Source organism: Centropristis striata, chromosome 4 (assembly GCF_030273125.1).
Source record: "Centropristis striata isolate RG_2023a ecotype Rhode Island chromosome 4, C.striata_1.0, whole genome shotgun sequence".
In the NCBI taxonomy this organism is placed as follows: Eukaryota; Metazoa; Chordata; class Actinopteri; order Perciformes; family Serranidae; genus Centropristis; species Centropristis striata.
This window is the reverse complement of record NC_081520.1, coordinates 7458980-7531068: the sequence shown is the minus strand read 5'-3', so window position 1 is coordinate 7531068 and position 72089 is coordinate 7458980.

Sequence of the window (72089 nt, the reverse complement as noted above, 5' to 3'; positions counted from 1 at the left end):
TTTTTGTGTAATTAATTGATCTTAATTAACGCGTTAAAGTCCCGGCCCTAATTTATATATATTTTACTCTGTACTCTGTGCTGCTAGCTGGAAGTTTCAATGTTTTTCTTCAGCTTTGGACTGGCTTTGTGGTAACATACTGAAACCAGCTTATCAAGCGTTCATTTCAATAGAGGAATGTGAAAACACCCCTCTTGTGACAAACTTTGCAGAGATACACGTCAGTATAGTCGAGTTAAGACATATGGCTGTACAGTTCATAGAAAATTTATTGAATTTGCAATCTGTTCTTTTATTATTGTAAAGGACTGTAGCTTAACTGTGAATAACGTTACCATTTTGTATCAGTAACTTCTCTCATCTAATCTAGATCCCAATTTCAGTCATGCAAGTCTCTGGAGAAATATTGAAACAAGACACACAATGTAAATTCAGTTTATTCATCCAAGTACAACTGTGAACCTCTCACAATCAAAGCAAAAATCATTTTCACAGACAGTAAAACTAGAGGATAAGCGTTCAGTCTCAACTAAATAAAGGAAGAAAAAGTTTGAAATAAATTATCTTTATATATAAATTTGAAAATCACAGAAACTGGACTGAGGGTGAAAACTGTAGAGATCCACTGTTTCCATGTTTCATGTTTAGTGCCAACCTGTGGACTATAATTGAAGTGTAGGAGTGAGGATGACATCAGCAGTTTGAGAGGTCGACACAAAAAGGCTCACAACAATGACATGACCTTCCAACTGTTCCATTATGACCAAGACTGAATTACAAACTGGGCAAAGTGAACACTGACATAAAGCCACAGACCATCGGGGGGGAAGCTGAAACTAATCACAGATGTGTTTGTTAGAATAATATGAACAACTAAAACTAATGCTAATCTGCACTGATCTACTGTCTTAGTGGAGGGACATGGAGTTAAAGGTCTTTACTATTTCAGTTTGTATTGTGATTACATGGTGCCTTTTACTAAATAAAACTGTGCTTAAACAAGTCACAAATTGTGTTCATTCTTGTGTTCATTTTTTGTTTGTTATGTTTGTGTTGATGCCTGTTGTCTTTGTTGTTGTATGTCTGTAAATTGTTGAGTGTTTTGTTTTGTAATGTACTTTAGGACCCCCTCGAAAACGAGAGGATTCCTCTCAAGGGTTTTATCCGACTCAATAAAATTTCTGAATGAACAAATGATAACCTATCATTTAATCCAGTGGTTCTCAAATGGGGGTATGCGTACTTCAGGGGGTATGTTAGATTTTAAAATAAACATTTGAAAAGTAGCATCCATGCAAAAATCCTTTAAAAAGAATTATTTAATAAATATTTTAGGAAAAGCATAAGGTCATAAAATTATTTTTTTATTCAGTAGGCTATTCAATGTCATTCTCCTAAAAACCCAGAGTCTCCCTCATACCAGGATGGTTGGACCCAGCCTGTCATATGCCACCTGGCATCACCTGTCAATCACGCGAAAACTCAAAGATGGAGTCGTGGTTGAAGCGTAGCAGCAATTCTTTTGAAAACACGGAGGGACAAGTGGCAAAGAAGGCCAAACCAGAGCCAGCAAAATTCCGGTTGTATTTTGAAGATTATGTTTTAAGTGGATTTACGTCCACAAGTTGCAACCCACCAAAGGCACTGTGTTTTTTCTGTGGGGAGAAATTAGCTAACAGAAGCATGAAGCCAGCACATCTACAGTGTCATCTTAAGACCAAACATGGATGTCACGTTGGTAAGCCACCCGACTTTTTTAAAGAGGAAACTGCCTGAAATATTTCTTCTTCTTTTTTCTAAATTTATAGTTTTAAATGGTTCATTTTATAGTTTTAGATGGTTATATGGTCACTGTTTTTACTACATTAGTTTGAATCACTACATTTTAGTGATGAGAAATATTTGCAATCAATTTAGTCATGGATTATTAACATTTAAAATGTCAATTTTTTTCAATTTTGTATGTGTCTATTAGTTCCAAAGTTTAATTAATCAGACACTGATGGCACAGCGCTCTGTTTTTAAGTCTTTTTTTTCTTTCAATGAAAAATGCTTCGCCCTGGTTAGGGGGTACTTGGCTGAAAAAATATTTCACAGGGGGTACATCACTGAAAAAAGGTTGAGAACCACTGAACTAATACATACACAATGTAGAGAGAGGGAGATACGGGGGTCAATAGTTCAATAGGTTAACCCAGCCCTGATCAGAGATTCTGTCCTCTAACAGGTACATTTCTAATATCCAGGCATGATCTGAATGCTGCTGAAGAGGCAGATCAACTTTTTTTATGATAATTTTGAGATTGAAATATACTTGATATTGGCACAGACAAATAAATCCAAAACTCAAATAAAAACCATATTGCTATCAGTATCAGGTGTCAAGAACATACAACAAAATGCTGACGGCAGGAGATAAAATGAGGTAGTGAGTCAAGGAAGAAGAGGCTTTAATATCAGACCACATCTACAGTGGAGGGGGGGCCATGGTGGTGCTGATGGGGGGGGGGATCTCATCTCATGTCCTCTCTCTTGCTCTCTGAATGGGGTCCTAATTGGCAGGACTGTGTGAATAGGCAGCTGTCCGAGGAGTGCCTGTACAAAAGAACACGCAGTGAGACGGTGCTGGAGATGAGGCCCTCTCTATTCACCACCTCTACCCCCAAAGTAAAAAAAAAAAGAGCTGAAGAGAGAATGGGAGAAAGAGAAGGCGAGGGGATGGTTAAAGTTGGGGGGGTTGGTCATGTAACAACAGAGCGGAGTGGAGTGGAGTGGAAATCGACAAAACAGAGAGAGAGGAAAAGAGATAGAGTGAGCAGATGAGAAATAGAACGTAATCACAGGAGATTATCTTCTTGTGATGGAGGCAGAGCTTCAAGGATAAGTAGGCTATCCTGAGGAGGACGATCCCCAACCAGTCAATAAAGCCCCTTGTCTGGAGCTCTAATATGGGTGGGTGGGACGTTGTGGGGTGCTGCTGTGCTTGAGGGTAGTTGGGGCAGTAAGGGGCCAAAAGTGGTCCTCATGATGTAGGGGCAGTAACACTCCAGGGCCTGTGGGCTCAGATTTCACTGCATGTGTTCCAGTTCCCACAGGATGAAATACATGAGGTGCGAGATGGGATACATGCTGCAAGTGTTCACTTTTAGCCTGTTTCTAAATCTACAAGACACACTAGAACAACAACAGCATTGGCTGTTTCCTCAAACACTTTCAAGATCTTGTGATGTGTGAATAATGACTGTAGTATGACACTGTTATTAAAAAAGAAAAGAAAAACACTGCACAATAAATTGCAGAATATAACAATCTATCTATAAAGCCAGATAGTGTTTTATTTTGTGTTCTGGTCTTGTTATTTCCTGTTTTATTTTGAAATAGTAAGCGTTTCAGTTTCAGGTCACTTGCCCTTCTCCGTGTGTCATCTGTATGATTGTCTCCCCTAATTACCGATTGTGTTCACCTGGTGCTCCCTTCCCTCCATGTGTTCCAATAGTCTGTGTTCACCTGGTGCTCCCTTCCCTCCATGTGTTCCAATAGTCTGTGTTCACCTGGTGCTCCCTTCCCTCCATGTGTTCCAATAGTCTGTGTTCACCTGGTGCTCCCTTCCCTCCATGTGTTCCAATAGTCTGTGTTCACCTGGTGCTCCCTTCCCTCCATGTGTTCCAATAGTCTGTGTTCACCTGGTGCTCCCTTCCCTCCATGTGTTCCAATAGTCTGTGTTTTCCCTTGTCTTGGTCCAGTGTGTTTGACTCCGTCACCATACCAGCCAGTCACTCCTTCTTGCCACAGCTTGTCTTGTTTTCAGCGCTTTTGGATTCCTCGCGTGAGAGTGATTTTTCTTTGTAATTTATTAGTTAAGTGCAGTTCATAGTTTCATAGCTTTTTGAGTCAGTCGTTTTGTTTTTCCTCCTTTTGGAGTGATTTGGTGTTCTTTATTATTTTCCCCCTTTAGTCCTGATCCAGTTTTTCAAAGTGTTTTAGTAGAATCTTTTATTTTTTTCCATCAGGTTTAGTTCCTCCCTTTTGGAGCGCTTTTAGTTTGTAGGTGTTATTATTTTGTACTTTTCCCCTCAAGAGTTTATTTAGTTGTTTTTTTAGTTAGAGATTAGGATTATTTAGTTAGTTTTTAGTGTAGATAGATTCAGTATTTATCCTCCTTTGGAGCGACTTTTCTTTGTTTAGTTTCTACTCAGAGTCAGGTGTTTCATAGCCCTTTTCTTTCACTCTGTGAGGATTTACCCTGCTGCATTCTTTGAATAAAGAAACTTTCAAGTTCACCTGCTCTGCATCTGAGTCCTGACTTGAGCCCGACAAGAAGCGTCTGCCTGTGTGTGTGTGTAGATGTGTGTTTAGGGCATATGTCGCTGACCGTCAGTCTGACTGACCTAAGAGGGCTTGCGCATGGCACAAAGGTGTGCATCCTCGATTTTTAAATTCATTTTTCAAAATATCATTATTTACGTAAGACGTGTTGCAGCATTGCACTGTTTCCGATCGGACGCTTTTTAGGGGAGCTCCGCCCCATTGTGTGATAGGCCTACACCTGGTCAGTAACACAATTCACTCTGGATTTACACCCTGACTCATCTCATCTGTAAGTCTATTTAGCCTCCCTATCTTTAGGAGTTTTAAAGTGCGCTACAAGGTTCGATTTTCCAATAATATTCTAATAATTTCCAGCGAATATCAATGTTCAGTGTGTATGTGCTGGATGGTGTGTGTACCTTATGAAAAGTAAATGTTTTATCTACTTAATCTCCCACTATACGAATACATAAGTCTTACGGGCACTGCACAAGTTCAAGAAAATTGACACGGAGATGACATGTCAGTATTTGAGGCTGGGATAGGTGAGTAGACAGAGTCTGATGTTACCTCTAAAGTTCACAGTTTGTATCCAAACTCCTAAAAAGTCTTGCTGTCACACTGAATTGTCAGGAGATCCCTGCTGCTGGCACATCCATCCCCCTTCACAGTAAAACTTTAGAAACCCAGAGCCAGGCTAGTCTTCATGCTAAGCTAACCATCTGCTGGTGGTAACTCCATATCCACTATACAGATCAGTGGTGATCATCCAATTCAGAAGTGAAGCATCGTAAAATATAGAAGAAATACCACTGTTATATGCATTAGATCTTTAGACTCAAAAACAAAACCCAGACCAAGGGAGAGTAAAGTTTTAAAAGCTGTTCATACAACTCAGCACGCAGAGGGTTTTAATGGGCTGATCCAGAGTCCTCAGGGAGAACAGGGTGGCAGAGAAAACAGATTGGAGAGAAGCTGAATGCAGCAGGCTGAGAGAGCTCTGGATAGAGATGAACCTTCAGACACAAGCAAAAATAGATTAAGACAAACTCAGAAAAAGGACAAGCCATAACCCAAAAAGACAACGTGTCTGAGCAGAAAAGTATACGACTGCACTGAAACAGGCAAGGTACTGCAGGAGCCTAATTAGTTGATAGGTGTTAGGTGTGCAGGTTGATTAGCAGCAGAAGTTAAGAAAAGGAACGCTTTGCCCACACACACACACACACACACACACACACACACACACATACATACATACATACATTACATTACATTACATTACATGTCATTTAGCAGACGCTTTTGTCCAAAGCGACTTACAATAAGTGCATTCAACATACACACAAACACACACACACACACACACACACACACACACACACACGTACACACACACACACTCTAAAACACACACTATGAGGGGCATTTTATGCCAGCACACTATACTAAAACGCGTGTACAGCGCCTATGCGATGACATCAAACGTCTAACGTGCGCGTGTAAATTCCATTCACTTTCAATGGACAGACAGGCGTCACGTAGGCGTCACGCAGACGCTGTACACGCGTTGTTGCGCATACGCCTACGTGACGGCTGCGTGACGGGTGAACTACGCCTCAAATACGTGACATGAAGACCCGCGTGACTGTTAAGTACAATTCTACATAGGCGTACAGACACGCGTATTGCGAGTACACCAGATAACATGGGTGACGGGTGAAAAGTGCCACGAGCGAACGCAGTGGACGCCTGTGTGTGTGTGTAACGCGTGTACGCCTATAACAGTTCAGCTGTTACACAGAGTCTCAGCTTCATATGGTATTGTTTATAAGAAAGCACAACTTATAGATGAAGAGAAAGACTATCTCGTACTTACCAGATAAACTTAACGTTTTTCCGACCAAAACCGGAGGCTTAATTAGCCTGTTTTAGGAGTGAAAGTCAGCAAAATGCAGCTTAAACAAAATGTTTTACCTCATTAGTTAACTACGAATGTCTGTAAAACATAATGGGACTGTGCATAAGTGCCGAATTGGGTTAAACAGTGTAGATATAAGGTCCGATGGAATCATATTGTGAACGGACTGCTGTCCACATGGCTACTGAATATTCATTAGATAGGTCCGCATGGCTACTTAATATTCAGGGGTGACAGCGATTACGGCTTCTGCAGGCAGGTAAACCTACCTAATTACAGCTGGTGCGTAATGAACTGTGTGTCCGCGCGCGAAGCTGGGAACTGGCTGTGAGCGTTGCACTTTACTATTAGCCTACTATTTTTAAGTAGCTGAAATTATTTTAATTATCCCTTTCACCCTTGCTATCATTAAATATCAATTCGATATCATTCAAACCTAGAGAGAGAGAGAGAGAGAGAGAGAGAGAGAGAGAGAGAGAGAGAGAGAGATTTCGTTAACAAGAAAATAAAAACTGGCCTGAAAATAATAGAAATATCCTGACAGCTCTGTGGGGGCTTGGAGTTCATCTGTAAGTTGTGCTTTCTTATAAACAATACCATATGAAGCTGAGACTCTGTGTAACAGCTGAACTGTTACACAGAGTAACACACTGTTAACGTACACGCGTTACACACACACACAGGCGTCCACTACGTTCGCTCGTGGCACTTTTCACCCGTCACCCATGTCATCTGGTGTACTCGCAATACGCGTGTCTGTAAGCACGCCTATTAATCAGACTTTATGCTGGCACAGGCGACGCATTCTAGGCGTTTAAGTATAGTGTGCTGGCATAAAATACCCCTCATACACACACAGATACACACACACACACACACACACATACATACACGCACATACACGTACACACACACATACACACACAAACATACATACACATATACACACACACATACATACACACACACACATATACATACACACACACACACTCTAAAACACACACACACACACATACACACACAAACATACATATACACACACACACACACACATACATACATACATACATACACACACACACACACACACACACACACTCTAAAACACACATACATACATACATACATACATACACACACAGACGCACACACATACACACACACAGATGGAGGGCAAACAGGGCACCAATCAGAAACACAAGGGAAGGGTGAAAACAAGAAACACTCGAGGTGTGTCCCAGAGGAGAGTGGAGTCGAGGCAACAGGCATTTAATAAAATGAGACATTTTAAATCAATGTCAATCAAATATTATGCTGAGCATCATCATCTGTCTCAGTTGGTAGAGCGGTCGCCCGCTGATCAGAAGGTTGGTGGTTCAACCCCTGAAGTTGCTGAACCCCAAATTGCTCCCGATGGCGCGTTCATCGGTGTGTGCTGGTGGCAGGTGGCAGCGTTCAGGGTAGCCTCGGCCACCAGTGTGAATGAAGGGATGAATGAGCGCTGTCTGTAGTGTAAAGCACTTTGAGTGGTCGCAAAGCCTAGAAAAGTGCTATATAAGTGCAGGTCCATTTACCATTATTCTGTTACAACCTACTGTTGTATTTTTTATCTCTGTGAGGCCGGAGATATACTTGTTTTTATTATGTGTTTGCATGTGCAGTTAAAGAGTTATCATAAAACAAAATTCATGTGCAACTCGGTTAAATAAAAGTCTGTTGGTCCAGTCATATATTTTGTCATTGTAGTTTTCTTAAAATCTTGTCTCGTTCTCGTGAGCTGAGTGTATCGTCACACCCTAGTGTCTACAGTTATTTTCTTTCTATCCATGTGCTGTTTTTTTCTGTTCATCAATGTTTAAACTATGCAAAAGCAGTAAACAGCCCCTGTGTGTCATTTGAGGGAAAATGGTACATTTTGGATGAGGCAGGTTGCAGGAAATGGCATCTGATATGACCTCTATTTTATAGAATGGTCACAGGCATAATGGAAACTCCAGGAGGTAAGGAGGTTGATGGAAACAACGTTGGCACACAAATACATTTATACACATGCTATATATTTACACACACTCACACACAAGTCTAAAGGTGCTTGGAGGGGCACACATCCTGTGACACAAATGTTTAGAGAGTGTTTGACAGTGAGAGATATGGAAGGAAATGAAACACAAAAAGTGGAGATCAGAGAGTGTTGCAAAGATACACTTTCACATGTTCATCTCAAAGTGTTATGCCTGAAACAAATGACCCATACAATTATTAGAAATAAGTTTCTGGGGTGTTTTTTTATCAGCCACCTCCATGGTTAAGGTTGGATTCAAATATAGCAAACTAAACTCAGTTCAGATTAATCATTCCCCATCAAACGATCAGCGCAGAGAAATAGGTGAGGATTTTGTGTTGGAGTCAGATAATTTAATTTTAAAGGTTTCCTGAATGCATTTCTCAACATTATTCAACATTTTGAAACAAATAATTTATATATATATATATATATATATATATAAATTATTTGTTGATGGGGAATGATGAGCAGGAGACGTCCGAGTTCTCAGTTTAACCTCATTTTTATTGCAATAAGTAAAAAAATGTGCAGTTTACAGAGTCTCTGGGTTCAATCCACACGTCCCTGACATGACATTAGGCTGGTCAGTTCATGAAGGCTGGACGCAGTCTTCCCTAAAACCCAGTTTTATAGCCTAATAGAGGTTCAATAAATAAATGTGGCTGAACTCTCCAGAAGTGCCTCCTTTCAATCCATTGATTTGTCAGTTTATTCAATATGTGGACCCGTCATGTCACCAAGCAAAGAAGACAGTTATCTTTCTGCTCAGCACATCATGTCTGTGTTCTGACCTGTTAACAAAACTTTCAAAACACAAACTCCTGCCTTGATTTGACTTACAGAGATATTATTGGAGACACAGATTTTGCAACAAATATATAACATAAAACATAAAATATATCTTTTTGTGATAATAGAATCTTACTCTAAGTAGGGCAGAGAAAGTTTAACCCTTAATAGGTCACTCATTGAAATACTTGCAAATTCCAAATTTCAACCCTAGATAATATTTGAGGATATTACACACTGCCAGAATGTGTAAATAATATTTTCAGAAAAAAAGTTCTCAAAAGAGATTATGAGATTTATAGTGGTGAATCTGCGAGAAAAAAAAGTTTTTTCTCACTTTTTTTCTCGTAAATCTGCAAGTTTTTTCACACAGATTTGCCACTTCAAATCTCTTAAATCTGCAACTTTTTATTGTAGATTTGCCACTTTAATCTCGTAAATTTGCAACTTTTTTCTCTAAATATTACAAATTCATGTGATTCTACGACCTCACAGAGAGACATGGGGACCCCATTTCTATATCCACTGAAGTTACCAAATATAGTTCTTCACCCGATAAAGGGTTAAGCAGATGGAGTAAATGTATTTAGAGTAAATGTATTTACTTTAATCATAGTTTGAAAAAACAATATTAGCACATGATCATTGTATCAAAGCATCTTGCAGGATAAATACACAGAGAGAGGTTACATACACAGTTAGTGAATTACGCACACATAGTGACGTCAATCCGATAGTGACCCCCACCCACAGAGACAGAATAAGAGACGGAATAACAGATAATTCTAACAATAAGCTGTCATCTTTCTCTGTCAAAGGAAATGCCCAGCAAAACCTTTAACACCAATGTCTAGGTCTTTGTACATGAACTTTTACAGTGTTCACCATGAGTCTTGTGTCTCCTTTCTCTGTGACGCTATCTTCTGTTGGTCATAAAGACGTGATAAATGCCAGCAAATAAACCATCTGTTTCCCCACAAACTGTCAATTAGAAGAATCCCACCTTATCCATCACAGCGGTGCTATACTCTCACTGGGAACCATCGAGCAGCTGTAGGCCTCATCTGTGCACTTGCTGCTGCTATAGGCAGCATGGCGGGATACCTTCGTGTACAACACAACAGATGTTTATGACTGTGTGTCTGAGCGTGTGTGCATGCGTTAGAGGGTGTGATTTCTGCTTTTGAATTTATATCTTTGTGTGTCTCTCTAAATGTGTAAATATGTGTGTGAATGTGTTTGAGTGTGTGTTTGTGGACAATGCCAGCCGCCCCTCCACATCTCTTGCCATCTGGATAATTGATCGTTTGCTATCATAAAAAAATAAAAGGAGAGGGAATGTGTCATAATGGGCCACTTCTTAAACGCCCCTGTTTTTTATCTGTTTTCCACGTCTGTTTTATTTGTGTGGGGAGCTGCCAGTTGTCATGATGATTATGAAGAGGGTATTATGGGGAGGGATTATGCATCAGCGTGCTATGTTTGAAGATGATCAATGACCTGAGGCTTTTAGTTGGCGTTTAAAGGCTCAGCACACAACTACTTACTGCTCTACTTGAGCACCGTATGTCACAGTGTCATGTATTCTAACAGCAACAACACCTGGCACCTTTTTCTACAGAATGACCTGTGTCCTAAATTGTCACTCAGACGAAAGATAGATACAAGTAATTTACAAATTGTCACATTATTCATGAATACACAAAAGAAAAAAAAATGTAAATTACGGCCTTTAGCTATGCCTTGCTAAGCCAAATAAAGCTTGTCCTGAGCAATGGCTTTGTAAAGTAAATGTGACCTGCACTCAGAGAATTCAGCATAGCCACGTTTTATTAACTTTGGGTCTCGGGAACGGACTTGATGTTCTTAAGTCTTTTGTCACAAGTCAGTAAGCTGACTTGGTTATTGGAAAGAAAGAAAGAAAGAAAGAAAGAAAGAAAGAAAGAAAGAAAGAAAGAGAAAGAAGAGAAAATCCTCAGTCCACATTTTGTGCAAAAATGCACTCTGGAGTCAGTCACAATCACTCTGTCAGCTGGCTGCTAGGTAACTAGCTCAGTCACTGACCAGACAATATGTTAACACAGTTTATTTAAAAGTGCAGTAGGACAAAAGGGAAAATTCTGAAATGTTGCATTAGAGAAAATGAGAATGAAGGATGTTTCCATCAGCTGGTTTAGATCGAATAAACAAAGCTGCATAAATGTACTTTGGACAGAAGATGGCAGTGTGATGTGTTGCTGTAGGCTCATGCATTAGCAGTCAGTAGAAGAAGAGATTGAGCAAGAGACAAAAAAAATGTTTTAAAAATGTTTGCTTATCAGACAACTTTGGACACCCAGGAGAGAGGGTATGTGTTCAGGAATTAGATTCAATTGGACAACTTGTGATTGTTCTTTTATGTCAGAGGAAACAGTTGATCATCATGAGTTAAATGTTCGCTACGTCAGAATGTATTTGCAAAAGGAAATTCCATCTCTTGTTCAGAGAATTATCTATTTTTGGAAAAAAGTAAAAAACCACCTCAAGTAAGCATAACATTTTTTTATGCGCATTTCAAACCGTTTTTTTTTTAGAATGTTGGTGTTTCCATCAAGCTTTTCTGTGCAGAGAAATTCACTAATGGAAACACAGCTAGTATTTAACAATCTGGGAATGAGAAAATCAAAATCAAAAATCAACTGTCTTTATCCAGAACACTGCCCCTTTAATACATGTGTTTGTACATATTGACACTTATAACTGTATATGAACCATGTGCCATTTTCTGGGGGTAAAAAATCCAACAGAGTACAATGATGAGTATAGATACAAATATGATAGCCTACAATAACCATACAGTATATTAGACTCAATGCCACTTGGATTAGTTACATCAAAATAATGCTTTTAGTCATTGGAATGATTAAAAGCAGTTATATATTGTACTAATAATATTACACTGTGGCAGGGACTATTGTACATCATCACCAGTCATCAATATGAAAATATATAGAGATATTCAGTAAAGAATTGGGCTGATTGAAGTCGACTGATACTGCTAAGTGTAGTATGAATGTAGGTCATGAACAGATTTATGTCTCAGAGTTTCCCTCAGCTGCCTGCAGTTCATTCCCACACCATCAGACAGACGCTCTGTCACCACTCTGTATCAATTTCTAGCATTATTATAAAGGTCTGGCTGCACTTATTATCATTATGGGATAAGAGAAAAAATGTTACAGCCTGTTCATATTGCGTTAATCCAATCACAATGGTCTTGGGCAGTGTAAAACCCAGGATGCAGCGACAGTGCTCCTGCAAAACAGGTAGTGGGAGGGGAGGAGAATTACGTCTAAAAAAGGCAGCAAATGGCCCGCTAACCTCAACAGTCTACATCTGGTGAGTCAGACGAGCATCACACCTGAGACCTGATTTATTGATTGATTGAGATTTTTATATCGAACATGTAAAAGTCAACAAAAACACTAAAAATAAGATAAAATAAAAGTGAACTGAAAAGAAAATATACAATGAGAGAAAAAAGAAAACGAGAACAGATCAAACCTGTATATGCAACAGCTCAGTTGTTAATTTCTCTTATTAAATTAAATCATACATGTTCAAAAGGGAGTAGGAAGAAGTGTACACTTATAAATTCCTACCCCTTCTCCTCTGCTTATTATATTATTAGGGCCACGGGGCAATCGCACTGAGCATTGGTCCCATACAGCAATAGCTGCAGGGACCAGTGCTCGGGGCTTCTGTTATACTGTGGATTTTTTCTTCTTCCTCTTCCGGAAGCAATTTCGTCCCGCTACTAGTCCTACAACTTGAAGAGTCGCAGGACAAATTATATATCAAATGTGCGGTTTGATCGGGATCGGTGTGCTATTACTTTTCTCTACAGAATACGAATTTTTCGCGACGTAAGTCGCAAAAAACTGCCCAAGATTTTGCATTGAAATGAATGGGATGGCCGAAAAAAAATGAGCGAAAAAGAACAATAATTGGAGATTTTTAAACGTCTACTTCTCCGGCATAATTTCACTTAGAGACTCCATTTAAACTTTAAACAGTAGACACAAGTCTTGTGTATCGGTGTATTAATCCACGTTTCGATAGGTCATATAGTTTTTTATCAATCCCTGTTCAATGACCATGATCATTTTTGGAGAAATTCTGAGATTATTATGGGTGTGTATTGCACTGAATGTTCATGTCACAGTGTGTGACATCATCGCCAGAGTATAGAGGGAGAGAAAAATTTGTCAAAAAATAAATTTGAAAACTGCGCTCCAGGCTGCAAATTCCCCTTCCTACATAGAAACATAGGAAAATTAGTCTTCTCACTCACAATCCTCTGGTAAAGCTGTCAGAGTTATAGTTTGGGCGTAGGATGCACAGATGCGCCACCAACACGCACCAACAGCCTCATTGGCTCCCATATTAAAAACGCAGGAAGATTTCTGAAAAAGGGAGATGTAACAGTTTGTTTGTCCAGGAAGAACTCAGGACGCTCAAAGTGAAGTCAGATCAATGATAGGTATTATGGTTTTGCCAAAAATGCTTTCTGTTCGAAGCCAAAAATTCCAGTCTGTCCACCTCTGCTGTCACTGTGCCGGAACAGGTGGCAGTTAATTCTGTTGATTGCTTTGATCTGATTGCCTTTGATCTTTGATGTGATTACAGTCACACACACACACACATGCGCTTAAGCGCGCACACTCCTTACACATGCATACATATGCTTCAAACACACACACACACACACACACACACACACACACACACAGGTAACTTTATGTGATTTTAATTACACACACACACACACATACACACACACACACAGGTAACTTTATGTGATTTTCACTACACACACACACACACACACACACACACTCCTCCAGATACACGTTTCACAAACATACATACACATATACACACACACACACACACACACACACATTTTGAGGTTAAAGGGCATAGTTTGAAATCTCTGAAGACTCTCATCATACACCGGCAGTAGCCCCCGTGGCCCTTTCAGAATTTCCCCAGAGAAAATTTTCTAGTTATTAATACTATTACTGATATTATTAGAATTTATAGACTATATTTATATATATCTTTTGTAGTTAAATATCTTTACATATACATCATTTCTCATTTCTTCATATGCATACATACATACATACATACATACATACAAATTAACCATACATATTTGAGATCATCTTCCTAAATCTGAAAAACAAATTTAAATCACTGCTCTTCCTCATTGTTATACCTCCGGAAAATATTGTTTTTGTATATCTTCTTGAATTGAAGAATATTAGTACTCTGTTTAAGTTCAGTGTCCAAATTATTCCACAGTTTAACACAGTTTTTAGATTAAGACGCTGCTTTTCTTGGCAGGCCTCGCCCTGTGTAGCTGTCTGATTGGTTGAGGTTAGGCATTGTCTTCAAGTGGTTAAAGTCAGGATAGAAACAGTCATTGGTCAGGGCATAGGACCTCAACCAAACATGCTAGTGCTTGAATGCTATGAAGGGCAGGTCTTGCCAAGAAAAGAAGTGGGATTCATAATAATGCTAGCATTACTGTGCCGTGACTGCATGTGCTTCCCCATGGGGAGTATTTATTGTTAGTGTGCAGGCTGTTAGTGGCAGACTGCTCATTCAAACAGCCTGGTGACTGGCTCACTGTGTGTGTGTGTGTGTGTGTGTGTGTGTGTGTGTGGTAATATAGACTGAGGTGTGATGGGCCTGCATGCAACTTAGAGTTACATAAAGCAATGTATTATAAACTCAAATGACTTTTGAATCTATATTTTCAGGTTACCATTTTACATATAAAGTTTTTGCCCAATAGAGTCAAGTAACTCTAACATTAACCAAAAAAGTACCATTCATTTAATGAACTCAAATAAAGCTGAGACCAATAGATTATGAAAAAAATATCGAACTATTGCTAGAATTTACTTAATTTACATTAATAAAGTTACTGTTATTACTGTGAATGTTTTCTGTTTATGTATAAAGAAATTTTCAAAATAAAGTCATTTTCAATTGGATAAAAATGTGTAATTCGAACAAAACAAAAAACTAATTTAAAATGTAAAGAATTGATTAACAGTCATTACATAAACTTAATTTACTTATGTAAATTAGGTAAATCAGCTATAGTTACATACATTTATTCTTATCTTTTTATCTCCAAATTATTTGCTTTAATTACACAAATGGTACTTTTTTGGTTAATGTTGGAATTAAATTTAAAATTAAATAAACTCTATATAATGAAATTGAGTAAACCTGACAAAATAGAGTGTATGTAAAGATGAATATGACTTCATTTATCATAAAAATATTATTCAAACAGGCTACATAATGTGATATTTTCAACAGCATATTATTGTATCATAGTATACTTAACACCTTGGCATATTATGCTTTTATACAAGAACAGATCCTAATTGGTCTCTATCAGGAAAATTCAATTCAGATAGAAATATAATGAAGTAACAGTGTAACACATAAACAATCTGTTACATTCTCTATGATGGAAAATGCAAATACACAGTCACAACAACAGAAAAAATCCCAACAGAAATGTAAACCAAAAATACTACATCCTCCTCAGTGACTGTTTAATTACCTTAAGTGTGCATGTGTGACTGCATACACACCATATAGTTTAGACGTAAGAAACATGTTATGTCCTTGAAAATCTATCACACCCCCACACACACACACACACACACACACACACACACACACGTCCTCCAATAAACAGCAACATTTGCCCCAGTCATTTAGCCAGCACTATTGTCTATCTAATCCAACTGTGTTCCCAGCGATATCTTTTCATCCAGCCTTCTCTCTCTCTCTCTGACCTCTTCTCACCCTCCTCTCTTGTTCTCAGATGGCTTCCTCCACCTCTCTCCCTGTGCATTATGTAGATAACCCGGGGACGCCATATATCCCCAGCAGGTCAAACAGAGGTTGCAATCACACACTGTGACAGTGGGAACCAATCCCAGTCCATCATGGAGGAGGGGAGGGGACTGTGGCACTCTGACTAAATGTGAGCGTGTCTGTATGATGTGTGTGTGTGTGTGTGTGTGTGTGTGTGTGTGTGTGTGTGTGTGTGTCCTACATAGTGAGGACCAAAACACGTTTTTAACCAACAGAGTGAGGACATTTTTGCAAAGTGAGGACATTTCGGCCGGTCCTCACTTCTTTAAAGGCTTTTTTGAGATTTCAGGCTTTGTTTTAAGGGTTAAATGTTACATGATAATAGAATTAACTAAAACTGTTTTGTGTGGTTACAAAACTAACTAAAATTATAATGAAATTGTCCTTCATTTTCGTCTTTGTCAGCTTTTTTCATACGTATTGAAGATCGGTAAGACAAAAGAAGTAAAGGCAAAATTTACTGTGACCGCTTTTAATCTCCCACCCAACAAATACCCCATTACAAAAGACTAAAACTAACACTAAAACTAATAAAAACTAAACTAAAACTAAGCATTTCATAAAATAAATATGAAACTAAAACGAGCAAACTCACTCTAAAAACTCATTAAAACTCCCTGAATTTGAAAACAAAAATTCAAAACAAAATTAAAACTAAAACTGATGAAAATTCCAAAACTTGTATTCACTATTCCAATGAGGGCCCTCACAAAGATAGAAGTACAAGAATGTGTGTGTGTGTGTGTGTGTGTGTGTGTGTGTGTGTGTGTGTGTGTGTGTTTGTGCAGCTGGGTTTAGCGGAGGTCTTCTTGGTGAGCCTGTAAGACAATAAGTTGAGTGGGGGTGTTGGACATGGGAGTAAAAAAAGGAAAAGAAGGGATAGGAGACTTTGATCAATGGTGAAGGGAAAGAGGAAGAAAATGTGGATGGACAGAGTGTGAGCTGGAAGAGTGACAGCGAAATGCAAGTAAAATGGTGTGACAGTGAGGATGGAGAGAAGAGGAGATGTGTTTATGGGATGCCAAAACATGCGTCACACAGTGTTGCTGTACCATCATAACAAAGCCATTTAACAAAATGTTGCCATTGGATTTTTCTGTGTGGAATTTGAGTACACTGCAAAAAAGTTGGGTTAACTCAAAATTTCAAGGCAACAAACTTCGATTAATGTTTAAGTTGGACAATTAAACTAAATATTTTAAGTTTTGTTTTTGAGTTTGCTCAACTCTGAATTCAGAATTCTGCAATGTGTTGAATTGGCACGATTGTAACGCGGCTATGAATGTCTGCTAATGTTGCGACCACAATTTGGAGTTAGCATTGATGCGCTAATGGCTACTCTTGTAGCTGTAACAAGCAGCGCCGCTAGCATCAGTTAGCCGCTAGCTTCAGTTAGCCACTAGCATCAGTTAGCCGCTAGCTTTCGCTAATGACTGAATTTCACCGCTTTCCCGCATTTCACAACAAAGAAATAAGAGTTAGAACAACTATTGTCCCTTTGTTTTGAACCCCAACTTAAAGATATAAGTAACAACAACTCACCAACTTGTTTTTGAGCAGACAACTGGCTTCCTTTGTTGTGCTAACTTACATTATTGCCCTAAATGTCAATAATTTATATTTCCAAGTTTTACCAACTTAAATCACTGTTTTAGGCCCAAAAATACAAGTTGGCTTTTTTGCAGTGTAGAAGTCAAGTCAGAGTGAGATTAAACAGACAGCTCATATGTTGTGTATGCTTTGTGAATTCGGAGTCACTCTTTTACTAAAAAAAAACAACAACTCACCTTACCTTGATCCCTTTGTCAAAAAGTCCTAAAGATGCTCAGTTCAACAGCAACTATGCAAACCTAGTTAAAGGCAGGGCTCAAATACACACTGTAAAGAATTTACTGGGATTTTTATAGTAACTTATTGGCAGCAATTAACAAGTAACTTACTGTAATTATTATTTACAGTAAAACTACTGTATTTTTATTTACAGTACTGTTTTTTATAGTGTAAAATAAACTTTAAATAAATTTTAGTTTTATTTACAATACTGGTTTCTTTACTGTAAAATAAAACAAATTAAACACTGTTTTTTTTAGTTGTTTACAGTGCTGATTTGTTTACTGTAAGAAAAAAACAGTTAAACACTATGATTTTTAATGGCACTGTATTTGTCAGTACGGCACAGTAAACAATGCTGTTGATTTGATAATAATTTCATCATTACTTTTTATAGAAATAACTAGTAATTGCAAGTAATTCCTCTATACACTAAAGAAAATAATATTAATACATTTACTGTTTTACAATTGATTTCCATACTGTGTTTTGTATGAAAAACTTTAAGTTAATTATTTAAACAGCATTTGTATAGGACTGATTCTGATCAAAATTATGATAAAAATGGAAAAAGTAGTTTACTATTCACAGTACTACACTTTCTACAGTAATGTTTAACTACTGTGATTTTCCACAGTAATACTTTGACTACTGTCATTTTGTCAAATGGACCGATTTTTATTGTAAATTATACAGCACTATACTGTAAAAATCAAACACAGTGATGAACTGTAAATAATACAGTAAATAACTGTAGATTTCACAGCCATTTTTTTTACAGTGCAGTTAAATGTCTCAGTAAACAATAATGAATTAAGTTCAAATATACTGCTAGTTTTCTTCTTATGTGAGCTATCTATCTAAACATACACTACCGGTCAAAAGTTTTAGAACACACCAACTTTTCCAGAATTTAATTGAAAATGATGCAGTTTAATGTCTCAGTGTACTCTGAAATGAGTGCACATTTGCAACATTTAAAATTCTTTATTGAGCATGATAGTGTTTTCAAAGTAAAAAAAAAGATTCAAAATCACATTTTATGTTGGACTAAAAAAGACACAAAATGACCAAAAAAAGACACAAAATGACTTACAAAGACATGAAAAGAATTCAAAAATGGACAAGACTCCATAGAGTTAAGTTGTTAACCCATTTCTTGTTCCCTGAAAAAAGCCTTCTTGTATAATTCTGAAATTTACATTATTTTTCAGTTTTGGTTAACCTTACCTTTTTTATCTACCTTTGGCAGTTCACCACTTACCTCTGTACCCTTTCAAGCTGTTCATTTGACGTGAACTGCTTGAATTTCAATAAAAAAATGGAAAAATTGGGGTGTTCTAAAACTTTTGACCGGTAGTGTAGATGAGGAGCATGCATGACATTAGAAAACAATTCACAGTTTCACAACTTATCTTCCCTGCAAAGAACAAAATATTCTGTCCTACAACACTTTGGAAGCATATTAGCAAGGGATCTCTTGAGTAAAACCAGGAGAAATATTTACAGCAAGTTCATTTTGGCACTCGATTATTGATTGAAACAGCAACTTCTGGTGCAGAACATTCCTCCTCCTGGTGTAAATTCTAAGGCAGATATTTTTGTGAAATAAAAAGACAGAGATACAGATATAGATAGTGCCTTTCTGTTACATACCTAGAAAATTAAATTGTAGAACTGCAATGACTTGAAGGACATTCACAAGTCAATGGATTTTGTTTTGATATCCACTGGCCTTCATTAGTTAATTCCACTTTACATTTCAGGCCTTCAGAGGCTGAGGCCAAGGCTGTGAGTCATAATGCAGGGATGCAGTCTCTGTCAGTCTTTTCCTTCAGTTGTCTATCTATCCATCACACAAAAGATCTCTCACACAGATTGCTTGGCTGAAGCAGCTCACCTCTGCACTCATGGCATGCCCTGAATGGCACTTTACACTGTAAAAAAAACTGTTTGTTTTTTTTGTTTTTACTGTAAAAAACGGCAGCTGTGGTTGCCAGAAGTTTACCGTAATAAATACGGTGCAACTTTTTCTAATATTGCGGTAAAATCATATTAGCACTGTGGATTTCACATTTGAGATTGCCATTTTATTCCATATTTTACTGTAAAAAAATATACGTTTTTCCATCAAATGAAATTCTGTTCTGCCATATAATTGACAAGAAAATATTTTATAAATGCTGCATGAATGAAAGATTTTACCATTAAATATTACAGTATATTTATGTTAGAGATATGGTGTTTAGTACATTTAACAGTGACAAAAAGTATTTTTACAAAAAATAAATGCAAAAATTACAGTGATGGCTTGTATATATATTACAGTATATTTTTGTTACAAACACGGTGCCAGTGTATTTTACAGTGGAGTAATGTATTTTTCAAAAATAATTTGTAAAAAATACTGTTTTGGCTGATATATACATTAATGGTGTTTCATTGTTACTGAAACCGAATTAACCCATATATCATTTTATGGTCTTTTTCATGGTTTAGCAGTTTTTCACCATAAAATCTACAGACATTTTTTACAGTGCAGGACTGAAAGGCATCAACCCCTCCAGAAGCCTCCTTTAGAAATATAAGTTGTACTTTCCGTGTTTATTGCATAGTTATATCCTGTCTGGGTCTGCTATGTGTTGTGTTATGTGTGTGTTGTCTCCTCTATTTGTATCTTACCTATGTACTTGCTGTCTTTTATATTTGTATTTATTTTTAATATTTTAGGGACTACGGATGCAAACTAGCAGCCTTGCTATATTCCGGCATATTTACAAAGATGTTTATCGATGTTCATTAATGTGCACTGTCCCTATCCAAAAATAAAGTATTCGTATTTAACATTGGATGACTTCAAGTCAAAGGGAAATCAACTGACCAGTCTACTGCTGACTCTGCTACCTCTGTCCACATGGACAAGAAAGACCATCTCTGCGTCCACCTCCATCTCTATGTCAGAGGAGGCACCGAGCAGGAGTGAAGGTCTTCTGTGCTGCCATCCTGCCGGCCAGTGTGCAGGCGGTGGATGGTGAGCTGGAGGAGCCTTGTGCCAGCGTTGGTTTCCTTCCAGCAGGAAGTCAGGAGCTGTGGTGTCCTCTGTTTCTCAGAGACTTGGCTGGATCCTGGAGGGCTGGACGGCACCGTTCAGACTCCTGACTTGTGAGTCGATCTGCAAAAAAGGTGCATGTACCCTGAATGGACATGTGTGCTCTTTGTATTACCTGTTACTCTAAGCATCTAATATTGCCACAGGTGGGTTTACATTAAAGGCAAAGGTGCCTTGTGTATCCGTATTATACAGGGTGATAAAGAGTCAGAATCTTGCGAGTTGGGGTTGAGACTGAGCTGCCACAGTCAGGTGGGTTAGGATAAGCTTACTTGAAAGTATTGCAAGTTTGGGCAGGGGGGTGAAAGTGATGCTTAATAACTTAGAGCAGGGATGGGCAACTTAAATGCTGGAGGGGGCCACAATTTTTCATGGACACTACCACAGGGCCACATATAGGACCGTGCACTTAACCAGATATGATGAAACTTCAATTTTAAATATGTTTACAGTGCAGTAACTTAACATATTTCTTCTTGTGACTTCAACTTTTTTCTAATTATTTTGACTATTTTCTCATTATTTTGATTTTTTTGACTGTTTTCATGTGACTTCCACTTTTTTCTTTTCATTTTTATAATTTCTTTTGACTTCAACTTTTTCCTCAATTTTGAAAAAAAGGTGTGTCTAAAAACAAGATAAAAACACTAAATCTGAGGGAAATGATCTTGCTGCGTGGACAGATAATTTCACTTGACAAGATTTCTTGAATTAAGATGATTAAATCTAGAAATAAGCATGTTGTACACTTAAAATAAGAAATTAACTCTTAAAACAAGATACATTATCTAACACTTCTAAATCTAAGTTTTTTTTATTTTAAGAACCAAATAATTTGCAGTATATAACAGTATGAATAGGAATACAAAAGGTTTGAAGCAAATAAAAAATAACCACTTACTGTGATTTTTTTATGAGTGCAAGAACAGCAGACCAACATTAATTGCAAGAAGTATTTTGTGCATTTTTACACTGTGCTATTAAGATTTCATGCTCAAATGCATGTAGTTGTACTGAGGGCCACTTCAAGTGAGGGTGCGGGCCGTATGCGGCCCCCGGGCCTCCAGTTGCCCATCCCTGACTTAGAGAAACATTGTGTGTGATAGTCCACCTTCTCTCCTCTCTCTCTGTCTCTTCCACACAGGTGGTTCAGTGTACATAATAATGTACACTAAATGAAGAGTAATTGAAAAAAAAGTTCATCATGGCTTTTCCCCCTGAACAATGATAAGCAACGTAAGGTAGATTAAATAGCTGTCTTATTATTTGTGCTTTTCTGAATATTATCAGGTTTGGGGTACATCCCTCCCCTACATCACTGCAAAAATGATGTACTAATTGAAGAAAATGATGTGATCTCATTTCACTGGAATTATACCCTCAATTGATTGATTTCTCTAAACCGCTGAAGTCCAGGAGATTTTGGTTCAGATTTGTCAACTTCCTATGCATTAATTTCTGTCTCTGTTTAGCATCTTTCAGTCTGTCCTTATATCACATTCATGGCTCCTCCACACAAACTTGGCTATCAGTCAGATTTTTCATTTTATTTTAAATAACAAAGTATAAAGCTGCCAGGAACCCAAAATACAAACAAAAGACACAGGTGTCTATGGAAATGTACCATTTTTTTTACCCTTTCTACACACAAAAACAGCATAAAAATGATAAATAACAAAACTACAAAACAGTCTATTTGCATGTAAATTAAAAAATAGTAACAGTTTTCATTGTAGAAAGAAAATTCACATTTTAAAAATGTTCTAGAAACATAAATGGCACACTGAAAGCTCCTATGATTGAACTTTCAACTGGCTTTCTCAGCTTGTTTACATTTCATATAGAAATAAAGTTATTACTGTAAATAAAACGTGTATTTTCAATAAATAGATGGACTCCAGAGGGTTAAAGACTGGGCCGAGTGTACGGAGAGGTTGTAAACCTGTAGGTATAGCCTCCTGAATTTGAATGTAAAATTTTTTTTTTAAGATTTTGTTAATAATTCTACAGGCACCATATCCCTTGACCACAAACAGTGAGAAAAGCTTGGAAATATACCCAAAGAAACATGCCTGATAATATTAAATGTCCAGGTGTCTCTTGAATTATGGTTGATCATTTGTATGTTACATATAACAAACAGTAAGAGCTGACGTATAATGCCCTCTAGGACAAGAGTTCCAAATCTGCTTTCAAACGGGGATGACTGTAACATGAACACAACATAAAACAAATCTCTCAGACAACAAAGGGCTGCAAAGCTTACCTTCAAATCAAACACTTCATCTACAAAATATAAATCTACATCTAAATTACACATCCCAAGTCTAGTTAAGTATTCAAAGGTCTGTTGAGACTGTACATTTTTCTTCTTGTCGACAAATCCCATGTGCAGAGCCAAACCAACAGTGAATATATCTACTAGCACGTACTGTGTGTGTATTACAACCTGATATATCTTCTTCCTCTGTGCCACAGAGCTTCATTGTTGTTAAAAACACATCACTGTTGCACTGGGTGACATGTTCCTTCCTACCAGGAACACACGCACACACACTATAGTTTATTTTTTTCAGTGATGTACCCCTGTGAAATATTTTTTCAGCCAACCAGGGCATCTTTGGTTGAAAAAAAAAAGACTTAAAAACAGAGCGCTGTGCCATCAGTGTCTGATTTATTAAACTTTGGAACTGATAAACACATACAAAATTCAAACATTTGGTGAAAAAAAACTATTTCAAACATTTTAAATGTTAATAATCCATGACTAAATTTATTGCAAATATTTCTCATCATTAAAATGTAGTGATTCCAACTAATGTATAAAAACAGTGAGCATATAACCATTTAAAACTATAACTGCTACGCTTCAACCACGACTCCATCTTTGAGTTTTCAAGTGATTGACAGGTGATGCCAGGTGGCATATGACAGGTTGGGTCCAACCATCCTGGTATGGGGGACACTCTGGGTTTTTAGGAGAATGACATTGAATAGCCTACTGAATATAAAATTCATTTTATGAACTTATACTTATATTTTCCTAAAATATTTATTAAATAATAATTTTTAACGGATTTTTGCATGGATGCTACTTTTTAAATGTATATTTTAAAATCTCACATACCCCCTGGAGTGCCTTCACGTACCCCCATTTGAGAACCACTGTACTAGAGCACCAAATATGCATTAATCCACTGCTGAAACTTGTCTCTAATAAGTACAGTGTTTCCTGTTGTCCGAGTAACATTTGGTAAAAACCTCAATGTCCAGCTGTTTTAGGAGTCTTTTTAGAATTAAACTTTATATTTGTGACCAAAGGATTTCCTTACTCAGTAGGGACAAGTGTTAGGATTGTGGGTCAACAACCAAACAGCATGCTTAAAGATGTCTCAGCCATGCATCACAACGTCTCTTTCGTTTTGATTGTTGGTAATGTTGTTGGACTCTATGGAGCACTGTGCTGTGATGACTCTTGTGGCTGAGAGCCAAAGACAGGGTGAGGCAATCAGACAGTATTAGGAGACAGGCTTACACATTGATGGATGACTTTTTTTAAAATTGAGTAACTCCTGAAGAGTTAGGAATCAACTCAGAGATGAGTTCACTGCAAAAAAAGGTGCGTCTAAAAACAAGAAAAAAACACTAAATCTGAGGAAAAAGATCTTGCTGCATGGACAGATATTTTCACTTGACAAGATTTCTTGAATTAAGATTATTAAATCTAGAAATAAGCATGTTGAACGCTTAAAATGAGAAATTAACTCCTAAAACAAGATAAATTAAAGCTGCAAGCAGCGATGAACTGGCCGAACAGAGTATTATTTGTTTCTTGCAAAGATAAAAAAAAAAACTTTAGATTTACAACTGTTAGATAATTTATCTTTTTTAAGAGTTAATTTCTTATTTTAAGCCTTCAGCATGCTTATTTCTAGATTTAACAATCTTAATTTAAGAAATCAACACTTCTAAATCTAATGGTTTTTTTTTTTATCTTGGTAAGAAACAAATAATTGTCAGTGCACTCTGCTCGGGGCCAGTTCATCGCTGCTTGCAGCTTTAATTTATCTTTTTTTAAGAGTTATTTTTTTATTTTAAGTGTACAACATGCTTATTTCTAGATTTAACAATTTTAATTGTTAAGTATTTTTTGCAGTGTTGTCTTTAAGGTTGGGGCAATGTTACAGAGATTAACTGAAAGCGCAGGTAACCTATGAAATGCTGTGCAACTATTAAAAATTTCAGAAGGAACCCAGTGTTAGTCCATGTGAAAATAGCTTAAAGCATCTCTCCAACTGTACTCCTACACATACTACTCCGAAGCATCAGTGCATTGTGATTTGTGGCCACAAACTGATACACCGTAATGGTAGTGAAAATACGATACACTAGCATTGAAGACTTTTAAATATGTATTTGCAAAAAGATTTGACATTGTGACCTTTCTATCACTGTGCCATTTCTGATTTTCTTAGAGGGAGACTCACACAGCATAGAGCTCCAAGTGTGCCACATGCATTAACCCTGTATTATGACTAAGCACATTGTGTGTGTGTGTGTGTGTGTGTGTGTGTGTGTGTGTGTGTGTGTGCTGTTTTATACTGAAAAAAACATTCCTGTAATCTGTCCTTTTTAAATATTTTTTTCTATAAATTATATTTTTCTATTGTTTTCTTTGTGTTTGCCTTTTTTCTATGTATTTTTCTTACAGTCTATTCCATGCTTTGTCTTTCTTTCTACTTTTATTCAGATTTTGTTTTCTTTGCTTTGCTTCTGCTTTTTGGCTCTTTCGTGCATTGATTTCTATTTGTTCTTTTCCATTGTTTGTTTGTTGTTTGTATTTAGGCCTTTGCTTGGTTATTTCTGTCCTATTACACATGTGTGTTTTTGTCATGCTTTGTGTCTGTCATTACTTTGTATCTTGCTTGATGCTTTTTTGTTTACTTGCCATTCTTTCTTTATTCTGATATTTAAGACAAAGAAAAGTGAAGCTGCAGGTATTGTAGCGTGTAGCTCTACTGCCCCTTGTGGTGTCACAGCAGTGCATCTTTGTGCTGAGAAGAGGAGGAGCAGAGGGAGGGAGGAAAAGGAGCAAGGGAAGGAGAAAGTGCTCTTGCTGTTCAGGAAACGTTCCTTTTAGCAGAGCAGGTGGTAGTGGTGACCCTGTGCGTGTCTCTCTTCAATTATAATATCTCCTGTTTTTGGAACTGACCTACATCATATGAGTTGTGAGTCTACAGCAATGATGTTGCCTCTGATGCAGGCGGCAACCTCCGTGTCTGAGCATGGAGGCAAACCAGGAAGTGCCTTAAGCCTGCATTCTATGAAAAATCTGTCCATTCATTTCAGTGCAAAATGAGAAAACTTCTCTCTTGATTTATTACCTCAGAATTTTTTTTAAGACAACACTATGGTCTCAATCGCTAGTAAAAAATCTTCTTCACAACAATTTGATGTCAATAGTTCTAATATTGGCCTCATTTAGAATAAAATAGAAGATAAAGAATTGTTTGATTTGGGGCGTGGCTACCTTTGATTGACAGGTCACTAACAAGGCGAGCCGTCATCAGGAGAGAAGCAGAGCAATGCGTATCCACGGCAACGAGTCAATAAAGTTATATATAACGTTATATAGATATAAAAAAGAACGTTTACTAGTTTGGTATCATAACTTTGACCCTTTCACTGTATTTTCACTTAATGACAGTTTATTTGAACGTTTTGTTCAGTTAAAATGTCTTGTTCAGCGTTTGGTTGGACTAACTGACACTCCAAGGAGTCGCTGGTCAGTTTTTTGAGGTCAGTAACATACATTTTGTTTTTTGCTAGCCAAAACTAACATACTAACAGTTAATGCTCCAGTTAATGCTAACATGAATTAGCAGCAGCTTCTCTCAGTCAGGTTGAGGTGTAGAGAGGCTGTAGTCAGTGATCAGATCCCTCTCCTCCTCCACAGTCCAGATATGGTCTGCTCCCCGTATCGGAAACAAGATGGCGACGCAAGATGGCGATGAGTGTAACGCTGAACGGGTGACGTCACGGTGACTATGTCCATTATTTATATACAGGCTATGCTCTGATGGCACTTTTTTTATGTCTTTCTTCTTGAGGACCAATGGTTGGGGTTAAAAAGTGCTTAAATAATTTGTAACAAATGCAGTAATGAATTCTGAAGAGCAACAGATTAGCCTAAACAGTGAAACCAACATCAAGGCTGAGCTCGGAGTTTGGCTCCTCAGAAGACTGAAATAGTTAGGAGAACTATGCTGTGCACCCTTCCAGCACACATACATACTGTCATTCATTGATATGTTTTTATCTGTCAGTCCTTGTGATGCAGATACACTTAAATCTGCTGAGAAGTTGATGATTTTTTTTACATTTTACTTGAAAATCAATCCAAGCAGAAACAATTTCAAAAGTTCAACAGCATCTTAAAGCATTTACAGCATAATTACAGATTAAAAATGACAAAATTAAATAAAAATTACATCAAATCAAGGTGTAAAATATATAATATACCTAGGGCTCTCATATTTCACTCACCATCATATAAAGCCTGGGCATTCACAATGTTTAAATCATAAGAATTAGTTTGTAATTCTTCTACCTTCGAGGAAAAAGACATTTGCAGTGACTAGAAAGCAATTGGTATTATATAAGGGTACTAGGTACTAGTTTTCAATTGCTTTTAGCCAACATTTGGATACACACACATGACACGTTGAGAGCTCAGCAACACTATGGTGGTATGTCTCGGAATATATTCTAGTGAGACCTTCTCAACAGATTCCACACAAATCTGCATGAGCAGCTCTATTTCCACTTTCCAGGTAAATGTTTAAAATTAGGACGTACAACTACAAGAGAGATGGAGGTGGGGTAGTTATGGTGGTGGTGGTGATGGTGTGTGTGGATGAATTGGGGGGTAACAATCTCCTTACTGTTTACCAAGACAGGGGCAGCCACCATCTTTCTATATGTTGACTCTCCTCTGATTGGAGTCATCCATGTCACGTATGGATTAATATTTTATGCTGGAGAGAGGGGGGAGAGAGATAGATAGATAGAGAGAGAGAGAGATAGAGAGAGAGAGAGAGAGAGAGAGAGAGAGAGAGAGAGATAGAAAAAAACAAATACCTATATTTGATTAGGTTCACAAATAAATTTGACAGGAAACTTCCGCTCTGCTATGGAGGAACTCAAAGACAAATTTGAAAAAAAAATTGCTTTCTGTTCCATCAAGCGCTTATTTCAAATGCAAGTTTCAAATTCCAAATTTAGACATTGCTCAGTTGCTTTGTATCGCAATGAGGTATTGTGTCCCTTACTACATTTGGCAAAATGGGACAAAATCCAATTAAACCATACATGCATTTATATGCAAAAGTATTCTCCAGCTACAGACACATTCCAGACTCTGCATGCAGGTCTGTATTAGACCAATGTAATTTATATTAAACCATTCAAAAAAGATCTATCAAATTCTGCCAAGAGTTAAAACTAGAAAGGAGGCCCCATGGGTTCAGGCTGGCTGACCTTTCACCTTCTGACATCACAAACCCTAGCAACTTAAAGCTGTTGCTCCAGAGACAGTTTAGAAGTCAGTCAGTTCAATGATCACCAGTTCTTGTATTCGTGTCATGTGGATTTAGTTATTGCCACATTCCTTTAGGAGAATAGTGACAGATCTGATTCTATTGATTCCAATGGGAGAACTTAAAGTGAGCTCAGATCTTTTGTCCGAGAGTAACAGAAAGTAAATATTCGACCCATTTTTCACAGGACACGTCTTCTGAATATTCTAAAAAAAAAAGGGTTCTGACAAACAAATAAGGAGACAATTAACTTCATTTCTAGACCTTTCTCCTGTCTCAACTCACTCTTGCGAGATCTGGCAACATGATACACAACAAGATGCCATGAGCGTTAAACAAATTCCTATCTAACTAATTTCATTAAACATTAATGCTAAATGTGACTGTTAGTTGTGTAAATACCTAAAGTTAGCAAAGAAAATGAGTGGCGGGAGAGGCAACCACGTCCACTTAGGAGACAGAAGATTATAGGTTGTCATTCCATTGACAAAGCTTGAAATGCGCCATCTCTCAGAACATTAGATTCAATAAAATTTTAACTAAAGAAAAAAACCCACCACTTATTGGAATGATTTACAAGTCACAATGCAATCTAGAAACATATTTGCCCCTAAACAGACAGTATACTGTGTAAGACTACCTAACCACAGTAACAAGGGCTACAATATTGTATCCCTAGTTCTATTAGCACAAGCAAAGCCCTCTACTGGAAGCTATGGGTAATACTTTCCTCAAATCATGAGCATGCATTCATCCACAGCAATTAGTATAAATGTTGCTGGCTATTCAGGATGTGCTTACTTGAATAAGTGTGGAACCCACGGCATATAAGGCAGTTTACCCCACTGTAAGCCACCCTATTCCCTGACGCTGCCGTACAGATGTCCTTGACATTTAACCAACCAAACAAGGCCATCAACACTACCCCACTTTGTGTATAGTGTGCACAGACAAAAGTGGGAGGTATGCTTCACAAAGGCAACTCACAGGATGTTTCTTGGATAGGGCTCAGGCTTCACAGCACACACAGCTCAATGGATCTGGTGGTTGTGTCCATTCAACAGTATATACCAATACACAAACCAGATAGAACAGATGTTATTTTGCCTCCCTGTCCTAAATGAGGTGGAGGACAAGCTGTATAACTCTCGACCTGAAAAAAAAATTCATAAGTTCGAACCACAAAAGGGGACTTGGTCTTAGAGTTGCCCTGCTGCCGTAACCACAAAGCAGCTTGAAACTGTAAAATCCAAATGAACACTTGTGGGATACCTGTGACCCCTACATCCCCATATTAATTATTTGGAGCTACTGGCTGTCTTTCTAACGTTTCTGTTTCACTGTGGGCATCATGTGCTGGTGAGGACGGACATACGTCCATGATAGCTCCTATCAATCATCAAATTTTTTGGATTTATGAACTGAATGGAATGAAAATTGTTCTAGCAATTCATTTTAATTCTCAAAAAAGAGGTTCTTTGTTTCTCCCAAACAAAGACACACAACCCCACCCCACCACCACCACAGCTCCAGGTCAATTTTCATATACCTTAGGTGTGAAACCTCATTGGCTGTTTCTTCCAGTAAGCCCAAACCCCCCAGCTTCAGACACAAAAGTCTTCTGCAGCCATTCTTATTCTTTCTTCTCAACTCCTCTTAACACAAGGAGACCACACGTCTGCTGTCCTGGTCTGATCTGCCAGAAGGCGACTTCTCTCTTCCTCCAGCTCTAAGGGACAAAGCCTGCAAGGCCCAGAAACAAAACCCGTGCAAGACCACCTCACCACCAACAGTGCTGATGCCGTAAGTCCCAGCAGTCTGAGACATAGACCGTACATGACCCGTTTCTGTATGCAGAAAATGCGCCACAGTGGACCTGAAAGATGTCACTCAACCAACAGACGTGCTGTGTGAGTGAGCAAATTCAACCTCAGGCCCAAAAAGGTTATGTTCTGTCTCTGGGTTAACACACTCTTTTCCCTGTTCACAACAAATCCGAGGTTGGCTAAGTGTCACATCAACCATGTCCTCTGTCTGGTAGGGTGACTACATGGAGGAAAAGTTGAGCGCTCTCACTGTCAAGGCTGCTGCCTTGTAAGGTCTTTCGGTCATGGCGGACTGTAAGCAGTCTGTAGGAGCTCTGAAAACACCGGGAGAAGGTGCCTCACTGCCCATTTAGCCTAGGGTAATTTATCTATTTATACACATCTCGATGTATGCATATCTGTGTATGTGGAAGTTCAAGTGCGTAAGCCTGAGACCCGCCTTTGTCCAGTACCTAATCAGTCCCATCTCAGCCGGGATGACAAAAGCGATAACGTAGCCGTTGCTATGTAACCGACCTTCCTTCCTAGGCTCCCGGCCAGCAGCAGACAGTCAATCGATCCAGTCGCTTTTCCAGGGCCATCACCCGCTCCTTGATTTTATCCACGGTGCGGTTTGCGACCACAGTCAGAGTTCCGACAGCCCTGCTCATTGTATCAATCATCACAGGCAGCCCTATGGGGCTTATGACAGCTGACACTGTTACCTGTGTGTCTCGATAAACCAGAGCAAAGCCTCAACCAATCAGCAAAAACCCTGTTAACATGGTTCCGAATAGATAAAGATCTTCTATATCTTCTACAAAGAGAGCCGCCAGGCACACGACACGCCACCTCTCCCACGTGTCCATTGTGTAGCCAGTCCCCTGTTCCTGCTCTACCTGACGCAGCTCAAGTCTGCAACTGTAGCCCCGCTTCCTACACTGTTTAGGGCTGAGTTTACAACCACTAGTCTCCTCTGAGCTAGCTTGATCCTTATGAATCCGCCACATGTATGTTACCAAAACATTTGTCAGTGGATGATGTTTTAAGTGGCCGCATCTTCCTTCCTGTCCACTTGTTCCTTCTCCTGCATCAGCCTCAGGTGGCTGAGGACCACAGGCCTCTGCATTCTCTGATGCTGGCTGTCTGTGAGGACAGACTGAGCATTTGTGGCCAACAACCCCACTCTCAAAACATGTCATAGTGCCAGAGCTTGCATAAACCACGTAACACCTACTGTTGTGCTTTACTCTAAAAGACACATCTAGTGACTGTGTGGAGGAAACAAAAAACATCAACACAGACATGTTTAAGTTTTTCATTTTTGCACCCTAGGCCTATAGTTTTAAAACCACTAGCCATCTTTCCAAAACGTTATAACTCTCACTCCACTTGGTTACCTATCAGGGAGACCAAATATGGTAACCCTGGTAGAGGGCGCAGCCAGCAGGGAAACGGGCACAAATTCAAATTACTGAGCACAACTGGCCAACAAAGCTTCCTTTTCAAGAAGACAACCATCGCTTTATTCGTCCATGAGGCTTATAACAGGTTATCTTGTCCAATTAAATTAGCCACTGTTAGGAGAAGCTCCTCCGCAGTGTTACCTAGGTTTGGCAAAGCTTGCAGTCCATATCGGAGGGAGAAGAACACCATCTACACCAAAAACACCACAACACCAACCACCACAGATATGCCAACCAATGAACCAACACAAATCACAAAATAAATAACTCAAATTGTGAACTAAAGAAATAAAAATAAAAACCCAAGAGAAATAGCTGCTTCAAAAGCGTGTGAGAGTTGAAAAAAACAAATTGTTGCCTTAATCTGACTATAACTGGACAACTGAAGTGCATGTATACGTGTTAGTCCAACTAATGTCAGAGTTCTCCAGCTCCGATTGGGACACCCAGATAATGCGATTGGAATAGGATTTTCACCGGCATGTACAACAAGACAACAAGACAACAAGACAACCGCATCCACCCCCCGCGCTGGCATATGCCCCCAGAACAAAAACATCCAAGAAAGCCATTCACAGTAGTGGGTCAGTAGCGACGGCACAAAGTGTCGAACCAAAGACAGGCTACTGTTGTAGCCCTAAAACAGCATCCGGCGTTTGTGCCTGCCCCTCAAAATCACCATCTATCTTGTTGTTTTTGTTGTTCGAAAATGCTGTTTCCCACCTTCCTTCACTTGTTTATTATGACGTAATAGGTCAACTGGAAAGGGGGCCGTATTAACCCGCTGAAACAACCCATATCACCACCCAGTGTTCAGGAGGAGGACACATTCCCGTCAGTTATCCGATTTTCTCAGTTGCATGTGAACTGGGACAAGGACTAAAGTCCAGTTAGACGCCAAAAATCAAATTTTAAGCTTGAATAAACTGTGCATGTAAACGCACTAAGTGAGAGACTAAAGAGAGAGAGTGAGACAGACAAAAGAGAGAGACTAGTTATCCTTTTTTCTGATGCTTGCTTTGGCAATATATATACATTGTTACGTCATGCCAATAAAGCCAATTGAATTGAATTGAATTGAATTGACTAAAGAGAGAGAGTGAGAGAGACTAAAGAAAGAGAGTGAGACAGACTAAAGAGAAAGATTAAAGAAAGAGAGTGAGACAGACAAATAAGAGGGAGATACTAAAGAGAAGGAGAGAGATTAAAAAAAGTGAGAGAGACTAAATAGAAAGAGATTAAATAGAGAGGGTGAGAGACGAAAGAGAGGGAAAGAGATTAAAGAGAGAGTGAGACAGACTAAAGAGAGAGATAGTCAGACAGACAAACAAGAGGGAGAGATTAAAGAGAGAGAGAGAGATTAAAGAGAGTGAGGGACTAAAGAAAGGGAGAGATTAAATAGAGAGTGGACAGACTAAAGAAAGAGAGATATTAGAGAGAGACAGACTAAAGAGATAGAGTGAGAGACTAGAGAGAGGGGGGTTAAATAGAGAGTGAGAGACTAAAGAGAGGGGGAGAGAGATTAAAGAGAGAGAGTGATACAGACTAAAGAGAGAGAGTGAGACAGACAAGAGAGAGAGACATACTAAAGAGAGTGAGAGACTAAAGAGGGAGATAGTAAGATAGACTAAAGAGAGAGACAGAGAGAGTAAGACAGACAGGGAGAGAGTGAGACAGACAGAGAAGGAGAGAAGGAGAGAGACTAAGGAGAGAGAGAGATTAAATAAAGAGTGATCAGACTACGGAGAGAGAGAGAGAGATTAAAGAGAGTGATACAGACTAAAGCGATAGATTGAAGAGAGAGAGTGAGATAGAGATTGAAGAGAGAGAGAGAGTGAGACAGACTAAAGAGAGAGAGTGTGAGACTATAGATAGAGAGAGATTAAGAGAGAGCCCAAAGAGAGAGAGTGAGAGAGACAGAGAGAGTAAAACAGACAGGGAGAGAGAGACGGAGAGACAGAGAGAGGAGGATGAGCAAAGCTGCTGCTGTTTATTTAGGACATTGTGAAAATATGAAGGGTAATTTGCAATTTTATTGGTTTTCCGCAATATGAGAGCTGTGTGAGAGCTCTGTATATATTGTGTGCATGTGTGTGTGTCTGTGTGACTGAGCGAACAGCTTTAGAAGTGTGTGTGTGTGTGTGTGTGTGTGTGTGTGTGTGTGTTGTTATGAGTGTATGTGTACTGAGCAGCTCTGGTGACCTTCAGCCCTCAGTCCCTGTATGTAAACTCTCCCCGCCGATCGTCCTGCATCACTCATTCATTTACTCACTCATCCTGGCCAGCATATTTGCTTAAACATAAAGCCAAAATCCTTACAAAATATGTGACACTAATTAATATTAATAAAATATTCTACAGCTTAGTCCATTTGGCCATCTTAAACTCATAGTCCAGTTATTTCTGTGAAAAATCTGATTATATATATATGTATTTACCAGTGTGCAAAAGTTTTAGGCAGGTGTGAAAAAAAGCTGTAAAGTTAGAATGCTTATGTTTATAGTTTATTTTTTTATCAATTTAAAAAATGCAAAGTGAGTGAAGAAGAAGAAAAATCTAAACCAAACCAATATTTGGTGTGACCATGCCATATATATATATATATATATATATATACACTTGAGACTAAGTTAGGTCTTTGATATATATTTATATACTTGAGACTTTTTTGCTTTATGTTTTGCTTTATGTTTATATCAACCTTTAACCAAAATTATAATTTTCCCTTACCTTAACCAAAGTGCTTTTATTGATGTAACCTAACCACTGAGGGGACCCAGGGTGTGTGCTTCATTCCCTCAAAAAAAAGGACAAAGAAAAAAAAAGGCTTAAATACTTTAAATACTCAAGGAAGCAATTACATTCGTCATCATGACATAATTTGGAAAATAATTTACAGGATATAAATGTCATTTGTAGGAGATAGCATTGTGTGAGGAGATAATAAGGAGACATTAGCTGTTGTCCAAAGTCTGAGGCTAATTCTCAGGCTGATGTGTGGCGTTTGCACCATGTTCACACAGGGGCTGTAAGAGTTTTGTATAAGCAACATGTTAGCATTAAACTATCCTATGTGGACATTCAACTATGATGTTGTCTGTCTGAATGAGGTGCTACTCACATGAAATTATTATTGTCTACACAGACAGGGAAACAATATTATTCTGACTGGTATGTGAAGATTGTGCGCACTCAATCATTCAGCCATAAAACAAACATTAAAAAAATACAAAAATACATTTCCTTGCTTTTGGGGGACAATTTACAGAGCAGATCTGTATTCTATAGCACAAAAAATAAAAATAATTCCATTGGACTTTGAAGTAGTTTAAAGGAAACATGATACAATATTCTACTTGGTGTCAACCAGGCATGCAAAGCAGGTTTTGGCTGTATTACTTTCCCATGGTGTCTATTTCACTGTGGGATAACTTGACCTGTAACCCCTGAGCTTGTAGCCTCCACAGCTTGAGACGAAATCGCCCACTGAACCGAAGGCGTGTACAGGTCACTGGCATTTTCAGTCCACTCACCGGGATGAAAACAACCCCCATGTGCCTCAGAAGCTGAATGAGAGATATAGAGGCAGTCTGTGACATGATGAATCAGGCAGGGGGAGGGCAAAGGGAGGCAATTTCACCAACTCTAACTTCCTCCGCAGAATTACGGCTAAATGGAAAAATAATGGAAGTGGCATCATTGGCCTCCTAGCATGGCGCTATTAGTATGCCGGTGACATGGAGCGGGGAGACCGACAGCAGTTATGTATTTTTGCAAGTATGCATATAATTTATTGTGGGGAACACAATTTACATGGGTAGTCAATGCCTGTTTTATGGGCTCACAAATAGATGTATGAATTGAAGCATATAATGGTGGGGAACAGCAGGCACAAATACATTCTAAATCTTCCAAATGTCTTCCACGAACAATGTAACCAAGGAATATAAAACAGATTAATTCTTGCATGTTATATGTATTGCCTTTTGATTTACAGATCTAATTGGGGGAAATTTGCCCTCACTATGTGGCCAGGGTGTGTTGGTGTGTTGGTTGACATTTGGTTGTTTCTAAACACGAATGCAGTAACAAAGACACACACACACACACACACACACACACACATACTCACAAACACATATTAATGTGAGTGATTTTTTTAAAGAATAACACACACTTCGGCATACATATATATATCAAGTTCCTTTATTTGTAACCAGAGGTAGATTTTGTTTGCAGAGTCCTCATACACACACACACACACACAATAAAAATGTATATACATTTTAACCCTTTATCTACGTTTTTACAACCTAAACAAGTTTTATTTTATTTTGCTGTTTTATTTTTATTTTATTTTTTTGCTATTTAGTTCACATCAATGGACCTGTAAGAACTTTTAAAACAATTTAATTGTATTTGTTTTAATTTTTATTTAACTTGCCATTTCTTAACTCCCACTGGCTTAAGTTGAATGATGTTTGATATGTGCCTCTTTTGTGTGTGTGTGTGTGTGTGTGTGTGTGTATATGAGGACTCTGCAAACAAAATCTACCTCTGGGTACAAATAAAGGAATTTGAACTTGAACTTGATATATATGACATTTTAGACAATATTGTTCTTCCAATTTTGCACTTATGGCATATATATATATATATATATATATATATATATGATCACACAATCACAATATATATATTATAGAGGGCCTAACCCAGGGTCAACACACCATACCATTCACAGAAGTATATGAGCATGGGTGTCCAAAAACGTTCCTCCATATACATCTCCACACACAGTCCAAGAAAGTGTGTACCAAATGGACAGTGTGTATGACAAAAGTGACAACCAGTTGTTTTCTGATACCCTCCTATCTACCTTCCACAATGAAAGCCTCCTCTGAGGGTTATGGCTGTCCATCAGTGACCCAGGAGCAGTTGAAGCCATGATGAATTAGAGATAAGACACTTCTAAGCCCATACCCTTAACTATCAAAGGAGGGGCGAGGATCTCAAAAGCATCTTAACACTATAAGAGATGACAGCAGGGACAGAGGGGCCACAGCAATGGGGAAGCGTTGCAAGCACTTTTTACAAAATGATGTCAGGTGAAAGAGGTGATTAGCTTCTTCAGCTGTTTGCAGTTGTGATGTCTTGTTCTTGAACAATTTGTTCTAAAGAACAAATTACTAGGCAGAACGAAACATACTGAATCTCTTCCTGAAAAGTTTAGTTCTTTTCTCAACTCCTGTCCCGTCTTGTGTGATAATGGATGCTTTTATTTTGAAAGGACAAAAATGCTTATGTTTTAGCCCCCGAAGAGGCGAAATGTTTGTTTTCACAGTAATCTTGCATGTTTAATTATTTTTTGTGTTTAAATACGTTTTGGATAAAATTAAACTCAGTACTTCATGCTAGCAAGGTTTGATACAGTAAGCTAGTTTTGCTCCAATTAATAGTCTTGTATTTCTGTGTGTTTTATAATTGTTATTGCAACTTTCAGTTTGCAAACTGAAGCTTTATCCAACTTAATTCTCAGCTCATTGGCTTATTCATGTATGGTTCAGTTCAGTGAGTACTGATACACATAGCTCCGGTTAAGTGAACTGAATGATTCACTGTACAAATCTTTTGTACTTATCTTTTTAAAGAACGAGTTCTAAAGATTCCGTACACTGAAAATAATTTTAAAAAAAGAATAAATTCCCACCACTAGTTTGATGTGGATCGAAGAGGTAGGTTAGGATCTTTTATATATTTACACTTTCTTGGACTGGGGGGGGGGGGGGGCAATAACAAACTTCAGGTCGCTCAAGTTTGTTATTGCCACTGAAGCAATGTTTGACACCATGCTGGTTGTTTCGACCAATTTTTGTTGGGAGTCACGTCGTCATTGGAGGCCATCTCCAGTTCAATCGCTGAGTCGAGCAAGCCCACCTGCAGGTGAGCCCTGTTATATTCTCCGTTCTCTGCGTTGTATTCCCTCCTCTCGGGAGGCGTGCTGTCGAACAGTCCAGGACATGGGTGGATTTCTCCAGATATTAATAAGAAGATTGTAACAACCAAAGCACTTCTTTGATGCGCTTTGTATGGCACTTCACTCTTCAGTCCGTTGTTTAAAGATGAATGAATAAATGCCATGCTCTTCATATCCAACATATCCTCTTTGTTTCTTTTGATTGTAGATCACCAATATAGCAGAGTTTTTTTTTTGATTGCTTTGATCAAGCCATAAGCTTGAAAGTTTCGAAGTTGATATTTGTGGACTGGGTTGCATGAAGGTTTTAAAATGTTGAGAATTAAGAAGATAAACCAGGAGAGTCATGACCAGACCTGGCCCTCCTGTGGCCATCAATATATAAATATATCAAAGCTGTCTATAATATTGTCAGTGCATTAGCCTGTTGAGGGTTTACACCACTTGTAAAAAAACAGGGTGGCTTTGCTCAGGACCACCGGTGAGGGTTAAATCATAGATCAAGATTCACCTCTTTAGTCCCCTCTTTTTCCACAACTGTCACATAAGAGGCCTGCATTACTGCTGATGCCGCTGATGTCTCCACATGTCCTCCCCCTCCTGCATTAGGGTCAACCCAGCCACATCCTCTCCTCCTCTTGCTCCTCCATCCTCTTTCTTTCTGTCTGCATGGCTGATCTTGTTCTTTCTTCTGCTCTCTCCAGGCTGACACCTGGCCAGGCTCAGACAATCAATACCAGGCACAGTCCTGCTGGAGAACCCTGTCAGCTGATCTTCCAGATCTGCTGTGCTCCGGCCACTGCTGCACCATCAGTCAAACCAACAGCACACATACAAGCTGGACAGACCCACATACACATGCATGTTCACTGACACCCAGAAAATCTCAGGAACATTTCTTAACACAACAGCTGAACACTAACATGTTACCTAGTCTTTTATATTTGGAAACTGAATTTAAAGAGTAATCCCTTTTTGACCCTTGGGGGTTAATTTTCACAGGCAGTAAATTAGACATACAGTATTGAGATGTAATTGCAGACACAAGAAATGGCTGTTTTCACAGGCCCTGAAAGGCACGAGCACTGTATAGACACACACACACAAACAATCACACACACACACACACACACACACACACGTGCAAAGGCCCAGCTCTTATCAATCTTTAACCAGGCAATTCCTCTTAATGCTATAGTGGGCCGAGCAAAACAAACAGGAGCACACAATTAATAAAGCTCTTTGAGATAAATAATATACTGGAGCATGATGTCAGGCCAACATTGTTTTTATTTTTAGTTATTGCTTTCGTCAAGTTGGCTGGAGGGTTTTCTTTACAGTGAGGCTGAAATCTGTTTGTTGGTTCTTTCATATCAGGTCTTTGACATTACTTCTCCACAGCTCTTAATTTGATTACAGTTAAATTAATTAAATTACTGATTCACGTTTGAGGTGTCATTTCGTTATAATTATTTCAATAATTACTTTATGGCATCAGGTGGCAGTGGAAAGGGTGAGGGGTCATACATCACCCTCAGACATGTAATCCCAAGACTCACATAGACCACTACTTCAAGTTAGAAATCAGTGACCATGACTTCAGCCAACATTCTCGTGCCTTGTCATCGATTTGTTTTATTTCAGGATCGTTTTTTTTTTGGCACAATTAATTTAGCAAAAAAGGCAAATAATTACAAAGGATATACATTACAAAGGAGTGGAACTATAATCAGTTAATAGCATAAAAAGTGTATTTAAATGATTAAAAATATGATTAATAAATTACTTATCCATAATTCACCCATGAAGAAAAATTACATAATTTATTTTTTGTTCAAATGCCTTCCATGACAAGGACATCTTACAGTTGTATGAATTGTAACTCTTATTTATCCGTAGCAAGGGCAGAAGTGGTGTGATCATAGACTGTATATAAACAATGGACGTAGTGACCGTGACTTTACCCTTTGGTTTGTGGACTGGCCATTCTGAGACAAAACCGGACGAAAACAGGAACCAAGTTCCCGGCTATTTAAAAGTCCACAGTGCTGTGGATACACATTGCTTTTTTTTCTCTCCTGATGACGGCTCGCCTTGTTGGCCACCTGTCAATCAAAGGTAGCCACGCCCCAAATCATATGATTCTTTATCTTCTATTTCTTTCTAAATTGGACCATTATTTACCCAATTAACATATTATCTTGAAGACTTCAATAGCAATTGACCATAGTGTTGTCATGATCATTTTTTTCTGAGGTAATAAATCAAGTGAGAAGTTAACTCATTTTTATATTGAGATAGATAGGACCAAAATGCTTCTGCAGCGACCGTGTCTGCCCCCTGTTGGATTTTTTTGTAGAATGCAAGCTGAAGGCACTTCTGGGTTTGCATCACTGCTCAGACCTGGAGGTTGCCGCCTGGGTGTGATGGACTTAAAAGGTTTAAAAACCAATTCAGGAGGTGGTTGGGTGGATGGATGGTCAACAAAGTGTATGAATTGAAATGAGAGACTGCTGTTCATTTCCTGTTTCCTACTGACAGTCAAAGTTGTATTTAACTATGATCATAACCTGGGATGTCCTGAAGCCAAATGGTTAAGACATTTTAAAACCATGATATCCCAAAATGGATTCTGGCCAGGGGCTTTTGTTGTGTCCCTGCTTGGGTTTCCTCTCTGTATGTCAATTATGGCAAAATAAAAAGGAACATGGTTTAGATCTTTGCATAACCTTGACCGCCGCCACCTAAACTAAACAAGCTTTAACCATAGCAGTGGTAAATCAGAAGCAGTCAGTCAGTTTTTTGTTTTATGTTGACCAATCAATAGTAGCAATTAGAATATATGTAATTTAAATACTATCTAATTCCAGAGTGAGAGAAGATTAATCAACCTCTGATAGAAGCATGCTCTTTAATAATACAGTGTTCATTTCATCGACCTATTCAACATTTCATGATATGCCAGGTCCCTGTTTTGTCCACATGCTCACATTCTGTGAGTATCACCTCTTTCTATTCACAGTCCAGAAGAAGATAGCATTCTTGCTCTGGTGCAGGTATGATCTGGTTATAATGAGCAGTGATAAGCTTACTTAAGGACGTACACATATTAATCAAACATGAATCTGGCCTCACTTGGAGTGAGGCAGGTAGATTAAACATTCAGCCTGATCTATTTTTAGTCTTGAAGTCTATGAGCTGGTTGACCATGTAGACTGTACCAACATTACAACATCACTAAGGAGTAAAGGTTCAAGGAGGTGAGAGGTGTTGGCATTGAAGTTTGGTATCATTAACTCTTGTGCAACATTAAAGTCAGGGTAAACAAATATATATTTGTGATCTGAGTTTTCCACACCACAGAAAAGTGTGCTTTCAAACACCCAGTCAAATTTGAGTCAGAAAAAAAAGGCCAAGTGTAAAAAATGTAAAGGCTGTTCAGCTTTTGGTCAGATATATTTAAGACTCTCGAACAGATACTTAATACAATTTTAGAGCCGAACACCCACACTGCCCTTTTTGGTCCATCACCAACTGAAAACATGCCTAACATTGCCTTCACCACTCTGCTGGCCAGGCGCTTGGATCTTTCCAAGTGGAAACAGACTTCCACCCTGACTCACAATAGATGGCTACAGGAAATTTTACGTAGTCTACAATTAGAGAAATTAAAGTCCACATAAAGGGGGTCTGTGACATCCTTTAGGAAGACCTGGGACCCTCTGCTAACTTTGGTTAGCAACAAGCTTACCATTACCCCTGTTGATGCTGAGTCAACCTCTTAGAGTTAACCGCTGGAGTGACACCATAGCTACATGAGGCGACGTTAGCCCTCTAACACATCGAAATGCAATGCATTATTCCATGCAATCGTCCACAGTGCACCAACGACACACTCTCCTCCTCAAATCACCTGTCTCCCTAGCCCAAGCCAGACATCAGCAACAATAATGCTCTATTACATTTCAGCCACAACAAACACAGCGCTTCCCAAATTTCTGGCATTGCTGCTCCAGCCACTGAGGTGCAGATTTGTCGGCTGTGACGTCACCATGGCTCCTCACCCTCCAGGGCCACAGCCTTGTATTTTCATTTATAGACAAAGTCACAGAATCCATGTTCCTGTACTCATTCTTAAGCTTTTGACTGCTTGTCGTTTCATCATCCCCTTTGTTGTGCATGGGGCAACCCGCTCTTGCTGAAGCTGTCTCCACAGCCTCAGGAAATAAAAAAATGTTAGGCAGCTAGTCTTCTCAAACATACCTTTCTATCGACATACATCCTTCCTCTTGAAGTTTCCTTTTAAGGGGTACCTCCCATATCCACTCAGAATCTTGACTCCCCTGGTTCCCTTCCATCTTCCCGCCTTCAGCTGACACCGAACCGTTATCGCTCTCTACCATCTATCCATCCACAAACCTGATGTCTCCCTTCATCCCTTCATCGCCTACATCATCTCGGCTCTCCATCCTCAATTTGAATTAAACTTTCCAAAACTCAAATTTAATCAAAATCAATCAAATTTGCGTGGTCTTAGTGAAGCGACAGTGGTAAAAGGTAAATGGACCTGCACTTATATATCGCTTTTCTAGTCGCTTTGCGACCACTCAAAGCACTTCACACTACAGACTGCACTCATTCTCCCGTTCACACACACATTCATACTGGTGGCAGAGGCTACCCTAAATGGTACCACCTGCCACCATTGGGAATTCATTCACACTCAGATGAGCGCAGCTCTGGGAGCAATTTGGGGTTCAGTATCTTGCTCAAGGATACTTCGACATGTAGGCTGCCATGGTCAGGGATCGAACCACCAACCCTCCGATCAATGGGTGACCCGTTCTACCAACGGAGCCACAGCCGCAGTGTCATGTTGTAGCCTGGAGCCTGTAGCCTAAATCTCTGCTAAGTTCACTTCTTTCTTCATCCTAAACTGACACTCATTGATGTGACATCCCTAAGGCAATTTAACCTCCTAGCAGTCCACCCCATTTATCGAAATTTAGGGGTGGTGGGCAGTTGGTTTTAAGTTGAGATAGCAGGTCTACAATAGATGCTACATAGAAGTGGTGCACACCATCTTAAAGCTGGGAACCTTAAGATTAATTTGAGATGTAAATCAGCACTGTGTGTCAGGTTGTTCCAGTGATGAGTCTGTCTTTTTTTATATAAATCGTGAGTGGAGAAAAAAAATGGTCAAACCCACCACAGAATATTACATTATTTCACCAAGACCTTTGGAACACCATTGAAAAAGCCATGCTGTGATTTGCTTTAAAAAAACATTAGACAATGGGACATTTCTGTATTTTCAGCAATTGTTTGGCAAGCACTTTGATTCTACAGGCTCCTGGGAACCTCTTTTTTGTTTCACTCAATGCTCTAGGTCTCTAGTTTTTGCTTGTAAAGTTGAAGGCCCCTGTGATTATCCTACACATTACAACAGGTTTTTGCCTTAAATTGCATGTAATCAGCTAAAAGTGGACATGTTTGTAAAGAGGAGACGTCAGAGGGCCATGTCCTCGTTAATATTTGGGGTGTTATTTCACCCCCCCCTTCCGACAAGATATCATTGGTTTGTACCAGTGTATTCCTTAGATATTAGTATTCTAGTTTCATATGATATCAATACCATCTCTGAATTTCAAGGGGCGTTAACAAACTTTGCAGAAAACCCTTTAAATGTACTCCCGAAACCCCTGTAAACAGACTTTAATGAACTGAATATACTGTGAACCTAAACAACCAATGTGTAAGTGAGCTTGAGGTGCTGGTAAGTGTAATTTTGGACTTAGCATAATGAAAGGGAAACAGAATGGCTCTGTGCAAAGCTAGGCTAACTGCAGCACAGCTCAAGCTCTGTACAGGCAGGAGATTGATGAACTGATGAGACAGGTACCATATCACCATCGTGTTGAACTATTCCTTTAAATATTCCAAGGGATTATGGTAAAACAGGAGCCAACATGGGCTTGTTAGTTCAGGAGTTCCAGCCCACAGACTACAGAAACACAGTGTAATTTCTCTTATTTAGTACTTTCTTCCAATCATAGCTGCTCCCAGTACAGTACATTGCCCAAATATCGACATGATAGACATGATGATACAGCCACAGGATTGGATTTGTTTAGACTGAAATTTCTAACATGTCAGAATGACAGGTTCCAATAACCGTCCCACATCCAAAATACTGAACACTTAATTCTGAGTTTAGGAGAGATAGGGGGAGAAGTGCGGTTGTAAAACCACATTTACAATTACCATGATTCTCAGAGAGCTCCAGCATGTCTACAGTCCTACAATAGGCCAAGTATTGAACAACCACTCATTCAAAGGATCCCACACACAGTGGGTAATGACACATCACAGTGTTTGTGTGTGTGTGCGTGTGCATGTGTGTGTGCATTTGTGTGCATCAGGGGGTATAGGCATCACAGAAAGCTCATAAAGTCAGCAAGGTAATTGATGAATATTTTTAATGTCATAATGATGGGAACCACTTGACAAGAGGACCAAAGACTGACTGGGGGAAGATTTAGAACTCTCCCCATCGCCTGTCCATCTAACCAATCCCTCATCACGAAGACACACAAACAGACACACACACAAACACACACACACACTCCAAAGAGGCCAGATAAGTGAGGGCTCAAACTTAATTCTAAATGTGAGCCGTTTAGTCCCCCCTTCTCACCCTTACATCCGTTCCTATCTGCATACACTATAGTAGAGCACGGCAGCCCCCACCTTCCCCCACAGACCTCCAAAACATGTGATAAAAATGCACAGCCATTGTATTCCAGTTAGGACCTGTGTAAGTGCATGGTAATTAGGTGTCTTCACCCACTGGGAGCACTGAGAGAGAGATTGTAGGGAGGAGGAGAGGGGAGGTAGGTAACAGTAAGAGGCGGATTGAAATTAAGCTGCGGATCACTGGAAGGTGTTAATAACTATGCACAAAGCTGCATACCAGAGAAGCATGGCTGTGGTTTGTTTTAATTATTGGAATGATGTGAGTAAAGCAATGTGGTCAACATCACCTTCTGTTATATGAATCACCTTGGTGAGGAGGATGTCCTCTTGTTTCTTTCTTTGTTGTTGTTTTCTCAAAATCCAGTCTCCCCTGCAGACCAAACAATAAGTGCTGAAAGCTAAATGAACAAAAAAGTCTTAATTTGTTTTCCTTTTTTGTTTTGTTATTTTATCAGTGCCACACATGCAATCATAAACCCACCATTATGGTTTAAACTACCTGGTTGTGGTTAGAAAATGATCAAGTTATAGTACTTTCCATTCCTCTATCCCTGGTAGATAACTACCTGAGAACACTGTATGAAGGATAAAAGATTTGCCACTATAATGAACTTTTCGGATATAATCCTGTCTCAGAGTAATCCAGTGTGCAGGGTTTTAGACTCTGATAAGCCTTCACTCTTGCAGATTGTTACCCCTGGATTGTATTTCATGTCTCACCTGAACCTGAAACAACATGCTCCCACCATGGCAGGGCAGATTTCAGTCTGAACACCTGCTAAAGTTTGAGTTTTTGACATCCGTCACACTCCCATTTTATTAAATGTATCAATCAATGCATGTCAACCGAGGATTTTTTCACTGTCTGAGTAGCAAGTAAAAGACAACCATTCATTCATTATCTTTAACTGCTTATCTGCACTCGGGTCGCTGGGGGCTAAAGCCAATCCCAGCTGACATTGGGTGAGAGGCGGGGTACACTCTGGACAGGTCGCGAGTCTATCACAGGGCTGATACATAGAGATGGACAATCACGCTCTCATTCACTCCTATGGGCAATTTAGAGTCACCAATTAAACCTAAGTTGGACTGTGGGAGGACGCCGGGGTACCCGGAGAGAACCCACGCTGACACTGGGAGAACATATAAAACTCACACAGAAGAGCCGCAGGCCGGAGTCCAACCTTCCAACTCTTGATGTGAAGTGAGAGTGCTAACCACTACACCACCGTGTAGCCCAAAAGACAACCATAATTCATTCAATTTAATTTGATTCAGTTCTATTTTGCTTACAGCCAATATCACAAATCACAAATTTGCCTAAAAGGGCTTAATAGTCTGTACAACACACGACTTCCTCTCCCTTTAATAGTCTGGCGATCTGACCCCGCCCCTCGCACTATATCAGCTAAGTGGTTTAGATGGATGATGACAACGATAATAATAGTAGCAATGGGTGTCAGCAGGGGGAACCACAATCCATGGGAACCTGTGACACGAGAAAGCACAAAGACACTTTGAAGAAGTCAAATTAGTAACATTATTATTTACAGATAGAGAGAGAGGAGGAGGCCAACAACCATCTGTTCTGCGGATAGTTTTCTTACTCTTGTGATCACAAACTTTATCTGAATCTCAAGTCTGAGTCTTGTCAGTAAATAGCTTTTAAACCACACCCACTTTCAGTTTTAGCCACGCCTATTCCAAGTACAGATCCAGATCCAGATAATGATGTGTTCACTCAGCCCTGTGTTGTTGACAACAAACAAAAACAACAAATTATTGTGGTAGCCGGTCTGGCCTTGGATGCATCTTCGTGCATGGCAGTCTTTCCTTGTGTGTGTCCCAGTCACCACCACTCTGCACTGTTCAAATTCGGTAATCATCACTGATCACACCTTCCTGAGCTATGGCGTTGTGGCAGCACTGTGACATCCCAGCAGGGTTTTTTTTCGTTAGGTTACAATGTTAGCTCGGTACCAACTGTTGACATTTTTAAGACTGGTGACAGATGCTTTAGCACCGTTAGCTGCTAGCTACCGGCAAAGTCAGCGACATGTTAAGAGTCCTGTTGAGAGTCCCCCCCGCCCCCGTACAATGGAGTTTTTCAGGGCAGGCTTAATCAGCCCATGCTACGATATCACCATGAACCACTACCTGCACCTCCCTAAATCTGTGGAAATGTCACATAACAAACTGTGACCATGTAGGGACATGACAGCAGCACTCTTGACTGAGCTGGCCCTTTACAGCCCCCCCAACACTCCTCTTTATTCAAAGCAGGAGCCTGATTTCTCATGCCGGGGCCGATAAGAGATTTGAAAAACAGGAACCTAATTCCCATTATCTGCCTCCCATATTGTCTGTATTAACCTTCCCCCATGGTAACTTGTTCCCCCCGTAATGCTACACTTGTCTGGCCACAACACACTGCCGCCAAAAGCCAATTGCACCATGCAAATGAAGGCGCAGACTCTATTGTGAAGGGGGAGGCAAGAGAGCAAGAAAGAGAAAAGGAGAGGGCAGGAGAGAGAGAGAGAGAAAGAGAGAGAGGGAGAGGTGGTTTGTCAGGAAAACATGGGTTCTGCCAGCTGATGATTGTCTTGTCCACACACTCATACATACACACACACATTTACACACACAAACTCTAAAAGTGCACCATGTGTCAGTCTGTCGGTATATATTCAGCCTGCTTGCACATGCTTGTCTGTCAGCGGAGCTGATGGAGAGGTGGAGGGGTCTGGAAGAGAGAAAGAGAGCATTTTTGTTTCTTTTTTTATAGCTTTTCTCAAGGCTGGCTGTGTTTTCCGTTGTCTTTACCTTGTCCCTGAACAGCACAAGAGAGAATCAGACACAGGGACGCAGTGTGAGCCGGGACACAAGTGCTGCAGTTGTATCAGTATGCAGACAGACAAGCTGCTGAATGGGTCCCCCACACTTTTTAAAATTATGGGTTTTGACCCCCTCACACGGTTTCCACTGTTTGTCAGTGCATCAGTCCACTGGAGGCTTGAGCGTTGTGTTGGTGCTTCATTATGAAACCCATTATGCGTGCTTGTTGAAAAAATGCCCAAATCATTGTAAGTCCATACCACATTTTCACTGCTACCTTGCCCCCAGACAGCTTCTCACAGAGCACACAGAAACATACACAATGTCTGATCTTGGATTTAGGAAACAGCAAAGAGGTAAGCAAGATTCTATCGTTTTTTTTTTAGTTATATAGTAGTTTTGTAATGGAGTTTCAATTTTGATTTGCGTCAGGTTCAATTTTGATTTGGGTCATTAGTGGGTTCATTTTTGATATGGGTTGGTAGTGAACTTTTTCGGGCTAAGCACTTCCAAGTTTCACTCTCTGAATTACAAAAGGTAAGTTAGCTGACGCCTGTGGGCTAGCTTTTGTGGTGGAAATCAATCAGTCAACATTTACACTGGAAAGCTTAAAAGAGAGGTCAAACTAAAAACCCATCAGTACGAGCTGTGATTTTGAATTTAGGAAACAGCAACAGGTTAGTAAGATTCTGTGGTAGTTTTGTATTGGGGTTAGTTTTGGATATGCAAGAGTAAGCCAATCACTGTGTTTGGCTCAAGCTGATGTTCAATAATCAACTCTATTGCCACTCAATCTGTCTGGTGATAAAATCGAAATCCTCTTCTCTACACTCACTGAGCTTGGTATCTCAGGATCTGTTTTCAACTGGTTCATGTCCTCAGGCAAATCTTTTAAAGTTTTTGGGAATGGGGAAGTGACCAAACAGCACAACCTATCCACAGGCGTACCTCAAGGGTCAATGCTGGGCCCCCTTCCATTCCCAATCTACAGCATTTCACTTGCCACAATTATCAGCAATCTCATACCACTGGTATGCTGATGATATCTAGCCATTCCTGTCTCAGCTCTCTCCGTGCCTTGCCGATATTTCGACACGGACGACAGAATATCACCTTCAGCTCTACCTCTCCAAGTCTGAGCTTCTGGTCATCCCATCCCACCCCTCTATATATCAAGAAATTAATATTCAGCTCGGATCAGCCCAGCTATACCTTAAGGTTCAGGTGGCCTCAATTGCCAGATCGTGTCAATTTTCTCTATAAAACATCAGGAAAATTCAACCCTACCTGATTCAGGCACTTATCACAAATCGATTACTGCAAATCTGCATTCACTTTTAAGCCTCTGCAGATGATCCAGATTGGCGCGGTCTGGTCTTCAACCAGCCCAAAAGAGCAAATGTCACCCCATGACTCATATCTCTGCACTGGCTCCCAGTTGCAACCCGCATCAAATTCAAAACCTTGACTCTTGACTACAAGATGGCCACTAGAACTGCTCCTGCCTACCTGAATTCCTTCATTCAGGTCCACACACCCTCCTACTCACTACGGTCTTCCAAATGAAAGGCGCCTGGCTAATCTGCTGATGCATCGCCCAATGTCTCTAGCTAGACTAAGGTATACGTTGCTTTGGATACAAATGCTTGCTAAATTAAATTTTAACATTGAAACACTGTAACACACCAGTGTCGCAGCCACAGGGTTGACACTGGTGGCAGAAACACCATGATGAAAGGCCTGCGGGTGGGAGGTATGAAGTATGCATGTGAGTAACTCAGGAGTTGTTGAGACAAGTATTGTTTTTCAAAGGGACATTGTGACACTGCTCTCTTATTACTATTTAAATGTAGTTAACTATATTTTTGAATTTGGCATTGACATTTGAACACTTCAGACACCAGTGAGGGACTTTATTTCTTCTATCCCGAAACACCAAGCTTGCATATGCAAAAATGCATATGGTTATATTGTTGTGTGCTGGGCAAATTGGGCTTTTAACCAGTTAAATCATGTGCATATTTGCATATGTTGTTGTCCACAGAATTGCTTTATATACCTGTTACTAATGCCCATTGTTCTGAGAGACAGCTTACAGAGTTGTGACAGGTTTAAGTCAAGAAACATTAAGTCGATGTGGCGGCATCTGTGAATGAAGGCCTGGACTGATGGAACCCTGGTCTCTAGCTCCTGTACTGGGAAGAGTGGAGACTGATACCCCTGGGTGCACTGGAGGAGGGACAGTCCAGTTGCAGAGTTTGGGAGGGGGTTGTGGGCATATTCCACTCACAGCAGTTGTTTGGACCAGGAAGAAGGGTTGCGGGATGAGAGGCAATGCAGAGCAGTCTCCATCTCCTGATTCATCCTCTGCAATACATGTTGTAACATGTTGGAGCAGCTTTGGAGAAATGGTCAACCACAGTGAATATTACCGTGTTACCATCTAAGGGAGGAAGTCCATTGAGATGTGGGACCAAGGTCGCTTAGGAACTGGCAGAGAGTGAAACAGACCAGCTGGAGCTTGGCAGAGACTCTTATTCTGGGAACAGACCTGACAGGCAGCGACAAACTCCCTGGTATCCCTCTCCATGGTGGCCAACCAGAACTGCTGTTTGAGGAGAGCCAGGGTGCGTGTGACCCCAGGGTGACAGGCAAAGGGTGAGGAATGTCCCCACTGAAGAACCTGGGAGCAAAGGTTGTCTGGGACAAAGAGACAGTTATTGGGGCACGCAGTAGGAGCAGGGAACTGATAATTAGCCTGTTTTTACCTTATCCTCCAAAGGCCAGGTGACGGCGCCAAACACGCAAGCAGAAGGGAGGATCCCTTCTGGTTCGATCCAGGAGCCCACGGCCTGTAACTGTCGTGAGAGGGCATCTGGTTTGGTATTCTTGGACCATGGGTGGTAGGAGAGGATGAAGTTGAACTGGTTAAAGAACAAAGCCCATCTGGCCTGACAAGAGTTCAGTCTTCTGGCAGAACGGATGTACTCCAAATTCTTGTGGTCGGTCCACACCACAAATTGCAGCTCTGCCCCTTCCAGCCAGTGCCTACACTCCTCCAAAGCCAGCTTGACGGCCAGCAGTTCACAGATGTCCTCGTTCCTCTCACGGGGAGATAACTTGGGGGAAAAAAGGCACAAGGGTGAAGTTTTTGATCCTTGGTGGACCACTGAGAGAGGATGACCCCGCCATGGCACTGTAGTTCCTGATGAACAGCCTTTAAAAATTGGGAGGAGGCCAATTCAGGACAGTGTTGACTTTGCTGGGGTCCATCCGGATGCTCCCCTCCTTGACAATGAAGCTCAGAAAGGACACTTGGGGGACGTGAAACACATTTTTTTTCTTCACGTAGAGTCTGTTCTCCAGGAGCCACCGGAGAACACGGCACACATGCTGAACATGTTCCTGTCTGGACTTTGAGAAAATGCGACTTCTAGGGGTAGATGTGCTGGGCAGGAGGTCTATGGTACAGTCATAGGGGCGATGCCTGAGCCTTTACACCTCCTTAAGGTCCATGTACTCAGAGGGCTCTCCTGACAGGTCAGGGAATTGGGGTTATGATCAGTTACAGGCAAGGCAGATCTGAGACATACAGCATGGCAATGAGGACATTGTAAAATGACACCTGAGGACCAGTCTGTGAGGGTTGTGGAGTTTAAGCCAAGGAAAACAGTTATACTGGGTGCATTAATTAAATGAAAAAAGAGTTTCTTGGTGGTTATCTGAGATGCCCAGGTGAACAAGGGCTGTGCAGTGGGTGACAGAGCAGAGCAGGTGGCTGTCGAGAGTGTTGGCTGACCAGCAAAGAGTTGGTGCTGCTCTGGAACCAGTTTTTCTGGCCGAGAGCCAGTTCTATGGTAGTTGTAAAGTGAGGATATTCGAGATTAGGCTCCGGCTCCGAACTGCCCCCCGGTCCTTGGTCCCTGTCTCTTTAATCAGGTATATTGCATTTTAAAACAGCCAAATTCACATTGTAGTTTTCTCATTTGCTCTCTTTCCTGTTTCTGTTAGACAAGCGAATGAGCAGATAATAGTGATATGAAAAGTGATCTGCTAATCTAGCAAGCAATTACTCCTTCACTGCTGCTTGTATTTTAGTATTACAAAGTCATCTGACAGGATGAAGATTACTGCAGCATTATGCCAACACCTGTGTCAAATTGACATTAAATGAGTGTGAATAAAGAGATGATTAGGGTTAGGTGGGGCAAAAGCTATGTAAGGCATTGTTTTGGTTAAGCATTCACATCCTCTTTGTTTGTAGTACTCTAGAACATAACTGAGCATTTCGCAACTAGAAGTTGGTTTAGACCAAATCAGAGATAAAGGGAGAGTTACTACTGGACTTCCATTTGTGAAGTGGCTATAAACCAGGCGGCAACCTCCGAGTCTGAGCAAGGAGGCAAACCAGGAAGTGCCTTCAGCTGCATTCTACCGAAAATTCCAGCAGGGGGTGCTACGTTTGGCTGCAAAAACATTTCTGTCCATCAATTTCAATGCAAAATGAGAAAACTTCTCACTTGATTTATTACCTAAGAATTTTTTTTTAAGACAACACTATGGTCTCAATCGCTAGTAGAAAATCTTTTTAAAGACAACTTGATGTTAATAGTGTAAAAAAGAATTAGAAGTAAATAGAAGATAAGGAATCGTATGATTTGGGGCGTGGCTACCTTTGATTGACAGGGGGCAAGGCAAGCCGTTATCAGGAGAGAAGAAAAGCAATGCGTATCCACGGCAACATCTCAATAAAGTTATATATAACATTATATAGATATAAAAAAGGAAGTTTAGTAGTTTGGTCTCATAACTTTGACCCTTTCACTGTATTTTCACTTAATGAACGTTTTGTTCAGTAAAAATGTCTTGTTCAGCGTTTGGTTGGACTAACTGCAAGGACTGCAAGGAGTCGCTGTTCAGTTTTCTGAGGTAAGTAACGTACATTTTGTTTTTGTTTTTTGCTAGCCAAAATGAACATCCCAGTTAATGCTAACATGAATTAGCAGCGGCTTCTCTGTCAGGTTGAGGTGTAGAGAGGCTGGAGTCAGTGATCAGATCCCTCTCGCTCCTCCACAGTCCAGATATGGTCTTCTCCCCGTATCGGAAAACAAGATGGCGACACAAAATGGCGACGAGTGTAACGCTGAACTCGATGCTTCCAACGGGCAGTCCACAATCCAATTGGTGATGTCAGAGTGACTACGTCCATTATTTATATACATTATTATATACACACATTAGTTGATCTTTAACAGGATTCTCCGATGGGTATGTCTGCTCTCCAAACTATGTTTTGTTTGATGCAAAGTGATGCTGTAGCTTCCAACAGACTCCCTGCCAGGTCCGGATATTTAGCCTGCTGGATATTTTAAATCCATCTGAGATGCATTAGCAAGCCTCTCGGCTTGAGTCTTTCAACAGTTCACACATAGCATTCAATCGCTGATTATCAAGCACCTAGACAATGACGATTTGTCTCTGATGTTTGTCGGGGAGATCCAAAACGAGTGGAACATCAGGTATAAAGCCTTGTAGTGTGAACTAGGAATAACAGACAACAACTTATGAAATGTGTGATTTTTAGCTTGTTGTAGAGTGTTACTCCAAGGTGGACGAAAAAATCATCTGATGGTCATTGGTGGAGCTGCAGCTTGGTCTTTAAGAAAAAAAACAAGGATACGTTCAGAGCGACATAAGGATGGACATTTCCTGTGTCATTTCTAAATGGCCAACTGTGAAGTCAGCACACTGACCAATCAACCAGCTGCTCCATTTTCTCCTTTCTACACACATATCATGTTTCTCTTCCAATATGTGGGCAGAGCTCAGTCGGACTAATGCCAGAATAAGAGGACAGGCGACTCTACAGTGCACCCCACCCAGCCCCCTTGCATGCCCCACCCTCCTGCTTCACTGTCATTTACAAAACTCCTCCTCTTCCTCACTCCCCCTACCCCCATCCCCTCAACTTCCTTGCTGTGGGTGCATTTTAATTTATGCCCAGCATAGGAACCACTCAATACAGCCCAGTGTCTGCAGTGCAGTAGATAGCTGTTAATGAGAAGAGCCCCCCCTCCTCTTTATCTCTTTTCTTCTGCCCCCCATTATCTGGGTGCAGTCTATAAGCGTGCAGTTACCTTACTAGGTCCGATAACGCCCCAATAGGCAACCAGCACTGATGAGCTTTCTATACAGTGTGACGCGTACAATGCCACTATCAGGAGAGCAGACCTCTGGTTTAAAAAAGAGAGAGATGGATGCAGTCACACAAGCAGGGCTAGCTCGCTCTGAATATCCTGCAAATTTACAACAGCGGCCCCCATCGAAACACGACTCTCACGCCTGATTCTCTCTCTCTCTCTCTCTCTCTCTCGCTCTCTCTGTCAGCTGCAGCAGTTTCTTATCTGCCCCCTCTTCCCTCTTCTTCCTGGGAGATAACAGTAATTCTTCTCCATGCTGTATCCCCCACATACACACACACACACACACACACACACATATACACGAACAAACACATCCCATAGTCCGTCCGTCTCTCATCAAGCTTTACAATCCCGGCACATACTAACATGTACACACAAATTTGAGTAGCACATGCACGTACACTCAAAAGCTCTATCTCACACACACACACACACACACACACACACAGGCGCGAACACACACACATACACACACATATATCCTCACACTCCCCCCAAGCCCAACACAGACAGAGATGCTGGCAATGTCTTTCTGCTCATTCAAGATAAAGGGTTAAGACTGCACTCGGACGGCTCTTCTTTGTGAGATTGGGGCTGACGAGAATGGAGGGGTGCGGTGTTGAGGGGAAAAAATGAAATCAAGTATTCAAGTACAGATTTTTTTTTATCAGTTGTACAGTGTTAAAAACGTATTTTTCCCCATTCACTTTTTTTTCTCCACACTTCTTATTTTCTCCTTCTTCATGGTCTTCCCCCTTACATATGTATATATATATATATATATATATATATATATATATATATAAATATATATATATTCTTTTTTTTTTTTATTAAATGTGGCTGAAGCCCGGAGTGTTGCAGCCAGATAAAAGAATTAGTGGTTGCACACAGGGACCCGGGCACTAAGTACAGCCGCGAATTAGAATGTCTATCTCTGTCGCTCTTGGCTCATCCGCTTGAGCTAGCCGCGCTTCGCACTCGTAAACAATTTAATCTTTTCACTACAGTTTGGAAAAAGAGAGAAGAAGAAATGAATGTGTGTGCGAAAGAGAGAGAGAGACAGAGAGAAAGAGAGTGAGAAGGGTAAAAAACGAGGAGGAGACGTGGACATTACCCAAACCCCCCCAACCTCACTCACCACACTTCTCTCTCTTTCTTTTCCTCCACATCCTCTCACCGACCTCTCCTTTTAAACAAGAAACCTGATGCAAACGCTTGTAAGGTGCTTGAAGATTGAATCAGCTCACTTTCATTTTACTCCCCTCGCTGCCGTTCTTTTGGGCCTTTCTCTCCCTCTTTTTTTCACAGCATCCTATTCATTTTTCCTTCCCCCTCTCCCCCTCCTCGCTCTTCCTCCTCTTCTCTCCACCGTTTTGAAATTGAAGATGTGTGGAGGCTTGGGCTTTGGGGCCAAAGTCTATTTTGGAGCTGTAATAAAATTCATAGCCTGACACACACACACACACATACACACACACACACACACACACACCTGGTCAGGGGAATCACACTACAGTATATAGTAGTCTCTTGCTGTATTACTATTAAACCATCCTTCATATGTGCAGCGCAGATGCAGTTGCTTCAGCAGCAACACCATATTTTGTAACATTTCAACAGTGTACTGTCTTTATTCATAGTAAACTATCAATCCAAAGCAACTATATATTTCAGTCAGCTGTGGGGATATACTCTAGCTAAGGTGAAAAGAAAGGTGCATTTTACTGACATGGTTGGTGTTTGTGATGTTACACTACTCTCATAGACCTGAAGCAGCATAAATAAACATATTAACTTATTAAGATTATTTGACTATCTGAAGCCTTGAGCATTTTTTGAAGACAGCATGCATGTAGATAATATAAAGTGATATGTATGGCGGCTCTGAGAGCTCAATTCACTACAAATAAGGAAAACATCTTCATCAATTTGACAGTTCACTTGCCAGACCACACCATCTACAAGGTGATTTATACATTTGTATTAATGAGAGTGATTTGTGTGCAAGGCTTGAAACTCAGTTGTTGTTATTCCGTTTGCTGTCTGCATTATGGGGAAGCGTTGGTAGAGAGTCTGATGTAGCACCTATGGGCAAACATCACCTCAAAGTCTCTACGTATGAGGCAATGATACACTTTGGAGAGCCACATCAATTCATTCAGACGGTACCCTTATATTATATATAACTTTAAAATCACAGGAAATAGTAATATGTTACATTTGCAAAATAAAATATCCCAACTGTGTTGTTCAGTTATATTACCGGTTTAGCACACACTTTAGTACCTTACCATAAATACATGTTGGTCAATCTTGTTATTGTTGTGAAGCTGTTATACTGGTATATGTGCCATAGTGATTTGATTCGACTGATTCAGAGGTGATGACAAATGAAAAATTTTAAATAAAATGGCCAATTCGTCATAATGTTTTGCAAAATCACTTTTCTGGCCATTATTCAACGCCATAACTCAAGAATGAATTGTTAACACTTATCTTGGCTGCCTACCTTGAAAAGTGGTTATTGTACAGACCAGCCATGTCAGAAGACATATCCTGTGGTCATGGAAAATATGTTACTCTGTTTTAGAAGGGTCTAATTATTGGCATGCACCAAGCACAGAAAACAACTAAGGAAATTGCTGAAACTACTAAAATTGGGTTAAAAACCTGCAAGGATAGTGGTGAACCATTATTTTCGAGGACAAAATGGGGTGGGAATGTTTTTTTAATGATCTAAATGAGATATGACTTAAATGTTTGTTAAAATCAAATAATAAAAGATCAACAGCAGAACACACAGCTATGTTTAATAGTGAAAGTAAGGGCATTTCCACACGCACAATGCAAAGAAAACTCAAAGGATTGGGACTAAACAGCTGTGTAGCCTTAAGAAAACCACTTATCAGTGAAGGAAAAAGGCTTCAATTTGCTAGGGAGCATAAAGATTGGACTCTGGAACAACGGAAAAAAGTCATGTGGTGTGATGAGTCTAGATTTACCCTGTATTGTGTATTGACAACCTAGGTTTTGTTTCTGAGATACCGTCCTTGTGTTACAGCTTACGTTGTTTCCTCAGTCTTGTGTTACCATTAAACTAGCTTATATGCTACGTTCCAATCTCCCAAGTCTCATGTTTTCCTCATGAATAGACGAACGAGTACACAACAAAAAACTGGCGATGAGGAAGTATGTTCTCACATGTGTTTGTTGGTTCAGGTGGAAAGTTTCACATGTTTTCTGCGGGTGTACAGACAGTATAGTTTTTACGGGAGAAGACAGGATTGTGTCGGGTCCACGGAATAAACTAAGTAAAGTACAAAGTAAGAGAACTGTTTAACAGTGAAGCTAAGCATAAGGAAAATAATTAAAGAACATGGCTGCACTGGTTGGAAATATTGGACCATATGAGGAAAATACAGAACAATGGAGTTCTTACACTGAGAGGTTTGAGTACTTTGCACTCGCTTACAAGATGAAAGGAGATGTCATAGTACCAACTTTCTCAAATGTTATAGGGGGGGTATTCAACCTACTGCACGATCTAGTGCAACCTGACAAGCCAGGGGATAAGCCTTATGATGAATTAGTGACAATATTAGGGAGTCACTACTCTCCTAAGCCGCTGATTATCGCTGAGAGGTTCAGATTCCATAAAAGGAACCAGGAAGAAGGTGAATCTGTTTTACAGTTCGTAGCTGTACTGAAACAGTTATCTGAACATTGTGGATTTTGACTTTCACTCAGTGACACCATATGTGACAGATTGTTGTGTGGTCTTTGCAGTGAGGCTATTCAGAAACAACTGCTTGCTGAGGGTAACCTGAAACTGGAAAAGGCCATGGAGATAAGTCTGTCAATAGAGATGGCTGCCCGAGAAGCACAGCAGCTAAGTGCATCAAACCAAGTGCATAAGTTGTCTTTTTAGCCCAAGAAAAAGGCTGGCAACCCATGCTTGAGGGATGTGGAGATTCGAGTGTCTCCACATCCAACAAACTGCAGATACTTTCTCTTGTCAAAGGTGCATGCCCAAAACCTTTTTTAAAATATAGACTGTATGAATGTGAATATAAGAGGTAAGGATACATTACATTCTATAATGAAGAATCAATAAACATTTGATGAACCAAACTTGAATTTTGCCACTGGAGGTTGTCCCAGGGACTGAGATCAGCAATGGCAACTGATGACCTGGTTGTAGGTTGGATTCATGGAGGGCTAAACAGGAGGAGGCCGATGGAGCCGGGATCCAGGAGTCTGTTCAGGTTCAGCCACTGGGGACTGCTGCAAGTCACTAGGAGCTACTTAGACTTGCTGCAGCTCAGCAGGAGTGACTTGAACTTGGGCTTGAACTTGCTGCAGCTTACCTAAATCAGTAACTACAGTGAGGGAAATATTTATTTGATCCCTTGCCACTTTTGTGAATTTTGCAAAATTTTGTAACAAAACATTACTTGTTGGCAAGCACAGAGGTCAGACATTTCTTGTAGTTGGTCACCAGGTTTGCTCACATCTCAGGAGGGATTTTAGTCCACTCCTCTTTGCCACATGGCAACTTGAAACTTCAGCTCCCTCCACCGATTTTCTATGGGATTAAGGTCTGGAGAATGGCTAGGCCACTCCATGACCTTAATATGCTCTTTCTTGAGCCACTCCTTGTTTGCCTTGGCCGATGTTTTGGGTCATTATCGTGCTGGGAGACGACCCATGTTCAGTGTCCTGGCTAAGTGCAGGAGGTTGTCTCCCAAAACTTCATGTTACACTGTCCCGTCTACCTTCCTTCACTGTGGTGAAGTCGTCCTGTCCCCATAGCAGAGAAACATAATGTTTCCACCTCCATGCTTGATGGTGGAGATGGTCTCCTGGGCAGCATTTCTCTTATTGAGTTGATGCCAAAGAGCTCGATTTTGGTCTCATCTGACAACCTCACATTCTCCCAAGCCTTCTCTGAATCATTCAGACGGGCCTGTACATGTGCCTTCTTGAGCAGGGGGACCTTGCGGTCACTGTTGGATTTCAATCCATTACGGCATAGTGTGTTACCAATGGTTTTCTTCGTGACTGTGGTTCCAGCTGCCATGGGATTATTAACAAGCTCCTCCTGTGTAGTTCTGGGCTGATTCCTCACCTTCCTCATGATCATTGATACGCCATCTTGCGTGGCGCCCCAGGCCGAGGGCGATTGCTGGTTATTTTGCGTTTCTTCTAATTTGAATAATCACACCAACAGTTGTCTCCTTCTCACCAAGCTGCTTGCTGATGGTCTTGTATATTCCAACCTTGTGCAGGTTGACAATCTTGTCCCTGTCGTCCTTAGACAGCTCTTTGGTCAAGGCCCATCATGGTGGAGAGGTTGGAATCTGATTGAATGATTCTGTGGACAGTTGTCTTTTATACAGTTAATTGAGATTAGGAGTACTTTCATAATGTGAGAGGATGTTTGAGTAAAAGTTAACATTATTTCACCTTGATGACACGTCAGAGTTTTGTCCAAATATCAGGAAGCGCCTGTTGCCCCCTTTTCATCTGACCACAGGCCCATAAAGCTCTCTAAAGCTTGTTGTGTGATATGTGAACATTGCAGCCTCTATGGGTCTCTTGCCAAGGTTTTTGTGTTGTTTATTTTGCAAGCAGTTGGGAGAATGCTACTGCATCATTTGTATCAACCAAGACTAGTGAAAAAGAAAAAAAATGAGAAAAAGATTGGCAGACAGTTAAAACTGATTTTTTTTTAGAAGTAGTTTAGAAACCTGATCTTCACATTTTAGTAATGGTGTTCTGAGGGAGGAGTGCACCATGTGTTGCGGACAACATGTTTACGTTTGGACTTTTTAATAACATTTCCTTCTATTTTCCCAATCTCTTCTCCAACTTCTCAACTAACTCAAGTGTTTCAAGCACCACCACCACACACACATACAGCTCTCCAAAAGTTCCACTCTCTCTCCATGTCTCACTTGATTCCTTCCTCTCTGCTTCCTCTCCTCTCCTCTCCTCTCAATTATTTTGTACACTTCTCTCTCTCTCTCTCTCTCTCTCTCTCTCTCTCTCTGAGCTGTTACTATGGGCCCCAGTGAGATTCAGGTCAGAGACAGGGAGGCGAAGAGAATTTGATTCCATCCCCCCTGCTGTCCAGACATGTAGTGGGTGACACATTTAAGGGAGGAAAGTGGGAGAAAATAAATAAATAAACTCATCGCTTCACCACCAGCCCCCACCTCTTATCCTCACTGCTTTGTCATTTTTGGAACTGGTTCAGGCACAAACATGGCAGATGGAAATGACGCCAGTTGAGATGTCATAAATAGATATTGTATATTAATGGAAATAAAGTAAGTTGAATCATCAATACATTCATAGTCATAGTGTACACATTAAAATAAGAAGATATATAATATGAATCCATATGTCCTGATACAGTGTTTGGTATTTCAGTGAGGTTGTCTTCCAAAGATGTTTTTGTCAAATGAGGAAAAATGCTGGATCCTCCAGGGTTGCAGAGATATTTACAAAAATTAATATGCTAACTACCACTTGTGCCTTGAGAGGCAGTAGTGAGTCACTGAGCTCTCAGGAAGAACAAAGTAGAAACAGCTGAACAGCATTTAGCATTAGTGGTGGGAACGGGAGCTCTTTTGAGTGTACTGAATCTTTGGAATACGTTCTTTAAAAAGATAAGTACAAAAGATTTGTACACCGAATCATTCAGTATTCTTAACGTTATGACTATGACTGTGTATCAGTACTCACTGAACCAGAGCCGGCCCGTGGCGCTAAGGGCACTGTCCATCGGGGGGCACCAGGCCAGCGCCACAAATGGGAGAGAAAAAAAAGTATAACTTTCACTATTTGTTATAACTATCCATCCATCCATCCATTTTCCGGCACTTATCCGGGGCCGGGTCGCGGGGGCAGCAGGCTAAGCAGGGCATTCCAGACGTCCCTCTCCCCAGCCACAACGTCCTCTACCACCTCTAACAGGGGGCGCCCGAGAGAGCCTTACCAGATGGCCAAACCACCTCAGCTGTTATAAAAAAAAATGTATAACTAGTTGGTACTATTATTTCTTAATACAAAAAATAATCCATGGTTAATTTAAATGCAAAGCAAAGCCTATTTAATAGAAATAAAATAATGTGTTTGTAATGTTATAACATTACGTCGTAGTTTTTTATCTTGTTAAATATTCTGATTGTGAATTTTCTTTCTTTAAGTAAAAAAATAAAGTTTAAAGACAAAGCTATTCTGTTTCTTGTGAGTATATACACTACACTGGTGATGCAAGGGGGGCACCACCTAAAATCTTGCCTAGGGCGCAAGATTGGTTAGTGCCGGGCCTGCACTGAACTGAAACACGGCCAAGCGCTCCGTTCTGCTCACCATACATAAATAAGCCAATGAGCTGAGAGTTAAGTAGGATAAAGCTACAGTCTGCAAACTGAGTTGCAATAACAATTACAAAACACACAGAAATACAAGGAGCAAAACTAGCTTACTGTATCAAACCTTGCTAGCATGAATTACTGAGTTTAATTTTATCCAAAATGTATTTAAACACAAAAAAAACTTAAATATGCAAGATTACTGTGAAAACTAACCTTTTGCCTCTTTGAGGGCTAAAACATAAAACATTGAACTCCTTGAAATGATCTTTACAGTATAATCTCACTTGAGTCTTTTAGTCCTTTCAAAATAAAAGCAGCATTATCAAAGCAGGCAACTCTCACAGGGCTCCAGTTCGCTGTACTAGTACTTCGTTGAACTGAATGGCGGAGGCAGTAACTTCATTGAACGTCTCACTGAGTGAGACAGAGAGCGAATCAGGAATCTCGTTCAACTGTACCAGTACTTCAGTACATGAATTGTTAAACACTGACAGGGAATGACAGTTCCTTCGAGAGAGAGAGCTCTTGGGCAGAAGGTGGCGGTAGTACACCTATTGCTGGTTGCGAAACCGCAAACACAAAAAAAAAAAAAAGAAGAAGAAGTCTGGAGTGAGGGGCGGGTTCGAGCAACCCTGTGTGCACGCTACTTCGCACGTACGGTCTGGAGAGAGACACACACGAGACGGGACGGGAGTTGAGAAAAGAACTAAACTTTTCAGGAAGAGATTCAGTATGGTTCATTCTGCCAAGTAATTTGTTCTTTAGAACGAATTGATCAAGAATGAGACATCACTAGTTGGCAGCTTTAGTTTTAAACTAAAATTGAAATTAAGACTCACACACAACCTGACATTCTGTGTTCAAGAGTCTGGTGGATCTTGGTGAAGATTACTCTCTTAGTTAGAGAAGAACCACAGGCGGTGACGCAAGAGGAAGTGGAAGCGAGACAGAAAACAAAATAGATGACTTGAGACTGCAGATTACCAACAACAACACGGATAGCTAAAGTATGGTGATATCAGACTAGGCTATGTGAAAATATTCCAACATCCCAGTCATGTAACTATTAGGTGACAATGGGCCTCTTCAGCAATGTCTTCTCAAGATTTTTCAGCAATTTGTTCTGCAGAAAGTTCCCAGGAAAAGTCTAGAAGGTCTATGTCAGATTCATTAAGGTGTCCCGTTTCCTCGTTCGTTGAAAGAGTGTGCCAGTTGAATTAGGTACGTAATAAGGTATACGTAAACGCTCACAAAAACAGCAGTCTCTCAGGATGCTCAGGTATCTCACAAGGTAGAGGCGTGGCTCACAGAGTAATAATAGAATAGGGGATAAAAGAAGTCTTTTACCTTTTTCCTTTTAACTTCCACCTGTTCTAATCAAGGGCAAAGCAATAAAAGAAATAAATAAATAGAAAGGGCAACTTTGGGCCTGTAAATATCAATCATTAATACGCTTCTCAATTATTATCAATATAATTTATATCAGCGCTGCAAATTTAAATGTTGGCGTAGTTTATTTACTTGAAAAAAAATGTAAATTATGAAACAAAAATGTCAGCATTCAAATGAGCTCTTTGGATTGCATGGATTAAGTGCCTATCTAAGAACAAATCTGTAAAAAAGAAAACATTTTCGAATGTCAAAATTGTGCTGAAAACTGCGTAAGTGGGTGTTGAGGGTCTTAAAAACCATTTGTGAATGAGGCCCATAGTCAAGGACCCTGCACCATGTTAAAGGTGCAATTTGTAATTACTGTGTCCCTGGATAGTCCTTTCTCTATCCTGGCAGAGAACTGGCTCAGCAGAGGCAAGAGCAAAGCAGAGAGGATTAACAGCCGGATGCGATGCTTAACTCTGTCTTTTTTCACTGTTTGTCTGATTTTGACATTGCAACTAAAGGCTAAAGGTAATAGGTGTCTACTATCAGTAGCACTGTAGGCCTAGGCTGCCAGAGGACTTCCCATGAAGCACTGAACTCCTTTCTCCTCTCTCTGCTATTATTGTTGTTGCTGTGCCTCTGTTACTTTCTCCCCATCCCTCTCCTCTCTCACATCTATTGTCATTTAATTAGAGTTTTTTCTTTTTCCAATGTGAAGATCAAAGTACAAAGAGAGTTATATGCTGTACAGGCTTTAAAGCCCCTCAAGGAAAATTTGTGATTTTGGGCTCTATAAATAAAATGTAATGTAACTGATGATTGATATTTCAGTGTTATGTTCACAACTTGTTTTTGCTGTTAACAACAATTAAACTGGTTAACCTTTGCATAATATATAATATTTTTGGTTGGGGGAAAAAAACAGTAATAATTTGGTGTGAGATGTTACACAAACTCGGGTTCCTGTAAAGACAGACCAATTCAACAACCATCAATCTCTACATCCTTAGTTTTCAGTTCACTTCATGAAAAGTCTTATGAGGCTATTTCCTCAATGGCACCGAACATTGACGGTGTACATAAATCATGTGTAATAAACAAACAGCCAGGGTTTAAAATAGCGAAGTTAGCCGAAGGGAAAACAAAGACAAACTATAAAATGAAAACAAAGCTGTATGTTGTGAACTCTCATCACAGCGTATAGACCTACTTCTGGGATTAATTAAGATTTTCCACCTTTACACAATTTCTTGTATAATCACAGATTAATATGATCATTTGAGCAATGCTTAAAGACCAACTTTATTTTTTATTAACAAAACAGAAAACATCAGGAGAACAAAATATGGTGTTTAGTGTAATGCTGTCCAAGCATGAACACATACAGTAGATAAAAAACAAAAGCAATCAATTTTTTTTTTAAGTACAAAAAACAAGGACCAAGAGAGAAATTGGGGGGGGGGGGGAGGCCCTGAATTGATTAATTATTGTTAGATGGTTACAGAGTCCACTGGTATGTTGAAAACAGGAAGTAAGTACATTAAACACCAGGCTTCTCTCCTAAAGACTGTCCTAACAGCAGTTTTATATTTATTTTTTATTTTCATATTCAACATGGACATTAAACCTGAAAATCTCACAATAACTTCTGTGATTGTCAACTTGTGTGAGAGTCTCATCGTTTGGTCTCATCCTCATTCTGTGAGCGCCATTAATGGTTTTATGTATGCTGTTTTGAATTGGATAGGGAAACTAAACTGCAACAGATAATGGTGTTTCTACTTCAGCAATTAACTAATATTAGGGACAGTAATCTCCCATAGTTAAATATAATATTGACCTTCAATACTGTTGAAATTCTCAAGACATGTTCATTAAACATGTAACAGAAATTCAATAATAAAACTGTATATCTATTTCAGAATTAATACTTGAAAAACATTTTTGACTGACCAATGAAGCACACATTTTTGGATATCTCTTTACACTTAGATGAGTCTGGTAAACTGGTTGGTAAGGAAAAGAAAGGTTGATCAAGGTCATAATGATGCTGAGGTTAGGTAGGACTATATAACATTAAAGAGGAGCAGTTCCTCAGTTTAGGAAAGTTAAATACACTGTCATGGTCTCCTGCAGTTTAACACTCTCTGTCCTTGTCCCAGTTTCCATGCAACTGAGAAAATCGGAAAACTGACGGGAACGTGTCCTCCTCCTCAACACTGGGTGGCGATATGTGTCGTATCAGCAGGTTAATATGGCGCCCTCTCCGGTTGACCTCAGTCCGACCACTTTGTGCCGTCGCTATTGACCAGATAACGCGGGCGGCTAACGCGACCGGCTAATGTGACTGACTAACATAACCGGCTAACGTGACCGACTAACGCAACCGGCTAATGTGACCAGCTAACGCGACCGGCTAATGTGACCAGCTAACGCATCCGGTTAACGCATCCAGCTAATGTGACCAGCTAACGCGACCAGCTATTGTGACTGGCTTCTTGGATGTTATTGTTCTGGGGTCACACACCAGCGCGGGGTTGGAGCACGTGGAGCAAGCACACATACAAAATCCTATTCCAATCGCATTTTCTGGGTGTCTCAATCAGAGTTGGAGAACTCATGCACTCATGCACTTAAACGTACTGACTGTCTTTATAAACCAGCCAGCCAGGTGAGACAGTTCAGGAGGGAAGTAAGGGTCAGTGTCTGGCCCAAAACCAAAGAAGGGAGAGATTTTTTTCCCCCCATGTCTGATGGGATGTTGTGTGTAGGCCTAACGTCTCTCACATCACAGGTTAACTTTGTGAAGAAGACATGCATGCACAAACTGTATGCCATGCATATTTTCCAGCCTGTACCACCTTTGTCTGAAGAGATACAGGGAAAACCCTGCAGAGTCGGTCGAAAAGTCTCCGTCACTGGACCCCATGTTCATAATGAAGAGCATATTTGGACTTTTCTTTTGAACACAATTTTGTCTTAACCAGTCACAATTTAGCTAATGGCCGCCGTCTCTTGACTTTTTGCACTGCTGCCTTTGTTTTCCCCCGGTCACAGAGCTGTGAGATTGTTTTAGCAGTGGTGAGGTGTTGTTCTTCCCTCCCTTCCCACCGGGTAGGAGCTTACCAAATAAATGCCAGCCAGCCCAGGTGTGAAGTGTGGCTTTGGCTTGTTGTGCTGGCTAGCTTAAAGCCTGCTGTGTGTGTGTGTGTGTGTGTGTGTGTGTGTGTGTGTGTGTGTGTGTTTTCAGTGCCAGTGTTCCTTGACAACTTGGTGGTGTTTGTGCCGTCTGCAGAGAAGTGTTGGAGGTCAGAGAAGCTAAGTGGAAGGAGTAAGAAAAAAAGGAATGCCAGTTCTGTTTGTTTAGCACATACAACATCAGTTCACAAATTACAACAAGGCCACATGAATAATATGCAACTGGTATTTTCTGTGAGACACCACAGAAATAGGTAGAAAGTCACACTGGGGTCTAATGTGCAGGCTCAAGGCCAAAAAAGAATCTTGACACACTCACACATCCACGTGTACTTTCCAATCCCTGTGTAAAAGCACTCCTGTTAAACACACACACACACAAACGTTTCCTTGGGCCACAGGCAGGGAAGGGAGCCCCTGTTTAATTTTCAGCCTCCCCGTGAAGTTAGCAGAGGGTGCCAAGACTGATGACATGCAGGTATCATCACCAGCAGAGAGCATCAGTAACAGCAGTAGTGGGCTGCCCGGCAGGTCCACCCATCACAGTACCCAGCAGGCCGCTGTGACACCCAGAGACAACCCTGCACCTTCAGCATGGCCCCAAAACACCCAGGGGTGAGAGGGGATGGAGTGAGAGACACCAGGGTGAGAGGGGATGGACTGAGAGACACCAGGGTGAGAGGGGATGTGGTGGCGACCACAGCATGATGGGAGGACAAAATAAAGGAGTCTGAAATGAAAGCGGTGAGTGTAAAGACAAAATGGATGATGAACAGTAACAGATTTCAAATGTGGCGAGGGGAAATCCAAGGGGATTGGAAATCAACAGTCCACATTATGTCAGCTTGGGACTGGATCAGATACACAACAAACATTCCACCCATTACATTATATTACATTACATTACATGTCATTTAGCAGACGCTTTTGTCCAAAGCGACTTACCATAAGTGTATTCAACCTGAAGGTACTCGACTTAGACCACAGGAATCAAGTAAGTACATAAGAGCCAACTGTAATCGCCACAGGAGTGCTATATGTTAAAGAAGAAAAGAAGAGGAGCATTTTTTTAATTTGTATTTATTTATTCATTTTTAATACATATATGTTAGGTGACCACCCATTCTATTCTGTTTTATGACCAAACGACAAAATGATATGCAACAACAGATGCTATCAGTGTCATTCTAAAAGAAAAGTGGAACTTATGATGTCTGTAGGATTGCGTGAGACAATATCAATTTGTCTACTGGTACAGATAAAATGCAATGAAACACCATGATACAAGTATTTAATAGACTAAAGTAGTCAAAGAAAGACATCTGGTATTTGGATTCCATATAATGTACTCTTTACTACCACAAGATATATGTCATGTTATTAATATCATGCACAAGAAACAAAAACAGGAAGGAAACAATTAAAGTATTATTTAAATTTAAATAAAAAATAAATACATTTGATATACATACATCCATAAGTCTGTCTACATAACAGTACGATGGCGTATTAGGGCAAAGTATGAAAATAATAATAACACGGACCAGGGGGAGGGGTGTAATATTTAGAGAAAAAAATCACAAATGTACGGGATTAAAGTGGCAAATCTAGGAGAAAAAAAGGATTTAGGAGAAAAAATTGGCAAATTTGTGAGAAAAAAGCAGATTTATAAGGAAAAAAGTGTTTTGTATTTGTCAAGGAACCTCAACACACCACAGATGCCACCCGAAAGTTAGCAATTGTAACATTGTGGAACATACAGGTATAAATTGCGGTGAGTCCGGAAAATCGGTACCAAAAGTGCAAGCACAAACACACACACAAACTTCCTCTTTGAAGTGTGTGTGTGTGTGTGTGTGTGTGTGTGTGTGTGTGTGTGTGTGTGTTTGTTTGCTTGCACTTGTGATACCGGACGGACCCAGTGAGGCGTGGACCATATCCTACTTCGCCTTTAACCCAATAGCAATAGCTCTTAGAGGGCGAGGCGTATACAAAAATAGAACATTAGCTACGTACTGAAACTCCAGATTCTATGAGTATAGGCGCAGCCCTCTAAGACCTGGTCCTCACTGGCTCCATAATGGCTAAATAAAAAGCTATTTTGGGAGCCGATTGTCCGGACTCACCGCAATTTTTACGCATATGTTCCATACTGTTGCACCTCTTCACTAACGTGTCCGTGTGGCATCCCCTGCTTTCCGGGCGGCATCTGTGGTATGTTGCGTTTCCTTGAAAAATACAAAACACAATTTTTCCAACTTTTTTTTTCATAAATATGCTACTCTTTTCTCGTAGATTTGCCATTTTTTCTCATAAATCTGCGACTTTTTTCTTGCAAATTTGCCACCTTAAATTTCATAAATCCGCGACTTTTTTTCTCGTAGATTTGCGACTTTAATCTCATAAATTTGCAACTTTTTTCTCAAAATATTACTCCCCTCCCCCCGCGATCCGATTGCGGATAAGCGGTTAAGGTTAATGAATTAATTCGTTAATTAATTACTCCCCTCCCCGATACATATATTTTTTCATACTTGGCCCTAATACGCTGTCATATAACAGTCTGTATGTCCATGGGTGGATAAACAGTTTCCCCTAACCCCCTGCCCCACAACGACACTCCATCTTCAATTCCACCACCCTTCCCTCCCTCTTGAACTTCATCACCTATTAACTGCAGACCAAGTAAATCCCACACAGAAAAAAAAAAATAGGAGTTGGCCACACACATACACACACACACACTTAAACAAACACACACTCCTCCCTTCAAGTCTATAGCCAGTGGGCTGACATGTTGGTGCCCTTGCTGTATGACATGATGGGGCAAAAATCAGTTATTTCCCACTACATGGTTTTTCAGATTGAGTCTTATCCAGCATTGCCATCACAGTTCTCTCTCCCTCTTTTTCTCTTTCTCCTCTGTGACTCGTCAACCTTTCCCTCACACCATCCACCGCCTCCCTTATGCTCACTTTCCCTTTCCCTTAAACTGTGCTGGCGTCAGCATTTGAGCAGGATTAGTCTGCGGAGGGGGGGTGCTGACCTACGAGATGGGACGAGCTGATGATACTTGCCCTGTGGGGTTGACTGTTACCAGGCCAGGACAGGCAGCAATGATGGCACATGCTTAACCTTGGCTCCTCGGGCTAGTTAGACGAGGGATATCTGCCATGAGAGAACGTAGTATATGTGCTTCGCTGAAGCTGAGGCTCATTTAAAGGTGCTGGAGATTGACAAGCCTGGATTTGAGTGTGTTTGTTTGCTTTGATGTGAGGAGGGAGGTCACAAGCCGGACGTGTCTGTTAGTTGTGAGGTATATGTGCAACATTCAGCACTTATCTGTTACTGGTTAAAGGTAAAGGCTGACAAGTAGCTGAAAACACAAGTGGTAACTGGGAAATTGTGGCCTGTGTGATGTGTGCAAGTGTTTCTGGTCATATGTTCACCTACTGGTAGACAGTGTGCAAGTCTGTATAAATGCTGACAGTCCATGAGAGATGAGGTCAACATTTTGTGAAATATGGTAATTCCGATGTACACATGAATCAATGTCATGCATGTGTGCTCGTCAGATGCTACACAGAAGTGTTGGGCAGAATGATTGAACAGTTGATGAAAATCTATGAATATCAACATCATATTCCACATGTAATGTCATGAATAATCAACTCAACTCAAACTTTGTTTATAAAGCACATTTAAAACAACCGGGGTTGACCAAAGTGCTGTACAGATATCGCAGTTGCAGGAAATAAGGTAAAAACTAAACTACATAAACACATGCAATACAATACAATAGAAATAAAATAGAATAAAATAAATAAAAATTTGAATAAAATGTCCACTTAAACTTGATTAAAAGCCAGGGAGAATAAGTGTGTTTTTAGGGAGGATTTAATAATGTAATGTCACCACCTATGTTTTATTTCATTTATGTGTACAGTTGTTGCTTCTGGGCACTTACTCAGAGGAGGACAGAGAGGAAGAGACAGGAGGAGACCGGTTGGATGGGTATATAAAGGAAAGCCAGAAGTGGTGCAGTTGAGGTGTGGCCCTGCTCCTAAACTCTGCTATATACGTAGCTCCAATTCACTGGCAAGGACCACACCATCAACAGAATCGTTTTAGCGATTTATTGAAGAAACTGTGATTTAAGTGTGAGAATGGGAAGTCACTTGTCACTTTCACTTGCTGTTTGAGCATGGGTAAACTTCATGAGGGAGTCCACTGTAGCTCCTGGGTACGACAGACCCCCAAAACCTCCATCTTACTTAAGGGATGACTGAGTGGCATGGACATCTTTAGATCTGAACAAATGCTTGGAATACACTTGGAATGAAAGGCTTGCAATTGTATGAAGTGTTCAGGGATGCTGTAGTAGGAAGCTGAAGTTGCGGCACTCTTTGCTTTAACCCTTATGCCCTCCTCAGGAATTTTTGTACATTTTTCTCTTCTTTTTTTTTCATTTGTTGATCATTTTGGCTGTGTTACAGCTTGAGGCTAGCCTGGCTAACGCCAGACTAATCACAAATGAGATTAGTCTGGAAACCAGCCATTCATTTCTCCGTAGAGGAGGCGTGGTTTACGATCCTCCAGAGCTGTTTATTGGGTGCTACGAATGTCTATCAAAAGTGTCTGTAGGTAGCTCTTAGCCAATCGTATCAGTTATACCAGATGACGTAGGTAGAGCGACAGAAATTGATGTTTACATAGCCAGACTAGCCCATCTCTACTTTGAGACTAAAATGCTGATTTCTGCAACGTTTTTCTGCAGCATGTTCTGACTCTGGCTGCTCACAGTCTACCGGCAGTGTTGGTGTGTGTGTGTGTGTGTGTGTGTGTGTCTGTGAGAGAGTGTTGGTTGCTGCTTTGCTTCTCCAGTTCTCGCTTTCTGCAAGATTATTTATTTTTACGCCTTATTCCCCCTCATGTCATTCAGGCACACACATCCACTGATTTTATGGTCAATAGACAAGCTGCTGCTGGTCTCTCGGCGGCTCCGCTGTCCCCCGGCTCGTAGCCAGATCACCGGCGTTACAGCAGTGAGCGGTAGCGGGGCTAGTTGGTAGATTAGGCTTTTGCCAAATCCTGTCGGAAGCAAGGCTAATACATCCTTTTTGGTGGTGAAACAGGAGTGTAAAGTCAAACGTTGTTCTTCTTTTAAAATCAACTTTCTCTCTAAACTATTTAAAATCAGCGGCGTCTATAGGATTTTGACACATCCGGGGCTCAGCCCAGAAAAGTTAAGCAGATGCACACGCTGAGCCTAAATTTTTTAGACAAAGAGACATTCTCCACATAGCCTAAGAACACACAATTCACACTACACTTGCATTCAGAGACGAATGCTTGGTTAAGTACAGGGGTGCACTGCAAACCTGTCATATCACAGGTGAAAAAGGTGAAAACGATGCAATCCCATAACCACAGATGATCAAATGAAATACCCATTTTGAATTTAGTTTGCACCAATGTACTGACATTAGCTAGCTAGGTAACAAAACATTGGTTTCCATTTAACACATTAGCAGCTACAGTAAAAGAAGCAGGCTGTGCAGGATCCCTGTCTGCTAGCTAGCTGCTATCATGCATGAAAAAGAAAATAAACAAGATGGTTCGACGTTATAGCCTAACATTAACATTAGCTACTTTCCCCTCTAGATTCATAGATTGTGTACCTAAAATAATTAAGCTTGGGCTTCTTCTAGAGTCTAGAAGTAATCCTTGATAGGGCACTCATTGAAATACTTGCAAATTCCAAATTTTAACCCTAGAGAGTATTGGAGGATATTACATACTGCCAGAATGTGTAAAAATAACATACGGACCCGGGGGAGGGGGTAATATTTTGAGAAAAAAGTTTACTAGATGAAAGTGGCAAATCTAAAAGAAAAAATTGCGCAGATTCATGAAATTTAAAGTGGTGAATCTAAAAGAAAAAAAGTTGCTTTTTTACCTCTTGCAGATTTTTTTCCCAAATTCCCAAAATCATTTTTACATTGGAGGTCAAGGTCAATAAAGTTGATATTATTAAATTATTATCATACTGATTGGTCAAATGTCATGGTGTCACCGTCTGTGACGTAGCCTGATCATTGCTGATTAGCTGGAAGAAAAATCCATGTGGTTCTACGACCAAACAGAAAGACATGGGGATCCACTGAAGTTACCAAAATACAGTTCTTCGCCCGATGAAGGGTTAAACAACTTCAGACTTTTTCAAAACTACCAAACATTAAATCAATGTCTGAGGAATAAGACTAGTTTGACAGCGGGATAAGAAGTGTGAGCCGAACATGAGAACATGGCCTCCTAGCTGGGTCAGGTGACAGCTACAATGGTGACCTGGAGAGTCTCATCGTCCTATCAGTCAACAGACTGGTATTTTGCTGTATCTACAGCAGTGGTAGCTAAATAAACTTGTTTCTACCGGTGAACATAGAGGACTGCTGTTGTCAAAATTCAAAGTGGCAATAAACTGGACTTCTCACTTGTTAGGTAGTTTGA